Genomic DNA, 72089 nt, shown 5'->3' on the forward strand with positions numbered 1-72089 from the left:
CCTCCACATTAACGTGGTTCACCTGCCCCCTGTTGAAAGGGTTCGGCTTCTTCCCAGAGCTTCCATTGCCATTTCTATTCTGTGATTCAGGACATTCATTGGCATAATGTCTGGTCTTCTGGCAATTAAAGCAAGTGACTTGGCTCAGGTCTTTCTTGGCTGGGGTTGATGGGTTGGTGCGGTTCTGGCCGTTGCTTCCTCCATTCTCATTACCATTCTTGGGGCCATTGTGATTGTGCGAGCTACCTCCTCCATGGGTATGCTGAAAATGTCCTCCCGGTCTAGGGGTAAATCGTGGTTTCTGCTGAGCTCCTGAATTGTACTTTCCTTGTGCATACTTCCTCTTGCGATTTGCTGCTGCTTCCCTTCAATCATAAGAGCACGATCTACCAACTCCTGGTAGTTGTTGAAGGTTGCTACCATCAACTGCATGCTCAACTCATCATTCAGTCCTTCGAGAAACTTCTCCTGCTTTGCTGCATCCGTAGCAACGTCATCTGGGGCATAACATGCTAATTTACTAAAGTCCTCCACATACTGGCCCACTGTCCGTCCTCCTTGGCGCAAGTTGCAAAACTCTCGCTTCTTCATGGACATAGCTCCTGCTGAAACATGGGTAGTTCGAAAAGCCTGCTGAAACTGGTCCCATGTGATAGTATCGACAGGGAAAGTGGCTGTGAAATTCTCCCACCATGATGTTGCGGGTCCTTCAAGCTGATGTGCGGCAAACTTCACCTTCTCCACATCAGTGCATCCTGCTATGGTCAACTCTCTAGCTGTCTTGCGGAGCCAATCATCTGCTACTATCGGCTCGGTGCTACTGGCAAACACCAGCGGATTCAGCCTAAGAAAACGGGCTAAGTGATCAACATGTGGTGGTAGTGGTGGGTTGTTGTTGTTGTTCCCCTGATTCTGATTATGGACTAGCAATTGCATCATTGTGTTCTGCTGCTGGATCAACTGGGTGAGCTCCGGTGGAAAGGTAAATCCGAGGTCACGTCTCGGAGGCATCTGAGGGTTTAGAAAAGATGAGATTTAAGAATAGAGGGGGTCTAAAGAGAAAACACTACCCATATGCACATGAGGCAAAAGCAAACAATTCACTTCATTCAATCAAACAAGGGTATACAATTGATCTAACTATCACAAAAGTGCTCGGACTACTATATTTACATGGTGGACTACTACTACTGATGAGGTGGTCTATTAGAAATATTCTTCGGTTGCAGACTCCATGATATCTGCTCCAGTTTCATCAACATAGTCATCATCGCTATCATCTGGATCCGAGTCGGTGTCATCGATGATGATGTAGTCTTCCGGGCGAATCTCCTTGGGTTCTTCGTCTTCATCTATTGGCGTAGGGCCTCCCATAAATATTCCAATCTTCTTGATCAGATCGTCATTCTTCCCCACTAATACTTCGATTTCCTCTTCATAATCTTCACGTGTAGCCTTGAGTTCTTCCTCCAGTTCCTTGATTCTTGTCCTTGCCTTCTTCAGGTCTATCATGTCGGCGCATATCTGGTTCTCCTGATGTCGAATGTGCTGGTTTAACTCCTGGATAAAAGCTGCAATTGATCTATCCTTTCTGGTGCTGATCATCTCCCAGTGGTCATCTCGGCGCCCACAAATCTGGTAGATAGTATCCTTGAGATCATTGTGGTAGACTTCTCTGATGCGTCCCATGGCGATGTGAGCTGCCATGCTCTTTCCTAGACTCCAAGTTGGTGCATCAAAGGAAAACTCTATGGGCTCGGTGACTGGCATGAACATCCTTCCTGGAACTTGAACTTGAATCATCTAGCGCTCTTCTTCAGGTAAAGTGGCATTGTAGGTTCCGGTGAAGCTTGGTACTCCTATGTTCAGATATCTAGTGACTTCCTTCAAGTGACGTCCAAAGGGTGTATCTTCATCCAGTTGCGTGAACTTGTTCCTTGCATCCGCCATCCTAAAGAGTAGAAAAGATGAGAGGTCAGAAGAGAAGAGAGTGAGTAGTGATCTAGGTCTTTAGCTTAGTGGTCGTGTCCTACAGTCAGCGTGTGCTCTGATACCATCTTGTAGCGACCAGACCTCAGACGGTCCAATCTCTGTGCTCCGGTGTCATCCCTGGATCAGTAATGCTGACACCACACAGTACTTGAAGGGTTTATAATAGAGTAGCAATCACACACTTATTACATCGAGTGTCTCAATAGAGAACTTATTACAATAACTATGGCTTAAGGCCATCTAATAACGATAACAGCGGAAAGCATGGAAGATAAGTGAGTCCATCAACTCCAACGGCATCACTGAGTATAGAACCATGACCTAAAACTCCTTAATCGTCATCTGAAAAGTCTGCAACATTAACGTTGCAGCCCGAAAACGGGTCAGCACATGAAATATGCTAGCAAAGTAACACATAGAGAATAATGGAAAGACACAGCTATTCTACATGCATATTTGGCTAGTGGAAAAGCTCTATGGTTACAGTTTTGCGTAAAACCAATTTTTCCCTACTACAAAGGAATAAATTTATTTAACTATTATGGTGGTTGTTAAACATTGAGAATGGTTGACAGCATCCTCAATCCCAATTAAAATAATCATCATTAAATCCCAACATCATTAATTATAGTGACATGATGAGATTCACATGATAATCCAGGTACTAGATACTCAAGATGTCCATAACCGGGGACACGACTAACCATGATTAGTTTATACACTCTGTAGAGGTTTGCGCACTTTTCCCCACAAGACTCGATCGCCTCCGTTTGGTTTCTCGCACTACACGGTGTTTGAGAAACGGATGACCGAGACATAGTCTTTCAGAAGCACTAGCACCTTACGATGGGTAGACCGTACCACCTACATCCCCTATATCTGCTAGTCTACCACTGTAAGAGTTCGCACGACTTAGTCAACTATGCTAGAGCTCATAATAGCTTGTGGCTGCACACGGAAGTTTCTAGCATGAATAATCTCATGATCCCTTTGAACCTGGGTGGCGGTCCAAAAGAAAACAGGCAATCCTGTAATACCCAGGTGCCTCAATCCACCCAAATGTGTATTTAAGTTGCCACCTTAGATAAACCATTGATTTAAAAATCTCACATCTGTCATGGATATCACTCACCCAATCCACGTCTACTAGCATAGCTTAGCAATAATAAGCAAACGTAGAAGTAACTCCCAAAGGTTTGATCATAAACAGGTAATAGGTACTACCTCAACTACTTCCCAAACCCACAATTTAATTAGATCCTAATCATGCAACGTGTAAGGATTGATCTAATGCAATAAAACTGGGTAGTAGAAGGTATGATCAAAGTGTTACTTGCCTTGCTGATGATCCGGGAAACCTAACGATTCAAAGTAACAAGCGGCGCACTCCGGGTACTCTATCGCAAACAAACAAGCATACAATAAGTACACAACTAATGCACGGGTAAAACTCAAATAAGAGATCTAACCAGAAGGTTCAACTTAAGAACTCCGGTTGGCAAAAAAATCAAATTGAACGAAGCAACGAAAAACAAACGGCAAAAGAAACAGGCTTCGTTTACTATTCTGGATCTAAGGCAATTTTTTACAGAAGCAAAAACTTGTTTAAGTTCATTAAACGGAAAGAGGGTTTCGAGACGAAACTCGCTTGAATCGCCTGATTCCGATAAACGAGCGAAAAGATAAACTAAAACGAAAATCGTGATCCGAAAAATCGCGGATTAAATCCGAGAAAAAGAAAAACGACGAACAGTTTAACGAACAAACGTTCGTTAACTGGATCTAAACGACGAACACGTTCGTTAAAACGCACGAATCGAGCAAACGCTCGCTAAATAGAATAAACCAAAATAAAACCGATCTGATAAACAAAAATAAAATAAACCGCGGCTTTAAAAAAACCGGGCGGTTTTCTAAAGAAAACCGCCGGCGACGGCGGCTACCTCGGGCGGCGAGTCCCGCGAGGCAGCGCGGCAGCTCCGGTGAGCGGGCGGGGCGGCGGCGGCGCGGCGCGGGCGACGGCGGCACGGGCGGGCGCTAGGGTTTGGGGCGGCTTGGGCTGGGCTGGCTCGGGCCCCGGGCGGCGGCTTATAAGGGCTGCCCCGGGTGGAGTCCCACTCGGGTACGGCCCGGAGTCGGTTCGCGTTTTTCTAATAATAACGCGCAGAAAAACAAATAAAAGAGATACTAAACGGACTCCAAAAATCCCGAAATAAATTTTCCCGACTTCTAAAATCAAGCCGGACAAAGTGAACATTTATTTGGGGCCTAAATGCAATTTTGAAAAACGCGCATTTTTCCTAAATTCAAATAAAATAGCGAAAAATTCCGGGATAAAATCTTATTCGATTTTATTATTAAACCCTTAATATTTCTATATTTTGGGAAAGTCATTTTATTCCCTCTCTCATATTTTTGTAATAGAAATTATTGAAGATAAAATAAATAAAATCAAATGATCCTATTTTCAAAATTTGAGACAACTCAATTATGAAAATAACGAAATCCCCAACTCTCTCCGAGGGTCCTTGAGTTGCGAAAAATTTCTAGGATCAACCAAAACACAATAAATATGATATGCAATGATGATCTAGTGTATAACATTCCAAATTGAAATTTTGGGATGTTACAAACCTACCCCCCTTAAGATGAATCTCGCCCTCGAGATTCGGGTTGGCTAGAAAATAGGTGAGGGTGGTCCTTCAGCAATTCTTCCTCTCGTTCCGAGGTGGCTTCATCCTCCGTGTGGTGGCTCCACTGAACTTTGCAAAACTTGATAACCTTGCTGCGGGTTACTCGGCTGGCATACTCAAGAATCTTGACGGGTTTCTCCCCATAGGTCAAATCACTGTCCAACTGAATCGCTTCCAATGGCACTGTACCTTTATGAGAACCTGTATAGTAAACTCATGAAGGGAAAAAGAGTATAATATGATGCATTGAACATGAACAATTCAGGAAGATACTCCCCATGATTCTTGCAAATTTTGAAGCCGTCACACACCAATTCCAAGAACATATATCTGGAATGTAGAAGTTGGTAGAGACTTCGTGAACAATCAGTCATATGGTTTGACTTGCAAGATATGCAATATAATGATATTGCTTATTATGTAACCTGTTTGCATCCGGGCAACACAAGAAACATTATCGTTGAGATAATGGTTGGTGGATGTAACCATGAGGTCTTTTTCGAAGACTCTTCATGAGAGGGCTACCACACCTAGTAGGAACACTAAGCTTGTCTACGATCTGACATAGTGGGAATCTGATCGATGTATCCAATGATATCGGTATTCACATTTATGTGAAACTGAAAAACCAGGACAACATGTTTTGATGCCTTAGAGATATCGAAAGATATTCTTAAGTACCAACCAATTGTGTTTGGTGGATCCAATGGCTTATGGAACGTTGAGTCCCAATATCTCATTTCCATCATCTCTCGGTCTAAATAGATCATTCTCTACGTCTAGAGAATGAACTACCATGAGAGTTATGGATGGATAAGATTTGTCCACAATGAATTTCTCCAATATATTTTGGATATAGACAACATAGTATACCATAATGTATGAATGAAGGTGCTCAAGTTGTAGTAACGAGCGGTATTTGGGTTTACTCAAATCCTTCATTTTATACTCTGTCATTTAGATGATTACATGTGTCGTCATTGCAGACACACAAACATGGATAATCATCATTATAGGAGTAGTCCTTGTGTATAAGGAACTCACCACGTCGGTTGTACCAAATGTACCGACAATAATAATAAGTCAGATGGTGACTTATTGATTTTACACAATGTATGTTGCATTTTGTACTTCGATTCCGAATTGAGATTCCATCGGGAATCAATCATATATGTTTGAATCTAGTGATCCACATGGATATGTAATCACTACATCTATCAACTGCAAAGATAGATGATTTTGTACTGCCAACGATAAAAGTTATCGGAAAGAGATTCCACCTCTGGACAATAGTTGGGTATCTGCGTGAACCCTTGTGCTACAATACTTGCTCTTTGTTTCACCACCTCGTTGTTCTCAAGTCTGTTTCCAGAAGAAAACTGGTGTAGGTATTGCTTATGAATACCTTCCCGTTATTGAGCAAGATCATTTCTACCTAGATTATACCCTTTGCTTGAGTTCAATCCGAGTGTTGTTCACACTTTGCCATGGCCATGGTCTTTGGATCTGAATCATTTGAAAGGTTTTGGCAATCTAGTTGAGAAATGTATGTCGAAAATTGTAGACTTCCGGTTATATGATTCTCTAGAATCTACATATCAATATATAGTTGATGTAAATATCGTTACCCATGGTGACTGCTCACGATTTCCCAATGCGATTGAGTCGGGTATTCCGATGTCCCAGTCATTGTGTGCACTATGACCTGGGTTGGTGGAGGTTTCCCATCCACTGGGTGTATACTACCCATTAGGTGTCTGTCAACGTAAAGTTGACTTTGCATTTACTGATTCAGAGGCCTTGATATCCTTGCTTGCAAGAAGCTGAATCCTGATGTACTACTATTATACTTCTCCCCCTGTTGCTTTGAACGGGGAGTTCAGTGGTTTTAGTTGGTACCTCCACTCTTTCCGACATATTTTTCAGGATTGTAGGATTGTATGACACCTTTATAGTCAGTAAATGAATCTGGCAGGTTATTTGCAATGTGTTGCAAATCTTCTGAACGCATGGTTCAGATCTTTGAGTATGTGGATTTGAGGCAGAAATGTTTTGAACATTCCACTAATTTCCTGGCATTCTTTATGGTACTTGAAATCTCCCCCTAATGCATGGAAATGTTCCTCATTGAATTAGCATACTGGCCTTGAATAACTCCCCATGCGAGGGGCTTGAGGTATTGACGGTAATACAGTTATTCCTCACATAGATCCCAACTATATGTTGAGGGGCCAATGATGTATGCTGGGTGGTGATATCGGTATGCAACCGAATTACTGCAGATAGGAAATACTTGATAGATATCCACATATCAAAGATAAAGGGGAATAAAAGTATGCAGTTTGGTCATGAGCGTGTAAAACTGCATGACTCCAACGTAAAGTTGGTAAGTTGCAATTTTAAAGTAAAGATCATGCAATGAGCTCAATTCTTTGGATGGGATTCTACCAAACCATTTTGAGTCTAGACATTAGGACAAATTGCTAAACTTCAATCCTGGGCCATAGAGAAGGCACTCAAGGAGAATTCTGCAATGTTATCCATTCGATTTGCTTGAAATCGATGTCAGGATAATGAGCCGATGGTTTTGTGTGAATAAAGCACACACTTAAGACCATCGTGTAGATGTCTTTTAGAACCATGGAATACCTGGATAATCTAGTCAATGGATAGGAAGAGCCACTTACCTCAACTTGATGCATTCAAGGAGTCTGAGTGGTTCAGTGTAGACTTTAAGGTGTGTGAGCCTTAAAATTAGCTTCCCTGTGTCACTTGTAGTGCACATAAAATCCAATTGTTGTTAGAAGTTAGCATCACAATAATCATAAACTATTGGAACTGCTGATAGTTTTGGTTTCAACCCAATGTCTCGATGACCAAGGCGAGTATGCCAAGTTTGTCATGTACAAGACACTCTGGAAAACTATCTTGTACGCAACATGTGCTACGGGTTGTGTTGTATGTGTAGTACAATCCAGATGATACACAGAAAATGTGCTTGCCATATCCGTTGCATATGGTAAAGAGAAGTTATTTCGCTTTCTTGTCAGCAGAAGTTTCGCTATGGAAACCATTTTGGCGAATATCTCTATAGCTTAGTAGGGTACGAGTTAAACTTGGGAACCAATGAAGCATCCCTACGTTACTCGAGTACCCACAGGGATAGTAAATATGACTCGAGTTGAGCCAACAAATACCTCATCGCATCAAGCGATTTTAAAATATCTCCTTTCTCTCAATGAGAGTGGAAACATTGGACTTCCCTGAGTATACAGTTTGTGGTGCATATGTCCACAAGGCACGTATCATCTTTAATCAGATTGACTTCCGTAGAAATCTATATATAGACATGAAGATTCTCAATATGAAAATCAATGTCAAATATATAGAATACATACAAATGTATTTATATCAAAGAGCTGATACAGTATATTGTGATATACAATATATGATGACAACAATAATCATGTTCTGATTAGAACATCATAAAAATGGACATAAATAAATAGATCATTAAGGAGACTAAGGGACTAAATGTATAGTCTCCAAATATGTCAGTTGATGCATATTCAATCATCATGCTCTCCATGCTCATAGGGTCTCGTGACAGCTTGATGGTGTCACGTTGAGGGTTTGAAGTGAGTTTCAAACAATTACCCTTGAGGTCCTTTGCGTTCCGGTGGCGTGGCTTGGATTGCACGCGCTATCCCATGGGATGCAAGACTGATCTTGATGTCCATGACCTGCTTAAGTAAGTTGTGGCCATTGAGGACAAGAGCCTCAAATTGCTAGCCATCGATTACTTATAGGGGCAAGCCAGAGATAATTAATTTACAAGAAGTAAATTAAAAATAATCATGATTTTGTAATAAGAATGCAAAATTTTGACTCAAGTGTGTAACTTGAAAATGCTTAACCTCAATTGTGGGAACATAACACATTAAAGATCATACAGATCTCACAGTAATAGAGATAGTTTGTACATGGACAGTAGATCCAACTCATTACCTTGTGTTTTTCTAATATAATGAGGGAGATGTTATTGTCAAAATTTTACAAGTTTGTTGTGTGGAAGAAATCAATCTCGACCATTATGACATGTTCATGAAGAATGACAATGTGGTAAACATATAGAACATATCATCTTCGGTGAAAAACCGGTACTTTATTTATATTACAGATTGCGTAATATAAATACATCTTAATGTTGCAAAATTAATAGATTTCAAGAAGGTGGCTCGAAATCATTAGTGTGAATCTTAAATTGCTAAGAATAACACCTTGAATTTTGCATATGTATTTGTAAGAAATTAAAAAAAATCTCAATTGCAAACATATGTATTATTCTCGACATGTAGCAAACATGGAGATACATACATTCGGAATATATCGTACTCAACAAAAATACACTCCTATTGTAATGAATAATAATGGTGTTGCAGATTTGATGCTCAAGTACAAAAAAACTTGAATTGTATATACCTCAGATTAAATGAGATGATTTTGCATCAAGTTGCTAGATAATTCAGCAGGGTGAATTAGTATGTTGCGAGAGAAAATTAATCTCAATCGCAATAAGATTGTTTTGCGAGAGAAAAAAATTCTCAATCACAAATCAGTACTATAGAGATACCAAAGTTATCTTTGCAAGAGATTAAAAATCTTAATTGTAAATAAACGTACGAATCAATGGATTCGAGGTTTCTCATTCATGAGAGCTGGGTTGTGAGGCAAGCCGCCGCATCGCAAAGGATGCAGGCCATGGTCGCCTCCACTTCGGGAGCTTGCGACGGCCTTGGCTGCCTTCTGAGGAAAACCGGGTTGGGAGTCGACTAGGAGTCTAGGATCGACTTCGACGCTACGCGCTGAAAAGCGCGGTCGGATGTGCCCGCGTCCGGAGGCAGACACCGCTCGAAGGCTCATGCATAAACAACAATGAGCCTGAGGGCACACATTCAGGTTACGAACATTATAACGCGAGATCAAAACAATCATTAGATTGTCCTGCTCTTTTCATTAATCTGGAGGGCTAATCCGTTAAGAAAAGAACTTATCGCGAATAACAGAAAACGGAAAGACTCCAATGGAAATATCCATAAAGGATAAGGTTTCCATGTAGTACTATCCATCCCGTGAGATTCCCATGGGAGAAATTGTAACCGCCGCAGAGCCTTGCCGGCTTGCCGCGCTGGTCATCGCTGCATGAGCGTTGCGCTGCCGCCAGGCATCGCTGGCCGAACGCATTCGCCGTTGGAGGTTGCACCGTCCATGGCTGCCTTGCCTGAGGAAAAACGAGCCGTTGGACAGAGCCGTGCTCGACGCCATGGCGAGGCCATGCGCTCGTCGCCTGGGAAACCAGGCCGGTGGCTGGAGAAGTGCGCGCCACCATGAATCCCATCGCCTTGGGGTGAGGCAGTCACGCGGAGGTGATGCCCATGGTCGCGCCATGGACTGGTAGCCACTTCAGCCGCCACAGAAGCACGCCGGCGCCGCGGTGTGCGCCGCGTGCCAGGAAGTACATCGCCGATGCGGTTTCCATCGCGGGCCTGCACGCAAGGTGCATCCAGGGCGCGCGTCACCGTCGTGCCGCGTCGGGGCCAGGGCTTCTGCCGGCTTGGACTGGAACGACCCGGCCGAAAGATGCGGACGCTGGAGGAGCCGCTCCCCGAGGAGCCTGGCCGAGGGCCGCGTCATCGGTGCGGCAGAGATGCAGACCGAGTGCGTCGACTTCCGCTTCGCCGGGGCGCGACGCACGGCCGGGCACGGGGCGGCCACCGCGTAGACGGGCGCGGTGCCGTCTAGCGTCGGGGCTGATGTCTCCTCTGCACTCGTGGCGCGGGACGCTTTTTGGACCCCGCGCGGGCGACGAGGTCGCGAACGGAGAGGACAAGGGCCAGGCTGCGTCGTCTCTACTGAGGGGAGGTTCATCGGCGTCCATTCGCTCGATGGAGAGCAACGTGGCAGAAGTGTTGAAGTGTAATCGAGAGAGACACAAATGATTCAAGTGTTCTTTATTGATGAGAAACACATATTTATATAAGGCCAAAAGAGACTTAGAGACACGTCTGTTCAGAAGAGATGCGAGGAACCACCGCGTCGTTTGCCAGAATAGCAACCGCACATGGGGAACTAATAGCAGGGATTAATCTTTAATCAAGTAAATTGATTAAATCCTAACAGTCTGGAACCGCCGCCCCAGTCCGTGATGACTAGCGACATCCTTGTTCTCTCTTCTTGGTGGTGAAATCCATCCTCCACATGCATCTACGTACAGGAGAAATCAATATATTGCTTGATCATCAATTGATCACAAGAAGACAAAAAGGGAATTAAAAATCTGTTGATAATGTCCCGCAGTTGCCGATCTAATCTCCATGGCTTTGTGCCGAGAGCAAATCTCCATGGCTTTGTGCCGAGAGCACCATCGAGAGGCATCTCCTCTCTTCCTTTTAGACCGAATCGCTTGATTGATTTTGCGCCACGCGCCGGAGGATGTGGCCGGCGGCTGGTTTCCACGTTGTCGTGGGAAAAACTCAATCCTTGGGATTGCTCCGCGAGAGATTGTGCTGATAACGTGTTAAAGAGTAAAACGAAAGACAAGAGAAAGAGATGTAAAGGTGAATCCTTGTTCTGATTGGGTTACACATATATATAGCCCCTGAAGGGCTGTCTCCGAAGGGGCACGAGGCAGGAAAAGTAGGGATTAATAAAATTAATTAAATCCTAACACAAGGAATTGTTGATGGCTTCTAATTTTGCAAGAATCAGAGGAAGTATCTTTCTGAATTGTTTCTGTTCAATGCATCGTATTACTCTTTTTTCCTTCATGAGTTTACTAAACAGGTTCTCATAAAGGTTTTTAATGAGGTAATATAACCATGAGATCATATGTCATACTTTCTGTTTTCCCATCAGGATTTTTTAAAAAGTATATAACATATTTATTGTTCTTTAATTCTATGGATTTTTCTCATATTGAGTTAAACAGACAATAAAGACAATAATCATTATATGTTGCGGCATTTTCTCCTTATTTTTCCTACTGGGTTTGAAGGAGTTTTGGCAACATATCAAACACATCTATCCTCATTTTTTTTCCACAGGGTTTTTGAAGACTTCTGCTCACAAGATCAAGCATTGATTAGGGGGAGTGCTAGAATTAATTAATCATGTGTTAATTATGGGATTAACCCCTACTTATACTAACTACAGGCAGTTGTAAAACTGCCACGTCGGTTCCTGCCAAACAAGCACCTCCTCTCAACAGACACCTTTCCAATGGTGTCCTTTCTCTTATATAAATAGGAGATGCCATCTAATAAAGAAGGGAGTTGATTCATTTGTTGCCTCTCTCGTTTTCCTCTCAATAATTTTCTCCTTATTCTTTCCATCAAGTTTGAAGGAGTTTAGCAACATACAATACTCCTCACATTTTTCCCATAAGAGTTTTTGAAGGAGACTTTTTCAAGATGATGATATTACATGGACAGGTGTAGATTAGCAGGAATGTTAAAGCTTAATTAACATGTGTTAATTATAGGGAATCTCACCTTGTACCAACCGCAGGCAGTTGCCAAAGAGGCAACTATCGCATAGGTTCCTCCCTTCTGCCTGTATAAATACCTACAGTCATTTAATGAAAGGACACTGACTCACTTTACATCGGCAACTGTCGCATCGGTTCCTGCCATCTCTCCCGAAAGGATGCCTCTAAAATGTGTATCTTCTACCAGTATAAATACCTACAATCATCTAATGAAAGGACACTAATTCACTTTACATCTATCTCAATTGTTCTCTATCGATCTCTATCTTAACAGAACCTGCCAGGTTTCCATGCGTTAGGCTACCATGCGAGCCAACTCCTCCAGAGGTTGGAGATAAAACGGAACCTGTATACGATGGATGGGAAATGTCATACACGCTCTATGTATTGTCGTTTCATGTATCACGTGAGAAATCACGGTGTGGATACCGATGGTTCCAATATGAATATATGGAGTGACCCTCGCATTACAAGAAAATTATGGTAACCGCATCCCACAACTGGCGGCAGGAACACATCTCTAGCCTCTCCGTGGCCACGGTCTTGCATCTCAAGCTCTCCGTGGCCACGATCAGCTGGGAGCCAGCATGAGGGGGTGAACTTAACTGGGATCTCAATCAGCTGCTTTGCTATTTCTCTGCTGCTAGCTCTGCTCGTAACATAACATTTGGTGTTCTGGATAATTCTGGAAGTGCTGGGAGACATGATTGCCCCTTTGATCAAGTAATTAGTAAGTTTCTGTCACACTTTGTTTCAGTCAGCGTATGCTGTAAAGTCTGGCAGTTGTGTTTTTGTATACCAGTCTTTACAAGGGGAAAAATAACCAACAGTTTCATTTCTGCCTAGTAAAATCTTAATAACAGGTCAAGAGTTTTCAAGCGTGTGTGGGCATTCAGACATGAACTCAACAAATTATATGGTCAAATATACTCCCTCCGTTCACTTTTGTAAGTCATTTCAGACAGCTCAAAATGGGCTGTTTTGTACATTGTCTGAAATATCTTGAAGGTCTCATAAAAGTGAACAGAGGGAGTATATAAAGAAACAACAATAAGTACAATAAGTACTGATCTTACAGGGTATAATCAGTGACAACGAGCACATATAAGACAAAAGGGAGGCCTTCAGGACCACTCATATTGGGAAATGTGAATAAACAAACATATATAAGTAAATCAAGTAAGAATTTCCCAAAAATATTAACCAGAAAGGGGAGGGACATATCAGTAGAACTACTTCCATGAGACAGGGGATCTACTTCACACCAACAAACCAACCCTGAATCAATTCTGATCAATCAAACACATATGAAGGTTACCAAGATATTGCCAACTATGTTGTTCCTGATGCACGAGACATTAAACTTGCGTGACTAGACTTGGATACATGGCAACTTCTATGCAAATACATGGGAGAGTGGACTTGGTCATTCAAATATGCTTCACAATCCTTCAATTTAGAGTGCATGACCACTTTGACATTTAACATGATCGCCAGGCATGCAACTCTGAATTATAATAGGAGAGGCCCCTAATTCTACACTAGAGTTAATTAAGGTGGGGAGAGGTGATCAGTACAACATAGCAACCACATGTACTCCCTCCGTTCCTAAATATAAGTCCTTTTAGAGATTCCAATAAGGGACTAGGAGCAAAATGAGTGAATCTACACTCTAAAACATGTCTATATACAAACATATGTAGTTTGTATTGAAATCTCTAGAAGGACTTATATTTAGAAACGGAGGGAGCATAAAGGATATATACATATTATCCTAGGTATATGGACAGATGTGCAAGACGAAGAAAAGAGTTGATATTACTAGCACGGCTAAACAAACGAGCAAGTGCTTTAAGAAAGTTAGCGTTACACATGATAAAAGACTGATATTGTCTGGGTCACGCCGCGAGATAACAAAATACAGTAGACCATAAATACTAAAGCAGACACACATGCGACCTCGAGAATCTAATGGATACTGAACAGCGAGATTATTGCATCGTCCTTTTCACGCTTTCACAACATGGGCTGACGAACCCTACGAGCCACCGGCGGAGAATTCGGCGCAAAGCGTTACACCAAGCAGGTTCGATCGCTCGTATAAACGGTAGGTTCGCCAACCACCTGACCCGCACGACTTAACGCCTACCACGAGGCCCACCAGCTGACCTCGGACCAGGAAAGCGCGAGAATTGCAGCCTTAAATGGGCTGATTCACGATCGTGTTCGTCAAACTTATAACCTGCAAAATGAATCGTGACGGTTTATTTCGCTTCGTCGTCGGGAGAACATAACGAACCTCAAACGTTAACGCCAAGCCATCAAGAATTCAGGTGTGAGCATTAGATCAAACGCATAGGAAAAGAGATACAGTAACAACTATAAACTGGAATGGATTGGCAAGGATACATCGACGTGGATGTTCGAACTGTACGCAACGTATAGATGGTCAAATGACTAAAAACTAATCTCTAGAACCAAGATTGCAAATTCTACACATACAATAAAATGCCCTAGAAAAATCATGGTCTGAATAAATATCCTAGTATTATCGCAGCGCAGCGAAAGGTGAGTTTTTGGCTATTAATGCCAGCTAAGGTCAACTGGTCACTATCCCTAAAGCACAATCTACCTATGCAGTAGATATTGCACAAAGAAAGTACAACAGACAATTGATCATGCTTACCAATTTCAAAGCAAGCATGAGAAGAAATTAATGGGGAATGCATAAATATGTAAACCAAAAATGAAAACATACAATACTGAATATTATCAGAGATAAAATTATGATTATCTATACAACTACATAATCCAAATCTGCAAACGCAAGTATTTTCACCTTGCAGGGCTTCAAGTGCGATAGTAGCTTGGGCAGGGCTATCAAAATCAACGAAACACAGGACATGAGGATCTCCACCAGGCTGCAGCCAAGTTGACAGGTCAATATATGTCATCATTAGAATATAATATACAGGTTATTAACACAAAATAAACCAACAAAAGGGCAGAATATACATACGTGTCTTGACTCTTTGTTGACAAGCCTCACTTCACGGAAACCAACAAAAGGGCGGAATATATCTGTAGTGGAGAAGGTGAAGGAGCAAAAGCACTTATGGTGCGAGATGATACACTTCTAAATTCTCAATGGTGCATCATATTGAACAAGCAGTTTGTCAGGGCATATAAAATAAATGGAGAGGGACTGAACAACAAAGATAAAGGCTGCAAGAACAAGAGTGTCATTAACCAACAGGAATGGAACTATATGATGAATATCAGTGGTGTGACATCAAAGAATACTCGACCATCAATTAAGAAATGAAGTTAAGCACATCATGGTAGCAATATAGCTTATAAGGATACGTGAAACCTCCCTGCGCGTGCAGTTTGCAGGCAGACCTTCAATATACAAGGTGTTGGATGCATCCGGGGGGAGAGGAGGCTCAGGTCTTGCACCATACCCCATGGCTCTGCTGTCCATACCAACGACACCCATCATACGGCGGTCATCAACAGGATATCCACTCATTCCACCACCAACCATAGCAGCTCCACCCATGGCACCAACAACTGCCCTACTTGGTTCATTGGCTGCCACGGAAGGCATCTAGAAGCACAAGAACAAGGCTAAAGTATCAAGACAAGTGCTCAGAATAATTATGTGAGTTCTTTACAACGAAGTTAACAATACCCCATTGCGTAAGTAGCGGTCGTAAGATGCTCCAATTGCTTCATTGTCTCTAAGTGAGTGGTAACCTGCATTTTCCCGCGGATAATATCCAGCCATCTCTTGTCCTCCAGGACCATCTGCAAAAACAATTAAAAAACAAGGTTTCATGTAAATCTCACTAGCCAACAATATCTTTAATTAATATAACCAGCAAGCTAAGAATATTCAGTAGATAAATAAGTCGTAAAAAGGGCATAATTACAATGAGAAAATATGGAAGCACACTAACAGTTAGAGAAGTTAGAGTAGCTACATACAAACATTTAACTGTCATGAGAACTCCAGGATTTCTTATAAGGCAGGCAACACCAGTAATTACACACCATTGATCCACACATACATTTGGTACCAACTATTAAAAACCGGTATACTGAAATCCAAACAACCAACAAAAAGCTCTGACCAAAATTGAGCTACAAGAGCCAGATTTGAAGAGTACATCCATTATGTTTCCTCTAGTAAAGGAGCTGGGGAGGCAAAGTGATGTGGCAACAATTATTGCACCCAAATCATGTATCACTCGAGTTTTTCAAGTCTGCAAACATCTCTCGGTATCGTTCTTGAAAATACTCTGGACAGATTTGTGGTAGAAAATCAACCCTTTTTAGACTCTAAAATAAAAAGTAGTACTTCTGGTACGGGTATCGATCTAGTGCTATGATAATGCTGGAGTATCACCACCATATAGGCTAAACCCGCTACGATGTTTACAAAATTAGTGACCGTATTACTGGATCTAAGCAATATCTCATCTACAACTATATAAAAACCAAAACTACCACTAACCACGAGACAATACAGACACGCAAGCACAAACAACGACATAAAGAGCAAAACAACCATCATAGCGAGAACAAAAGGATCCAGATCTAGATTCTAGGGGGCAGATCCGAGGGCCGCGAACTCACCGCCGTAGTCTGGGCGCGCGCGCTTAAGAGACGGCGCGGCCGCCTGCTGCTGCTGCTGCTGTTGCGCCATCGCCGCCTGCTGGTGCTGGTGCTGGTGCTGCTGCATGCCCCCCGCGGCCGTCGCTGCCTGCGCAACGGTAGCTGCCGGGGCCATCCCCGCCGCGGCCGCCGCTGCCGCCACCATGGCCTGCTGCTGCCGCGCGTCGGCGTACCTCCAGTAGTTCTCCGCGGCCATCGTTCGCCCTCGTAGGCTCACGCGGGGGGCGATGTGGGGGGCGAGGCGAAGTCTTCGTGCGGCTAGGGTTTCCGAGCACGAGAAAGAAGGGCGAGAGAGAAAGTGTTTCGGTTTGGTCTCGTCGTGTAGGAGAGAGAAAGATAAAGAGAGATCGGATGGCATCACGTGGCGGTCGATTGTTAGGAAAGCGTACCATATGTTCGTCTGGGCCGCAGAAGCTTCGCGACCGAACGGCTCCGGCGTTCGGGCCGTGATCCAATATCATGTATGGGCCGCTGTGATAGTTTTTTAGCCTACTAGTAGTAGCACAATGGTTTGCCTAAAAAAAAGCATAATGGTGCCAGCTGAGTATGTTCGCGGGAGCTATATCTCGCTCAGGGCGAGATCGAATAAAGTCTCGCCTGAAAGATTTCCTGTGCGATACAGTACTAGCCCAGCCTGTATTCGTGCATACATCATCATCACTTGCTCGCTGCTGGCTCGCTGTTGATTCGGTTCCCTCTATGTGACTTTTATGTTTCATTTCTTTTTTATTCACCTTTTTTCATTATTTTTGTTCTTTCTTTGTTTTTCACTGGGATATTTCGTTTCTTTCTCGGTTTTTACCGATATATTTTTCATTTCTTTTTTCTTTGGTTTTTTCTTTCTTTCTCTGTTTTCATACACAGTTTTGAACAATTTTTTAACATTTTTATGCCTACTTTTTTCATACATATTTTATATTTTTTATATATCAGGAATATTTTTATATACACATTAAAAAAATCATATACATGGGTAACATTTTTAAAACATATTTTTATGTCTACCTTTTACATACACTTTGTACATTTTTTTGTATACATTGGAAACATTTATATGCGCGTTTAACATTTTTAAAGTACATGGTTAAATATTTAAAAACATATATCTTTTGATGTCTGCTTTTCCCATAAACATTTGTACATTTTTTGTCTTAAAAACAGAAATATTTTCTATATACATGTTCAACATTTGTTAAAAGAAAACGTTTACAATCGGACTGCCGGCCGAATTTCATAGTCGACGGGAACGTCTCCTCCCACTAAAAGGCAATGTCAAGTCTGAGACTTGAACTCTGGTAGGCACGAGATAGCACTGTGCTCCTAAATATCAACCGCGGGTTGGTTCGCAAGTGGGTTATATATTAACACTCAGCTGCAGCACGGATCCAAGAAGTATTCTGAGAGTATAAAGTGAATCATGTATTCCCTCAAAAAAAATGAACCATGTATTAATAAAGTACTAGCAAAAGAACACGTAGGTTGCAAATGGAAGAAAAAATGGAAGAAAAAGATACCACATGCCCATAACCTAAATAATCATAAGTCAATAAACCAATAGGTCCATGTTCTTTATTTCAACATGACACCTCGTCTTGTTGCCATTTGTCCGTCGTTGCATTATTGCATACGATGATTATAGTGCTTATAGAACCACAACGCACTTGAACGTGGTCAATCGTAAGTCGTCTCTCTCGTGGCATCCAATGAGTTTTTTCTCTTGCTACATTTATTTCGTCTCCAATTTGTTTCGCGCTATTGATTAAGGTTGCACTCTAAATAGCATTTTTTAAATAGTTAAGAGGTAAAAAAATAACATCATATTCGAATTCTACATATTTTTCTAATCAAATTTCATATATAACATGTTAAAATTGGAGTTATGGTTGGATATTTCAAAAAACACATTTAGTTATGGTTGGATATTTCAAAAAACACATTTGTTCTACATAGACTGCGGGTTAATTAGCATAAAAGACATGGTGTTTTTTCTGTAAAAATGCAAAAAATGATTCAATTTGTCACTTAAAAGTAAGTTGCGGGTTGATTACCTGAAAAGTGTCGGGGGTTTGCATAAAAATCGAAAAACATTTCATTTTGCCACTTAAAATAGGACTGCGGATTGAATATAAGAAAACACAGGGACTTCTCTGCAAAAATACCGACGGCGTACAACCAGAAGCAGCAGGCGCTTTATTATTAGGTAAAGATTACTTATTTATAACTAATTGATATACATAGGTAGGGTGTGCGTGCGTGCGTGTGAGCGACTTCTATATATGGTATTGTGTTTAGAAAACTACTCCATCCGTCCGTAAATACTTGTCATCAAAATGGATAAAAAGGGATGTATCTAGATGTATTTTAGTTCTAGATGCATATCTTTTTATCCATTTTGATGACAAGTATTTTCGGACGGAGGAAATACTATGCATGTTGGCTTTTAATTTGATTGCATGTTGCTTTATAACTTTTTTGACATCAAAGTACTCTTTATTGCAAGGTAATCATCATATTACCTTTTACAAGAGTATCAACAACCTCTATGGGTGTATCTTTCATCCAGCACGTACACACCTTATATCTATCTAGTTTTTGCTAAATCGTGAGCAGCACAATTAGTCCCTCTAAGAGAATGCTCAAAAAAATGTGCGGAAAATCACACCAAGGTGATATATATCATCAAAAACTACCGCCCATAGACCGAAGGAGTGACCTCCATTTTTTATCGTCTCTATCACTTCGATATTGTCGAATTTCACCTCTATGCGGTTACACCCGAATGTAGTTGCCAAACTGAGACCAAACCGTAAGGCCGGTACCTTGGCCATAAGCGCATCTTTGCACTAATTGATTTCCCTGTTTCCCGCCGCGACGAATCTGCCATTCGAGTCTCTGATGACAGCGCCATACGAGCCCTTGAGTAAGTCTGGGTCAAAAGCCCCATCCACATTTAGCTTCATGTAGTTGCTCCTTGATCTTTCCCAGCCATGTCGCTAGATCGTTGCCTTTGCATCACTCGCCATAGTATAGTTAGCATCCAAAGCTTTGATTGTCATTGCCATGAACTTAGGTTTTTGGACCGTTTCATTATGCACTAACTTTCTCCTCTCCCACCATAAATATCAGGAACCAATGGCAATTGCTTCTGTTGAATTTCCCAGACCAAGGACCACACATTCTTCAGTTGGTTGTAGCAATAAATATTCTAGCACATCTTCTCTTGCATGATTCGCAACACATGCTTTATCAATAGAAATGTCCAAACCCAGTAACCGCCATACCTCTTTAGCTTTTCCACAAGTGACTAACCGGTGCTTGTGTCACAGCCCTAGAATTTGCTTGCCATTAGTTGCCTTAAAGCATCCATGCATCATCTTAATTTTTCAATTAAAGTTGAAATGGGGATGACAAACCCTAGCACCAAAATTAAATCAAATAGGTTCAACTTAAAAACATTTTCAAGAACCCAGAATGCTCTTTAGAAAAGTTCATCATTTTTGAATTGATCTAGAACCTCTGACAAAAATGGTGCACACCTTTCTAGGTCATTTTTGGATTTTTGAATTAAATCATAACTACTTGCATTTGGACATTTAAATCCTATACATAATTTTAAATGTCCAAATAATCTTGAAAGTATTTTAAGGTTGTTGGAAATAATCCAAACATATGCCACAATCATTTTCAAGATTTTTGAAAATGAATTAGTATTTTTACTAATTCAAAACAGAATAAAAGTAATAGAAAAACTGAAACAGAAATGGAAAAGAGAGAGAGAGAGGAAATACCTCGCGCCTACCTTCAGCCCAGAGGCCCAACACTGTGCAGCCCAGCAGTAGCCCGACCCACCACAGCCACCACCGTCTTCAACCTACTGCCAGTAGGCAGGAGGGCGTGTGCCCAACACGCCCGCGCACGCGCCGGCCACCTCCTCCCTGCCTGGTTGCTCCCTCGCTGCCCTGGACGCCTCCTGCGTCGCCACGCAATGCCTCTGGTCTTCTCTCACCCTCCCCATGCTCCTCCTCCCCTCTGTCTCTCTCCCTTTCGCACGGTCCGAGCGCCACCGTCGCCGCCGACAAGCACCACCGCGGCCACTGCCTCCCCCTCGCCCCTGGACATGCCCAGGAGCATCACCCCATCGCCCACACCCTCTCCGCTGAGTCAAGCAACGCCAGACGCCCTCGAACGTCGCTGACGCCGTCGTCTTCAACCTTCTGCTCCCCAGATCGCCGGAGATGCCCGGTCGTCGTCCGGCCTTCCCCGACCCCACTTTGACGGTCGTCGCAACCGCCGTGAGCCACTGAATCTTCTTCCTCCCTCCGTTTTCCCTCTCGCACGTTGTAGCCGCCGTGCCACACGCACCCGCACGCGCCGCCGCCTGCGCTCGCCACCGACACGACTTCGGCGACCTTTTGGTCCGCTCGTCGTGTCCATCGCACTCGCCGCTTCGCGCACGCCCTCCCTAGCGCGTTAGCTTCCCCGCCTGCACCCCGAAGCGCCTCCCACGCTTACGCCCGAGCTCCAGCTGCCGCGGCCGAGCTCCTTGCCGTCGCCACGGACCACCCCACGGCCAGGCATGGCCATGATCTGAAGCGCCTCGTCGCGCTGGTTCCGTAGAGCCCAAGAGCGCGAGCTCACGTGGCCGGAATCGCCCGGCCAGCGAGCCGCCGCCGCCCTGTGAGGTCACCGGCGAACCCCGGCGACAGCTGACGTGGCATCGTCATTAGCTCTAATGACGGGGCTAACTAACCTCCCTAGCTCACTGGCATACGGGCCCCACGCGCTAATTAACCCCAATTTATTCCTGCTTAGATTTAACCTAATCACGGTGGCCCCACGCGTCAGTTTTGACTGTGCTGACGTGGCCATTGACCGGGCCCATAGGTCAGTGACCCTGACTAGCACTGTGTCACTGATCAGTGGGACCCACTGGTCAGGTTTGACCTGGTTAGCCTCAGTTGACTCACTGAGGTCATGCTTGCACAATGCTGACGCAGTAATTGATTTTCTAGATTTAAAATAATTTAGGAAATTTTAGAAAATAGCTAAAACTTCTAAAATTCATAGTAATTAATCTATAACTCCAATGGAAATAAGTTATATATGAAAAATGATCAAAAAACTTTAAGGAACCCATCTGTACCATTTCCATGCATGTTTGAACAATGTTTGTCCTCTGTTTTGGACAAAACAAATAAAGGGCATTTAAATAATCATATATGGAGTTGGAATTTGAATCATGTATCCAAACCAACTTCATTTAAATCATAGCTAGATGCATTAGCTCAAATCACAGCATATTGCCATGTCATGATCATGCATCATATTGTGGCATTGCATTGATTGTGTTCTTTCTCGGTTGCCGGTGTTTGTCCCCTCTCGATAGACGTGTACCGACGACGAGAATGATGACACCGACGAAGTGTGTTCCTCTTCAGCAGTGTAAGGCAAGCAAAAACCCCTTGTTCATTCCGATACAATCCCACTCTCTCGCTCCTGCTCTCTTTTACTGCATTAGGACAACAACGATTCAACTGTTACATGCTGCGGTAGTTGAACCCCTTTCCTCTGCATGACCTGTCGTTGCCACAGTAAATAGATGAAACCCACTAGCATGAGTAGGAATTGTTTGAGCCCTGATGTGCCTACTCATTCATGCTTGCTGTCATGCCTGCTACTACTTAGAGTTGAGTCAGGTCTGATTCATCGGGAATGAATTGGAATGTGGTGAATATGTCCTACTGTTGAGAGCTAAGTGTGTGAACATGATTTGGTAAAGGTAGCAGTGAGAGGCCATGTAGGAGTACATGGTGGGTTGTCTCATTGCAGCCGTTCTCAGGAACCGAGTTCTGTGTTTGTGATCCATGAACAGTTACTACCACACATTGGGTTCCGGTAACTCGGCCCCTCTCGGCTTATTAATCAACTCGATCTCTGTCCAGGAGTTGCAACTAGTTTCTGGTGTTTGTAGGTAGTGTTAGTAGTCTACCAAGTGGCACCCGGTACAGGTGGGCTTGGGACAGACTAGGCACAGTGGCATGGTGTACCAAGTGGCACCCGGATGGTGGGCTTGGGAACCCTGCACACATCGTTTGGGGCCGTGAGTGACACCCCGGCCGGATCTCCTTGCGGATGGAACCCGAATAGGCGATAAACCTGGACAAGAGACTTGTGTGGTTAGTCAGGTCGTGGTCGACTCCCTCGCCAGGCTTCCGCTTGAAGGTTGCCGAGGTACATGACGTGTACATGGTGGTAAGTGGCGAGAGCGTGTGTGAAGAAGTACACCCCTGCAGGGTTATCATTATCTATTCGAATAGCCAGATTCCTCGGATATGGAAAGTTGGACCCCTTGCATCATTCATAGACAAGTGAAAGTGGATACTCTAAAATGCGCAAGATAAGCATGAGTGCTATGGATGGCGTTCTCGTAGGGAGACGGGAGCGGATCCATAGTGGTGTATTGATATGGTGAATATGTGGACTCGTGTGCGCCACCTCAAAGAGTTATTTGCGATAGCAATCAGGTTAGCCACTGAGTCAAAGCTGGCTTGATGCAGTTAAACTCCACCACCCCCTTTGTTGCTACCAATGCATATGTAGTTAGTTCTGATGTAAGTCTTGCTGGGTATATTTGTACTCACATTTGCTTAATTTATGTTTTGTAGAGAGACTTCAGTCTCGCTAGTAGTTCCACGTGGACTTCGACGTTTAGCTTGATACCTCAGCTACGATCTTGTGCCCTCGGGATGATCTGGTAGATAGTCAGGCTTCTCAGCCTTTTTCATTTGTAGAAGTCTGTACTCAGACGTGTTAAGCTTCCGCATGTGCTTTGACTTGTATGCTCTGAATGTTGGGTCATGAGACCCATGTTTATATTATCTGGCTCTTCGGAGCCTAATGAATAAATACTTGATTCGTAGAGTTATGTTGTGATGCCATGTTGTATTTACACATATCGAGCATATTGTGTGTATGATTGAAATGCTTGGTATGTGTGGGATCCGACAACCTAGTTGTTCATCCTTGGTAGCCTCTCTTATGGGGAAATGTAGTCTTGTGCTTCCATGAGCCATAGTAGTCCGCTACAGCTCGGTTCACCGGAGTCCTGCTAGCCCAGCACTACTGCTCCAGAACACTTAGACTGGCCGGCATGTGATTCACTTCGCTCCTGTGTCTGTCCCTTCGGGGAAATGTCACGCGGTGACATCCGGAGTCCTGGTAGCCTGCTACAGCCCGGGTTCCCGGAGTCCTGTTGGCCCAGATGCTACAGCCCGGATTCACACGCTGCTGACCGACATGCTCGATGTTGATTCATGTATGCATGTCCCCGTAAGTTAGTGCCGCTTTGGGTTCACGACTAGTCATGTCGGCCCGGGTTCTCTATCATATGGATGCTAGCGACACTATCATATACGTGAGCCAAAAGGCGCAAACGGTCCCGGGCCATGGTAAGGCGACACCCGTGGGGATACCGTGCGTGAGGCCGCAAAGTGATATGAGGTGTTACATGCTAGATCGGTATGACTTAGAATCGGGGTCCTGATTGCTTTGGTATCAGAGCCTGACTGCCTGTAGGATTACCAAGCCAAGCTGGTCGAAGTTGAGTCTAGAAATGCTTTAGTTATATAAGGGAATTGATTGTGGAAGGGTACGTAAGGCTCTTTTTACTCCTTTACCTTATGCCCTTCTGCTTTGAGTCAACCTCTTCTTTTCTACGGGGATTAGGAACTAGGCTTTCTCATCTTCTATCAGGATCACGTGTTACTAATCCGTAGACTCATAGGATTGATGGATTCAAGCCTCAGTTCGGTTCTACTACTTTCGTATGTTCATAGATGGCCTCAGAACCTTGATATTGTGATGTTGAGTGGTTATGCCACCATTTTGCAGGATGTCTCAAATCATTTTGAGCATTTACAACCGTTATGTTGTCCGAGTCATCCCAGGTTTCTAAACAGTCTGATGCATCTACAAATCTCTTCCTCCCATTCCTGATGTCCTTTTGGGCCAGATTAAGCACACTAATCGGTTAGTTGAGGTACTCTATTGCCTCGACATATATGTTGGAGTTGTTATTATGACACTAGGGTATCTTAGAGTTAGTAATCTAGCCATGTTTGGTGTTCCCAGTGTGATGATTCTGGCCACCATTCTCGAAAGCATCTCGTGATGTTATTTAGTTAGTAGGTATTTTATTTCCGGGTCCTTGGACCCAAAATTCACTCTACTTACCTCATGTTGATAGTGTTTGCTCGTTCCTTTAGGATATTAGTAACCTTTGCGATAGTCCTCGAGATTCGTGGTATATCATTCTTCCAATACCATGAACCATTATGGCAGAAGCTCGTTGAGCCAATGATCACAACAAGAGTGCTCTTGATGAGTTCTCCATTATATTATGAATCTGCCAGTTCTACCTTTCTGCATGGGTTATCCGGAAGAAATATGTTGAACTCGTTCGACATGCTAATCTATGCACCCACAACTCAGAAAATCATATGTTCCTTTGAGTTGTCCCTCTTTAGTTATTTTCTGACCCTCGTCTATCAATTGATAGTCAAGAGTATGTGTGCATTCGTGTTCATCGATGCCTTATTACTCTTGTGGTATGTCAATCCGTTCTATTTAAGAATGACTAGGAGAAACAAACTCCAGTACCTCATCCATATCCAGGATTGGGTCAAAGTAGTTGTGCTCCGCAGATCAAAATGCCAATCCAGCTTTTGTTCTGTTCTACCCTGGAGTATTACCCCCTTTATGTGAGGATTGTCATGAGAATTGCACCATATCTTATGAATTCTTGATGCAGTGATACTTCTTGCCATCATTGTTCATTCCTTGATTTCCGTGTTATTGTAACCAGAATGCCGACGAGTGAATCGTGATGTGTGAAATCAATACTCCTAGCAACTCCGTTGCTTGGTAGTTAATGCACAATAATTTCATTCTTAGCATGTTGGTTATTGAATCATCATCCTAAGATTGATCGTGCTACCTAGTCCATATTTTGGTGCACTCTTCGATCAAAGAGTTAGAATTGTGTCAATTCCTTTCTTATTTGATCACATCATCTTGCCTCAAAAGCAAGATTGCTCCCGAGCTCAATAACAAATCGGTGGTTCGTGATTTTCCGAATATCTTCTCGAAAGTATCACCAGGTTGTTCCCTGACTGTTATGTTGAGCTCGTGATCAAGTTGGTTTCTTGTAAACCACCATTTCTCCAAGAATCTATGTTGGATACTCCTGAGCTAGTTGGTTAAGCTAAACAACAAGTTGGAGAGTTGGAAGATAAAAGCTTTGCCTAACTTAGTTCATTCTGAAGGGATATCTTTGTGTTTGTGTGTGTGTGTTGAGGATAGATGATATCTTCATTGATCGATCCTCATGATCAATTGTTGGATCTATTGTCTTGTCCAAACTTTGATTTGAGTGTGGGCTATCCTCAAATCAAATCAGAACAAACGATGTTCGTAATGTTGTCTTACTTGTGGTAGATTCCTCGAGCATACACCATTATATCTTTTGGGTCTGACCAATACTATCGCTTTGTTCACATAGTTGTGGAATTCCATCTTCATGGAAATCTGGATGACCTGTTGTTGAGCCCATCGGCAATATTTTCATCTTGTCCATGATTCATGTTCAACATTAAGCTAGTGTTGGAAACTTTGAAAGCATTTCTTCATGCTAGCTCATGAAGCATATGTTTGGATGAAAGAAGTGACTTCCTCTAATTCATGTGCAATTGATGCAAGTTGCCGCCGTGAATTCGAGAAAGTTCGTTTTGCCTCCTCTGGAATCATCCCAAATCAGTCATGCATACGTGCGAAGTATTCTGTGGTTTGGAGACTTGCAACCTTCATTCTATATGTGTACCTAGCACACCAAGCCACTGATTGATTTGTTCAAGGAGAAGAAGTTCCTTCTTAAGAGCATGCCTTATGCAAGGACTTTGATATCCTCGACGATGGTTCCCCACCTGAACTCGGTAGTGTTTTATTATAAGACTACTACGTGGTCATGCTTGTCTGGGACAGCGTGTTCACATGTGTGTAGCAGAACCAACTCATGTTTTGGAGCTTTGAAAGTGCAACTATCCCTAGGTGGTTTTGGTAATTCATAACAACATATAGCTCATTGAGCTAATGCTATTCCAAGATGATTATTTCAGGAAAGCTCAATGATTGGCATGGCATGGATGTGAAAGTGGAACCCTCAAAATGCTAAGGAAAAAGGATTGGCTCAAGCTCAAAAGCTCAAGGCTCTTCATTTTATATTTTAGTGATCCAAGATCACATTGAGTCTTTAGGAAAAGCCAATACTATCAAGGAGGGATGAGGTGTTGCATAATGAGCCTCTTGCTTCATGTGCTTGGTGATATGCTCCAAAAACCCTCAACTACTTTCCCATATCCACATATGACCTAAACCCTAAGCCAAACTCGGTCCTACCGATTCTTCCTATCCGGCGCCACCGAGTTTCACTTGTCATTAGCCACTGCCAAACCCTAGCAATTCGGTTCTACCGATAGGGATCTCGGTCTCACCGAGATGGGATTGCAAACTCTCTGTTTCCCTTTCGTAACTTTCCGGTCTCACCGAAAGAGCGAATCGGTCCCACCGAGATTGCAATGTAAATTCAGTGTTTCCCCTTTGTAACTTTTCGGTCTCACCGAAAGAGCAAATCGGTCCCACCGAGTTTGCCTGACCAACTCTCTGGTTAGCTAATTACCAAATTCGGTCTCACCGAGTTTGTGTAATCGGTCTCACTGAGATTATGTTATGCCCAAACCCTAACCATATCGGTCCTACCGAGTTGCATGTCAGTCCCACCGAAAATCTCTAATGGTCACTAGGTTTACATTTTCGGTCCGACCGAGTTTGATTCGGTCCCACCGAGATTGGGAAACTATGTAACGGTTGGATTTTGTGTGGAGGCTATATATACCCCTCCACCTCCTCTTCATTCGAAGAGAGAGCCATCAGAACACATACACCATTCCAACTCGTATGTTCTGAGAGAGAACCACCTACTCATGTGTTGAGACCAAGATATTCCATTCCTACCATATGAATCTTGATCTCTAGCCTTCCCAAGTTGCTTTCCACTCAAATCTTCTTTCCACCAAATCCAAATCCTATGAGAGAGAGTTGAGTGTTGGGGAGACTATCATTTGAAGCACAAGAGCAAGGAGTTCATTACCTACACACCATTTGTTACTTCTTGGAGAGTGGTGTCTCCTAGATTGGCTAGGTGTCACTTGGGAGCCTCCGACAAGATTGTGGAGTTGAACCAAGAAGTTTGTAAGGGCAAGGAGATCGCCTACTTCATGAAGATCTACCGCTAGTGAGGCAAGTCCTGTGTGGGCGATGGCCATGGTGGGATAGACAAGGTTGCTTCTTCGTGGACCCTTTGTGGGTGGTTGCTTCTTCGTGGACCCTTCGTGGGTGGAGCCCTGTGTGGACTCGCGCAACCATTACCCTTTGTGGGTGGAGCCCTGTGTGGACTCTCGCAACCGTTACCCTTTGTGGGTTGAAGTCTCCATCAACGTGGATGTAGGATAGCACCACCTATCCGAACCACGGGAAAAACATCCGTGTCTCCAATTGCGTTTGAATTCTCCAAACCCTTCCCTTTACATTCTTGCAAGTTGCATGCTTTACTTTCCGCTGCCAATATACTCTTTGCATGCTTGCTTGAACTGTGTGATGATTGCTTGACTTGTCCTAAAATAGCTAAAATCTGCCAAGAACTAAAATTGGGAAAAGGTTAAGTTTTTTTATTTGGTCAAGTAGTCTAATCACCCCCCCTCTAGACATACTTTCGATCCTACAAGTGGTATCAGAGCTTTGGTCTCCATTTGCTTTGATCTCCATAGCTTTGGTGGTCATAGCCTTGGTTTCACAACCTAGGAGAGTATGGCATCTAGCGAGGGAAATTACCACCGTAGAGGTCCCTACTTTGATGGTACTAATTTTGCTAGTTGGAAGCATAAAATGAAAATGCATATTCTTGGACATAACCCCGCCGTTTGGGCTATTGTGTGTGTTGGTTTGCAAGGTGACTTCTTTGATGGGAGAGAACCAAACCGTGAAGCTACCGCGGATGAGTTGAAGATGTTGCAATACAATGCTCAAGCTTGTGATATTCTCTTCAACGGATTGTGCCCCGAAGAATTCAACAAAATCAGCCGTCTTGAGAATGCGAAGGAAATTTGGGACACTTTGATTGATATGCACGAAGGTACCGACTCCGTCAAGGAATCCAAGTTGGATGTGCTTCAAAGCCAACTTGACAAGTTCAAGATGAAGGATGGTGAAGGTGTCGCTGAAATGTACTCTAGGCTTGCTCTCATCACAAATGAGATTGCCGGCTTAGGAAGTGAAGAGATGACCGACAGATTCATCATCAAGAAGATTCTAAGAGCCTTGGATGGAAAATATGATACCGTGTGCACATTGATCCAAATGATGCCCAATTACAAAGATCTCAAGCCAACGGAGGTGATTGGAAGAATTGTTGCTCATGAGATGTCACTTAAGGATAAAGAGGAACTTCACAACAAATCAAGTGGTGCCTATAAAGCCTCATGTGAAGCCCCTACATCATCAAGTGAGAAACAAGACTTCAATGAAGAATTGAGCTTAATGGTGAAGAACTTCAACAAGTTCTACAAGAGTAGAAGCAAAGATAGAAGCTTCAAGTCAAGGTCCTACAATGACAAAAGATCTTCTAGTCGAGAGCGAAACTGCTACAGTTGTGGAAGACCCGGACACTATTCCAATGAGTGTATGGCTCCCTACAAGAGAAGAGAAGATTCTCCAAAAAGAAGAAGCAAAGAATCACCACCAAGAGAGAGGAGGAGTAGAGATGATCGTTATGAACGAAGATACTCACGGAGAAGCAAGGATTCAGAAAGGAAGGAAAAATCATCAAGGAGCTACACAAGACGAAGACATCAAGCTCATGTCGGTGAATGGGTATCCGGCTCCGACTCCGACAGCCACTCCGAGAGAAGTTATCACTCCGACTCCGAAGATACTCAAGATGAAGGTGTTGCCGGTCTAGCACTTGTCTCAACCAACTCCTACGACATATTTGACTCACCAAATGAAGGAATTGGAAGATGCTTCATGGCCAAAGGTCCTAAGGTAACACACCCCGAGTATGTTGATTTCAATAGTGATGAAGATGACTTGTTAGGTGATGATTTGCTTGTTGACAACTCTAGTGATGAATACTATGATGAAACGTCAATTAAACATGCTAATCAAGATAAAACGAATGACAATGATAAGGAGAAGATTGAGGCTCTAACTAAAGAACTAAACACTCTTAAGTTAGCTCATGAAACTATCTTCGAAGATCATCGAGAACTTTTAAGAGCTCATGAGAAATTACGCTTTGAAAAGATCAATCTTGAGCAAGAGCATGAGTTCTTAAAAGCAATCAATGATGATCTCCGCAAGAAAAGCTCTCCTTACATTGCCAAGCGTTTACTCTTATCCACTTACATGCCTCAAGTCAAGTCTAGTAACAAGAACAAGAAAGATTCTTCCTCTAGCAGTTACAATGATCATGCTAAATCCAATATTGTTGCTTCTAGTAGTTCTCTTGATTCCACTAATGATTCTCTTAGCCAAGTTACACTTGAGCAAGAAAATAGTTTATTGAAGGGAATTATAGAGAAAGGAGTGTACAAAAGCCTTGCCGGGAGTAAGCAATTCGAGGAAATTGTGCGCAAGCAAGGAATGCACCGGAAGAATCAAGGTGTTGGTTTTGAACGAAAGTTCAATGCCAATGGAGTTGAGTGGGAAGAAGTTCAATACCCCAAGACAAAGTTTGTCCCTCAACAAGAGAAGTATACTTCTTTCAAGGGGACACAAGCTCAAGATTCCACCACAAGACTACAAGCAAAAAGGCAAGGACAAGCTTCAAGAGGAAATTGACGCATTTGAAGAAGCTCCTAAGACCTTAGTCAAGTGGATTCCCAAGACTACTTCAAGTTCCACTTCATCAAGTACGACTACAACTCCAAGGATTCCCATCAAGATGATGTGGATCCAAAAGAAGAAGAACTAGAGAGTTCTTGAGGGTGACTCCGCCAACATACTTCATTCTTATCATTTTGGAAAGAACAAGTGCAATCAACTTCCACATCTTGCACTAGTTCAAGGAGTCACAAACCCTCTTGTTGGTAAGACAAGGGACAAGGTAACCTAAAAGTTTTCATGGACATCATCTTTTGTGTGCATCACTCTATGTCTATGGATATCCTTGTTTGTTCCTTGTGGGACTAACCCATGTAGGTATTGAAAGTGCAATTCACTCAAATGGATAGCTTCAAGTGATCTACATCAACATTGAGCATCCACATCTTGAACATCTACATGAAGTCATCATCGACAAAACCCAAGGTTAGTTCATCCCTCTTAGGGGGGATATCACATCTAGGGGGAGCTTTACTCTAAGACTTGAGCTAAAGCAACTCTAAAGATGTGAACACAACAATGCTTTATGTAAAAGTGGTAACCCACTTGAGCTTAAACGATGAGTATGACCTATGATCAAGTGCTCTCACTTGACTCCTAAGTCAATATACTCATATATAGATGACCTTGTCATCGCAAATTGCTTGATAGATGCTAGAATTGGTTGTGCATGCCTTGCCACATATTTCATTTGCCATCTTATTGTGTGAGCATGCTTGTTGCATATTTTACTCATTCGAGGACCCCCACTTGTTGTTTCGATTGTTGGTTTTATTTTCTTTTGCCAAGTGGATGGACAAGAATGCCTAAGTACCTCCTCTAGCTATCTATGCTTTCTCGTCTCAAACTCTATTCATGCTGCATTAGAAAATTTGATCAAGTCAGATTCGAACCACTCTGTGTGAGGAGCGCTCGGAGTCCCCGATTCGTCATAGACTTAAACTTCCAAAACCTCTTTATGATTCTCGGTCTGACCGATACCCCACTTTCGGTCCTACCGAGATCATTAAGTTGATCTAGGTTTTCGATCTCGGTGCAACCGATTTGAACATTTCGGTCACACTGAGTTTCAGTAACTTCCTGCAGTTATGAATCTCGGTGCCACCGAGTTGTTCCACTCGGTCACACCGACAGGGTCGGGCTATATATAGTCACGGGCAAAATTTGGAAATTTCCCCGAACCCCTTCGCCCGCGTGATAGCCTGCTCTGCCAACGTGGTCTCCGGATCGTCTTCTCGCCGCCAGCCGCCTCCAGTCACTGGTCTCTGTCGCCGTCAACGGGAATTCTGCCCCGCCGTTGCCGCCGTAGCGAGTCTCCGCCGAACTAGGGTATGGACTCGATCACAGTGCTATTCCCCGTCCGATTCCTAGCACATTGTGTTCTTCATGATTCTTGCCACGATTGAAACACTCCTATCCAGTCAATACGCCCGTAGATTAGCTTTGATTCGAAAATTTTAGGGTTAGGTTTCCGCTGAAACCATCTCGGACCCACCGAGTTGAAAAACTCGGTCCCACCGATTTGGCTTATGCCATTGCACAAGTGAGACTCGGTCTTACCGAGAATTACTTATCGGTGTGACCGATTTTGGAACTCTGTGAAACCCTAGCAGTCTCGGTGCCACCGAACTGTGACTCGATCCTACCGAGTTCACTAATTTAGGTTCCAAAACTGCTTCGGTATCACCGAGTTTGAAAATCGGTAGATCCGAGATGATTTCAGTGGGAAACTAAAACTAAGTTTTTGGATCATTCTTTTGCAAAAATCTCTGCATTTTGTGATGCTCATCTTTTCTACCTCATCTATAAACTGTTCACAGGGTCAGCAGTCAGAGCTTGCAGCATGTCTGATCAAAGTGACAGCCAGAACATGTCAGAGCAGCAGGTGCACATGAGTGAGGGCACTAGTCCCTCCAGCTCTTCAGATGAGGGCAGCAGGAGCACCCCTAGCAACTTGCCAAAAGCTGCCACCAGACAGAGGAAGAAGAGAACTTCTGACTCCGAAGATGAAGATTATGTGGCAGAGGAAGAGGCCACATTAAAGAGAGTTGAGCCGGCTCAAGGCACAAAGCCAGGGCTGAAAATCAAAAGGCCAGCAGGCAGGCAGCCCATGTCAAAGGCAAGAGCTTCAATTGAGAAGCCTGCACCTAAAGAGCCAGTTGCTGCTGAGGGAAAGAAAAGAAAGGAAAGGGTCAAGAAGACCGTAGCCAGAGTGCTAGGAAAGGCTTCCATCATGGAAGAGGAAGAGGAAGAAGAGGTAGCTGCACCAGCACCCAAGGCACCCAAGCTGATGGGTGATGCCATAAGATCAGGGGCTACTGCATCTAAGCCCAAAGCTGCCTCCAAGCCAAAACCAAAGAGGAATACAAGGAGCATTCCTGCAGCTGAGAAGAACAAGGCCCCAGTGCCTGAGACTATTGCTGAAGAAGAGGATGAAGAGCAAGTTCTGAGAAAGCTCAAGCCCAAGATCCCAGACCACAATGATGCGCATCCTGTGGCTGAGGACATGAAGCTCAGGAGAGATTCAGGGCTGAGGAAGTGGAGAGAAGTAGACCCATATGCTTCAAGGAGGAGGACTGCTGTTGACTACAGGTTCCACACTAAGGAACAACAGGACTTCTATGAGACAGTGCTGCTTGATAAGAAGCCAATAGTCTATGATATGAGATGGGTTGACTGGCAGTACATCAAGGACAATGAGGAGCACTATCCTGGAGTGCAAGACAGCTTCATAGCTTGTGGAGTAGCTGACTTTGTTGGGCAGAAGCTCACAAAGTGGAATGAGGAGCTTATAATGCAGTTCTACTCCACAGCACATTTTTATTCAGATGGGAAGATCACATGGATGTCTGAGGGTACAAGGTACCAATCCACAGTTGCTGAGTGGGCACAGATCATTAATGCCCCAGAGGAGCATGATGATGACTTGGACATATATGCCAAGAAGAAGATGGACCATAACTCTATGTCCAATATGTACAAGGAAATTCCCAATGAAGTTCTTGACACCTTCAAGTTTGGGTCTGTGCATTACCTTCTGTCAGGGCTGCCAACTATCAATTGGATCTTGAGGCACACCTTATTGCCCAAGTCTGGAGATCACAAGATGATCAGAGGCCATGCTATCAACTTGCTACATGTATTTGATGTGCCTCAGAAGTTCAAGGTGATGAGCCTCATAGTGGAAACTATCAAAAGGACTGCAGCAGATCAGAAGAGGAGTTGCGGATATGCCCCTCAGATCCAGGAGCTCATTAACTCCAAGATGGGCATGGGCATATATTTATTGGACAAGGAACACCTGCCCATCCATCCAGATTTTGAGGACAATCAAGTTGTCATGACTGAGAACGAGCCATCATCTTCCCAAGCATACGCAAAGAAGGAGAAGGCAAGGAAGGAGAAAGCTGCCAAGATGCCAACTCAAGAGGAGGCATCTGAGTATTTCTTGAAGACCAAACAAGAGCAGCTTGGTTACCTGATTGCATCCACCCTGCGGATTGAGCAAGGACTAGCCACCCTAACTCAAAACCAGGCAAGCCTAGAGAGAATCATGGAACAAAAGTTCTATGACTTGGATGTCAAGGTAACGGAGATTTAGACTGCAGTGGAGCAGCTCCAAGATGATATGCAGGAGAGGAGAGGCAGGACTACCACTCATGCCTTTGCCAAAGTGCCACGAGGTCCGAGGTCGTCTGCCGTGCCAGTTGCTGACACAAGAGCCACCACCTCAGCACCAGCTACAGCCTCAGTTCCATCAGCTCCAGCATCTACTTCAGCTCCAACTCCAGCGTCTACTTCAGCGTCTACAGAAGCCTTCGTCCTTGGAGTGATCCGGACTCCACCACCACCAGAAGATCAAGCCTGAGCATCGATCTAGTACTATGCATTTTCTAGGAACTTTTTGGTAACTTGTTGCCAAAGGGGGAGAAAAATGTATAGATCATAGGCTTCGAGAGAGAGAGAGAGAGTGTGTTGCTTTTCTCTCTTGCTTTATTTGGTGGTTTTTCAAACTTGTTTGCTTTTGAGTGCTTGAGATACTATGTCATTATTTGTGAGACATTGATGATCATGTGTTTGATCATAAGCTACACTTAATGCTTGCTTAATGCTATTATCTTATCTATCTTATGTGATCTTTCACTATTCTTGGTGATGAGTGCATGTATTTCATTCTTATCATTTTAAGCGCTCCACCAAGATGTATGTGACATGGAAGAGTAACCCATGACTCTAAATCCTTGTGCATTTGCAGTCCAAAGCAAATTTTAAATATGCACAAATTTAGGGGGAGCTCTTACTTATCACATACTTCTCAAAGCGACGATATATTTCATGCTTATTATCTTTTGTCGAAGCTTTGATCTATATGTTGTCATCAATTACCAAAAAGGGGGAGATTGAAAGTGCAACTATCCCTAGGTGGTTTTGGTAATTCATAACAACATATAGCTCATTGAGCTAATGCTATTCCAAGATGATTATTTCAGGAAAGCTCAATGATTGGCATGGCATGGATGTGAAAGTGGAACCCTCAAAATGCTAAGGAAAAAGGATTGGCTCAAGCTCAAAAGCTCAAGACTCTTCATTTTATATTTTAGTGATCCAAGATCACATTGAGTCTTTAGGAAAAGCCAATACTATCAAGGAGGGATGAGGTGTTGCATAATGAGCCTCTTGCTTCATGTGCTTGGTGATATGCTCCAAAAACCCTCAACTACTTTCCCATATCCACATATGACCTAAACCCTAAGCCAAACTCGGTCCTACCGATTCTTCCTATCCGGCGCCATCGAGTTTCACTTGTCATTAGCCACTGCCAAACCCTAGCAATTCGGTTCTACCGATAGGGATCTCGGTCTCACCGATATGGGATTGCAAACTCTCTGTTTCCCTTTCGTAACTTTTCGATCTCACCGAAAGAGCGAATCGGTCCCACCGGGATTGCAATGTAAATTCAGTGTTTCCCCTTTGTAACTTTTCAGTCTCACCGAAAGAGCAAATCGGTCTCACCGAGTTTGCCTGACCAACTCTCTGGTTAGCTAATTACCAAATTCGGTCTCACCGAGTTTGTGTAATCGGTCTCACCGAGATTACGTTATGCCCAAACCCTAACCATATCGGTCCTACCGAGTTGCATGTCAGTCCCACCGAAAATCTCTAACAGTCACTAGGTTTACATTTTCGGTCCGACCGAGTTTGATTCGGTCCCACCGAGATTGGGAAACTATGTAACGGTTGGATTTTGTGTGGATGCTATATATACCCCTCCACCTCCTCTTCATTCGAAGAGAGAGCCATCAGAACACATACACCATTCCAACTCGTATGTTCTGAGAGAGAACCACCTACTCATGTGTTGAGACCAAGATATTCCATTCCTACCATATGAATCTTGATCTCTAGCCTTCCCAAGTTGCTTTCCACTCAAATCTTCTTTCCACCAAATCCAAATCCTATGAGAGAGAGTTGAGTGTTGGGGAGACTATCATTTGAAGCACAAGAGCAAGGAGTTCATTACCTACACACCATTTGTTACTTCTTGGAGAGTGGTGTCTCCTAGATTGGCTAGGTGTCACTTGGGAGCCTCCGACAAGATTGTGGAGTTGAACCAAGAAGTTTGTAAGGGCAAGGAGATCGCCTACTTCGTGAAGATCTACCGCTAGTGAGGCAAGTCCTGTGTGGGCGATGGCCATGGTGGGATAGACAAGGTTGCTTCTTCGTGGACCCTTTGTGGGTGGTTGCTTCTTCGTGGACCCTTCGTGGGTGGAGCCCTGCGTGGACTCGCGCAACCATTACCCTTTGTGGGTGGAGCCCTGTGTGGACTCTCGCAACCGTTACCCTTTGTGGGTTGAAGTCTCCATCAACGTGGATGTAGGATAGCACCACCTATCCGAACCACGGGAAAAACATCCGTGTCTCCAATTGCGTTTGAATTCTCCAAACCCTTCCCTTTACATTCTTGCAAGTTGCATGCTTTACTTTCCGCTGCCAATATACTCTTTGCATGCTTGCTTGAACTGTGTGATGATTGCTTGACTTGTCCTAAAATAGCTAAAATCTGCCAAGAACTAAAATTGGGAAAAGGTTAAGTTTTTTTATTTGGTCAAGTAGTCTAATCACCCCCCTCTAGACATACTTTCGATCCTACAAGCTTACTACCATAGTCCGTTTCCCGAGAATCTCACAACGTCATCTCGTAGAATTATGTTGCGAACTTTCCTTCCAGACATGATGAGTCTGGAATATTCTGACACCAACCCGATCTGAATCTCAGGAAGATATGATGGTTGGAACATTCCCGACATTTGCATTTTGTTACCAGCTTGCACTGCCACGGTGCCATTCTACCATGATCTGGCTCTCAATAATGGTTTGGGATCATCTTCAAAGTGGGCTTACCTTGGGTCCTAGTCATTCTCGATGATAAGTAGAAATCATCCATTGCGTTGTCTTCAAAAAGGTAGTCCAGATTGTTCATTCTAGTCCGGGTATGCCATCCTTCGTACTCCGCCAAACCATTGTTGTGATTTGCCTTAGGCTGGTATAAAAAGTTTCAATGATCTAGATATCAAAAGTAATTCTTTTTGCCAGTTAAGGGAATATTTCTGCGAGTCACCTTCTTTAAGATGTCTCGTTATGGGATCATGGCAACTCAACTCCTCGCTACGTCGACAACCGCTCACCACCCTCTTAAGCGTGGAATTGTTTCCTACCAAATCGAGCCATCGCCATCTATTTCCTTTCACCCTGATGAGTGTCTTGTGTTTTAGCTCAAGAGGCATTCTTTCATCCAATTCCATGAGTTGTTCGTGACTCGCTCGATCTTTATGAAGATCAAATCTTGTAGAGTTTTTCTCTGTCGTCATCATGCTAGATGAAGGTCTCTAAGGCAAAGACGCCAACATTAACTCGAGCAATGAATCAACATCTCCAAGAAGGGCAATTGGATCATGTAGATCGTGTTAGCTTGTGTCCCCTTCTGTCTTCTTACCCCACATCTTGAATCTCGGGACGAGATTCTTGTTTAGTAGGGGTGAGTTGTCACAGCCCCAGAATTTGCTTGCCATTAGTTGCCTTAAAGAATCCATGCATCATGTTAATTTTTCAATTAAAGTTGAAATGGGGATGACAAACCCTAGCACCAAAATTAAATCAAATAGGTTCAACTTAAAAACATTTTCAAGAACCCAGAATGCTCTTTAGAAAAGTTCATAATTTTTGAATTGGTCTAGAACCTCTAACAAAAATGGTGCACACCTTTCTAGGTCATTTTTGGATTTTTGAATTAAATCATAACTACTTGCATTTGGACATTTAAATCCTATAAATAATTTTAAATGTCCAAATAATCTTGAAAGTATTTTAAGGTTGTTGGAAATAATCCAAACATATGCCACAATCATTTTCAAGATTTTTCAAAATGAATTAGTATTTTTACTAATTCAAAACAGAATAAAAGTAATAGAAAAACTGAAACAGAAATGGAAAAGAGAGAGAGAGGAAATACCTGGAGCCTACCTTCATCCCACAGGCCCAACACTGTGCAGCCCAGCCCACCATAGCCGCCACCGTCTTCAACCTCCTGCCAGTAGGCAGGAGGGCGTGTGCCCAACGTGCGCGTGCGCGCGCATGCGCCGGCCACCTCCTCCCTGCCTGGCTACTCCCTCGCCGCCCTGGACGCCTCCTGTGTCGCCACGCAATGCCTCTGGTCTTCTCTCACCCTCCCCGTGCTCCTCCTCCCCTCTGTCTCTCTCCCTTTCGCACAGTCCGAGCGCCACTGTCACCGCCGACAAGCACCACCGCGGACACTGCCTCCCCCTTGCCCCCGGACATGCCCAGGAGCATCGCCCCATCGCCCACACCCTCTCCGCTGAGTCAAGCAACGCCGGACGCCCCCGAACGCCGTCGACGCCGTCGTCTTCAACCTTGTGCCCCCAGATCGCCGGAGATGCCCCGTCGTCGTCCGGCCTTCCCCGAGCCCACTTTGACGGTTGTCGCAACCGCCGTGAGCCACTGAATCTTCTCCCTCCCTCCATTTTCCCTCTCGCACGTCGTAGCCGCCGTGCCACACGCACCCGCACGCGTCGCCGCCCGCGCTCGCCGCCAACACGACTCCAACGACCTTTTGGTCCGCTCGTCGTGTCCATCGCACTCGCCGCTTCGCGCATGCCCTCCCTAGAGCGTTAGCTTCCCCGCCTACACCCCGAAGCGCCTCCCGCGCTCATGCCCGAGCTCCGGCTGTCGCGGCCGAGCTCCTTGCCGTCGCCACTGACCACCCCACGGCCAGGCACGGCTATGATCTGAAGCGCCTCGTCGCGCTGGTTCCGTAGAGCCCAAGAGCGTGAGCTCTCGCGGCTGGAATCGCCCGACCGGCGAGCTGCCGCCGCACTGTGAGGTCATCGGCGACTAATCCCGGCGACCGCTGACGTGGCACCGTCATTAGCTCTAATGACGGGGCTAACTAACCTCCCTAGCTCATTGGCATACGGGCCCCACGCGCTAATTAACCCCAGTTTATTCCTGCTTAGATTTAACCTAATCACGGTGGCCCCATGCGTCCGTTTTGACCATGCTGACGTGGCCGTTGACCGGGCCCACAGGTCAGTGACCCTGACCAGCACTGTGTCACTGACCAGTGGGACCCACTGGTCAGGTTTCACCTGGTCAGCCTCAGTTGACTCGCTGAGGTCATGTTTGCACAATGCTGACACAGTAATTGATTTTTTGGATTTAAAATAATTCAGGAAATTTTAGAAAATAGCTAAAAATTCTAAAATTCATAGTAATTAATCTATAACTCCAATGGAAATAAGTTATATATGAAAAATGATCAGAAACATTTAAGGAACCCATCTGTACCATTTCCATGCATGTTTGAACAATGTTTGTCCTCTGTTTTGGCAAAACAAATAAAGGGCATTTAAATAATCATATATGGAGTTGGAATTTGAATCATGTATCCAAACCAACTTCATTTAAATCATAGCTAGATGCATTAGCTCAAATCACAGCATATTGCCATGTCATGATCATGCATCATATTGTGGCATTGCATTGGTTGTGTTCTTTCTCAGTTGCTGGTGTTTGTCCCCTCTTGGTCGACATGTACCGACGATGAGAACGATGACACCGATGAAGTGTGTTCCTCTTCAGCAGTGTCAGGCAAGCAAAACCCCCTTGTTCATTCCGATACAATCCCACTCTCTCGCTCCTGCTCTCTTTTACTACATTAGGACAACAACGATTCAACTGTTACATGCTGCGATAGTTGAACCCCTTTCCTCTGCATGACCTGTCATTGCCACAGTAAATAGATGAAACCCACTAGCATGAGTAGGAATTGTTTGAGCCCTGATGTGCCTACTCATTCATGCTTGTTGTCATGCCTACTACTGCTTAGAGTTGAGTCAGGTCTGATTCATCGGGAATGAATTGGAACATGGTGAACATGTCCTACTGTTGAGAGCTAAGTGTGTGAACACGATTTCGTAAAGGTAGCGGTGAGAGGCCATGTAGGAGTACATGGTGGGTTGTCTCATTGCAGCCGTTCTCAGGAACTGAGTTCTGTGTTTGTGATTCATGAACAGTTACTACCACACATTGGGTTCCGGTAACTCGGCCCCTCTCGGCTTATTAATCAACTCGATCTCTGTCCAGGAGTTGCAACTAGTTTCTGGTGTTTGTAGGTAGTGTTAGTAGTCTACCAAGTGGCACCCGGTACAGGTGGGCTTGGGACAGACTAGGCACAGTGGCACGGTGTACCAAGTGGCACCCGAATGGTGGGCTTGGGAACCCTGCACACATCGTTTGGGGCCGTGAGCGACACCCCGGCCGGATCTCCTTGCGGATGGAACCGGAATAGGCGATAAACCTGGAAAAGAGACTTGTGTGGTTAGTCAGGTCGTGGCTGACTCCCTCGCCAGGCTTCCGCTTGAAGGTTGCCGAGGCACACGACGTGTACATGGTGGTAAGTGGCGAGAGCGTGTGTGAAGAAGTACACCCCTGCAGGGTTATCATTATCTATTCGAATAGCCGGATTCCTCGGATATGGAAACTTGGACCCCTTGCATCATTCATAGACAAGTGAAAGTGGATACTCTAAAATGCGCAAGATAAGTGTGAGTGCTATGGATGGCGTTCCCATAGGGAGACGGGAGCGGATCCATAGTGGTGTATTGATATGGTGAATATGTGGACTCGTGTGCGCCACCTCAAAGAGTTATTTGCAGTAGTAGTTCAGGTTAGCCACTGAGTCAAAGCTGGCTTGCTACAGTTAAACTCCACCACCCCCTTTGTTGCTACCAATGCATATGTAGTTAGTTCTGATGTAAGTCTTGCTGGGTACATTTGTACTCACGTTTGCTTAATTTATGTTTTGCAGAGAGACTTCAGTCTCGCTAGTAGTTCCACGTGGACTTCGACGTTTACCTTGATACCTCAGCTACGATCTTGTGCCCTCGGCAGGATCTGGTAGATAGTCAGGCTTCCTAGCCTTTTTCATTTGTAGATGTCTGTACTCAGACATGTTAAGCTTCCGCATGTGCTTTGACTTATATGCTCTGAATGTTGGGTCATGAGACCCATGTTTGTATTATCTGGCTCTTCGGAGCCTAATGAATAAATACTTGAGTCGTAGAGTTATGTTGTGATGACATGTTGTATTTACACATATCGAGCATATTGTGTGTATGATTGAAATGCTTGGTATGTGTGGGATCCGACAACCTAGTTGTTCATGCTTGGTAGCCTCTCTTATGGGGAAATGTAGTCCTGTGCTTCCATGAGCCATAGTCGTCCGCTACAGCCCGGTTCATTGAAGTCCTGCTAGCTCAGCAATACTGCTCCGGAACACTTAGACTGGCCGACATGTGATTCACTTTGTTCCTGCGTCTGTCCCTTCGGGGGAATGTCACACGGTGACATCCGAAGTCCTGCTAGCCTGCTATAGCCCGGGTTCCCGGAGTCCTGTTGGCCCAGTTGCTACAGCCCGGATTCACACGCTGCTGACCGACATGCTCGATGTTGATTCATGTATGCCTGTCCCCGTAAGTTACTGCCACTTTGGGTTCACGACTAGTCATGTCGGCCCGGGTTCTCTGTCATACGGATGCTAGCGACACTATCATATACGTGAGCCAAAAGGCGTAAACGGTCCCGGGCCATGGTAAGGCGACACCCGCGGGGATACCGTGCGTGAGGCCGCAAAGTGATATGAGGTGTTACAGGCTAGATCGGTGTGACTTAGATTCGGGGTCCTGACAGCTTGGTATTCGCCGCTCCATACCGCATGTAGGACATTGCCACTGAATTTTATATGTCTGTTAGCCAAAGTCAGATGACAAGGTAGCAATCCTAACAAAGTTCGCCAAAGGAAAATTTTAACCTTAGTAGGACAGCTTAAGCTCCAGATCGTCCCCCATATTGGTGAATTCCGTGAGGGTCCGACTGTATTTTCTCCTGATATTTTACGTCCATATTGGTTGTGCCACTCCGCAAAGTATGCCGATCTCACTGAGAATCTCCCGTTTTTGCACAAGTTCCATGCTTCAAAGTCTGAGACAATGAAATCGCAAGGATCCGCGCGACATCAACTTGTCAAAGTGTTTGAGAAACCAACTCTTCATCCCAGTGTCCCGGAACAGGGTCAATGAAATCACTTACTTTTGATAGTAAATTGCCTCCATGAGCCGTGATCACTTTCCTGGTAGGTGAGTTAGGGATCCATTCATCATCTCAAACATTGATCGAACTACCATCACCGATCCTCGATATATGACCGATTTTTAGTGTCTGCACCCCCAACATAATACTTTTTCATGTGAATGAGGCTCTCTTTTTCAGAGTTGCATTCAATATATCACAATCTGGATAATACCTGGCTTTGAGAACACGGGCACAAAGGGAATCCGGATTATCAATTAATCTCCAAGCCTGTTTCGCAAGCACGGCTAGGTTAAAACAATGAATATCTTGAAATCCCATTCCACCTTCTTTCTTTGGCACACACAACTTGCACCATGCAAACCAGTGCATTCTCCTCTGTTTGTCACTATCACCCGACCAATAATGTGACATCGCATCTGTAATTCCTTTACAAATCCGTTTTGGAATTTTGAAAACCAACATTGCATAAGATGGTATAGCATGTACAATTGATTTGAGTAGCACTTCCTTTCCTCCTGTTGAAAGTTGCCTTTTCTTCCATCCCATAATTCTTTTCATAACTCGATCCACCAAAAACTGGAGACAATCTGTCCTATCTAAACCCACCGTGGATGTTAAGCCTAGATAAGTATCCGATATGCCTCGGACATTATATTCAAATTGCTGCAAATTTGTCCTTCATCTCAACTCTAGTATTAGGGCTAAAAAATACACTTGACTTGTCCACACTAACTCTAGTATTAGGGCACAATATGGTGCAAGGATTTCTTTCACACACTCAACATTCTCAGTATTGGCCTTCTTCAGGATTAATGAATCATCTGCAAACAATAGATTAGTGATGGTCGGTGCTTCCCTACTATAGGATCGAAAGTATGTCTAGAGGGGGGGTGATTAGACTACTTGACCAAATAAAAATATAGCCTCTTCCCAATTTTAAGTCTTGGCAGATTTTAGCAACTTATCACAAGTCAAGTAATCAACCTACACATGCAATTCTAAGAGTATAGTAGCGGAATATAAATCATTTCATATGAAGGTAAAAGGGGAGGAGTTTGAGGGGAGCAAACACAATGTAGACACGGAGATTTTTGGCGTGGTTCTGATAGGTGGTGCTATCATACATCCACGTTGATGGAGACTTCAACCCACGAAGGGTAACGGTTGCGTGAGTCCACGGAGGGCTCCACCCACGAAGGGTCCACGAAGAAGCAACCTTGTCTATCCCACTATGGCCATCGCCCACGAAGGACTTGCCTCACTTGGGTAGATCTGCACAAAGTAGGCGATCTCCTTACCCTTACAAACTCCTTGGTTCAACTCCACAATCTTGACGGAGGCTCCCAAGTGACACCTAACCAATCTAGGAGACACCACTCTCCAAAAGGTAATAGATGGTGTGTTGATGATGAACTCCTTGCTCTTGTGCTTAAAATGATAGTCTCCCCAACACTCAACACTCTCTCACATATTTTGATATGGTGGAAAGATGATTTCAGTGGAAAGGAACTTGGGGAAGGCTAGATATCAAGATTCTTGTGGTTGGATTGAAATGTCTTGGTCTCAACACATGAGTAGGTGGTTCTCTCTCAGAAAATGAGTAGTGGAAGTGTAGGCACGTTCTGATTGCTCTCTCCACGAATGAAGAAAGGTGAAGGAGTATATATAGCCTCCACACAAAATCTAACCGTTACACAAAATTTATCAAACTCGGTGGGACCGAAGAGTGAAACTCGGTCAGACCGATTCAGTTCAAAATGTGAATGTTAGGCTTTTCGGTGGGACCGACAAGATCAACTCGGTGGGAGCGATTTTGTTAGGGTTAGGGCATAACTTAATCTCGGTGAGACCGATCACATGAACTCGGTGAGACCGATTTCAGTAATAGGCAAACAGAGAGTTGGTCAGCCAAACTCGGTGGGACCGATCGCTCATTTCGGTGAGACCGAAACAGTACGAAACGGAAACAGGGAGTTTGCATTGCGAACTCGATGGGACCGATCGCTCATCTTGGTTAGATCGAAACGTTGTCAGCGTCCTGGGAACGGGGGTACCTGTTGGGGAACGTAGTTGTCAGATTTCGGGTTCCGACAAACCCTTGAGGTTTGAACACTGGGGTGCGTGCGGAGATCTCTCCCCTACCGATCTACGTCCAATCTCCTCGCGTGATCTAAGCTAGAAACAACGAACAACACAAGGGACACGAGATTTATACTGGTTCAGGCCACCGTTGTGGTGTAATACCCTACTCCAGTGTGTGGTGTGGTGGATTGCCTCGGGGGCTAATGATGAACAGTACAAAGGAAGAACAGCCTCGCGAGAGGTGTTCTTGAGCTGGTGTGATGAACTTCTTGGGTGAGTTCAGTCGCCTCTCTCTCTCTCTGCTAGGGTTCTATTAGATCTCTCTCTGTCTCCCTCTCTCGATGTCCCCCCTCGGTCTCCTTCCTTCTGTGGTGGCTAGCTCTATTTATAGGGGCCCCGGGCCTCTCCCCAAATAATGAGCGGGAAGGGCGCCAACAATTGGCCATTTTGAAGGGGAACATCTAGTACAAGTTATCCTGACCAAAGGTGGTCTTCGGCTGCCAAAAGCTCCGGTGATGACGCCGTCTTGGGCTCCACGGTGACCTCCGTCCTGCCGCTCTGTTGGTCTTGGTCTCATTGCACCGGAATGGTAACCTTTGCCCGATGCCTTGGCCTGTGCTTGCCCCCTTTGCACCAAAGGGGAAACAAGGACACTGCGCAGGCTGGCGCCCGCCTGGCACCCGCCTGGTCTCGATCGTCATGGGTTGCGTCATGGGCTCCTCGCGAGGTACCCCTGCCTTGATCTCTCCGCCTCCTCGCGAGCCTGCCTGATGAGGCTGCCCCTGAGGAAGCTTTTTGTCGTCTGCCTCGCGAGGCTTGGCCCCTCGCGAGGGTCTTGAGCTTGAGCTGATGAAGATGGGCCGAGCTGGGGCCCCCACTTGAGCCACGCCGCAGGCTGCAGGCAGGCAAGTCTGGGGACCCCCGTTCCCAGAACGCCGACAGTAGCCCCCGGGCCCAAGGCGCGCCCGGGCTTGGCCTAGCAGGGAAGCGAAGGGGCAAGCGCGAAGTGCCACGGGCCCTAACAGCCTGCGGCCTTGGGCGCCACGTGGCGACTGATTGGACGTGGGCGTATGCGCTTCCCCATGACGCCTTGGCAACCGCACAACTTGACAAGTCCCTGCATGCAGAGAAACCGGTCATGATTACCTGCGATCGTGGTGCTCGACGGTTGGCCTCCTCCGGCTATAAGTACGAGGCTGTGCGAGCCCCTTCAGTCCATCCCTTCCTACTGGTCCTTTCCTTCTCCTTCCTTGTTCTTGCTCCTCCTTATGCCAATGGCACCAATCCGCCGGTTCTCTGTAGAAGAGAAGGGAAAGGCCCCCCGAGATGGTCCTGACCCACTTCCGCTGAAGAAGCGGCTGGTCCTCTGCCACCGAGATGAGGATGCTCAGCAGGAGGCACCGAGGCCCTAGTACGAGCGGCCGCCGCCTGGGTTTCCCCTACCCTTGCATGCCCGCGTCGTGGGTCCTGGGGGAGAAGGCGTCGAGCAACATCGACGATGCCGCCGTCGACGCTGGCGAGTCATGGTGGTGCGCGTCGTTCCTCCTGGAGTCCACGCCGAGCGCTCCTCTTGCGAGCTCATGCTCCACGCTGCCATGCCTCTAAGTTCTTGGATTCGCCTTCCTCCTTCCTTCACCTTCGAGATGCCGCCGAGCGGGGCTTTGGAGCTCTGGCCGCAGCATGCTGACTGCAGTACCCTTGCGACCGGAGCGGAGGTCGTGGTCGTCGCTCCGGGCAAGGTCTTCATGACCCGGGGCTGGGGCGAAATCGCTCGGGTCTGCCGGACGATAGGTGCCCTCGTGATTTATCTTGAATACGACGGCGCCTCCCTGATGTTCTTCAAGGTCTTCGATGCTGAAGGGCGCCGGCTGGAATGCTGCCCCAGGGAGAGCGGCAGGGGCGATGAACTGGCGAGGACCTGGCTTGCCCATTGGCCCTCCAGCAGCTCCTCAGGCAGCAGCGGAGGAGCTGGGGAATTCAGTGGCTCCCCCGAGCTCCTCGCGACTCCGAAGACGAGCGACGACAGCTATGAGCCCCCGAGCTCGTGCCGTGCTCGGAGCGGGGCAGCTGCGTCCAGCCGCCGACGCCACTGATCTGGATGGGGTTGGCGTCGATGTTGGGCAGCCCACTGTTGATGATGGCATCCCTTGCGGCGGTGCGGGCGATTAGCGTTCCTTAGGATTAGTACTCTTGTTCCCTGCGAGGAATCGAAGCAACACCCCGCGGGGGTATGTAAGGCGTCTGCCATGTCTTTTATGAATATTATATCCTTAATATGAATCAATGCGAGGTGCTTGTCCTGTCTCGGCTCGGCTCCCCCTTTCTATCTTCACGAGGACTTGGCGCTCTACGCTGACAGGTCCCAGTCCCCAGGCAGGCTTCAGCCGTCGCTGGTACGCCAGGTCGCGATGCCGTGGTCAAGGCTAGGAGGTGAGCGGCCCGAGGTCCAGTAAGAGCCCCCGAGTTACGATGCTCGGGAGGTCCCCTTTAGCGCTCAAGCAGCCCTCGCTGGGCGAGAAAGGAAGGCAACGTCGTCGTGACAGAGCCGCACTGGGCGAGGGTTTTTGCGTTGCGTTGGTTCAACTCCTGTAAGGGCGTGACTTATCTCTTGAGTCTGGTGTAGTTCCTCGACGAAGCGCCTGGCCCGAGCGGTGGCAGCTGAGGCACTGCTGGGTTAGGTCCTCGCAAGCTTCTTCCCACTCCCCGCACTTTCCTTAATGCTCTACATCCTCAAGTCCCAGCCCTCGAGCGAGCTCAGCCGCCGCTGGTATGATAGGTCACGATGCCGTGGGTCAAGGCCAGGGGGTGAGGGCTGGAGAGCCAGTAGGAGCCCATGAGTCGCGATGCTCAGGCGCCCCCCTTTTAACGTGCAAGCGGTCCATGCCGGAGAGAGGGAGAGATAGCTCGCGATGTCCCTGGCGTTGCTCCTGGAGTAGGTCCTACACACCAATCATGAAGAGAAACAAGACCTATCGTTACGGTTGCCAGCCAACCTTTGTCGCTCCGGGAAAGTGATTGGGGCACTGAGGGCCTGGTGATGTGGCGCCTTGCGGGGCTGCCGCGGCCAGAGCTCGACCACTCAGATTTATCGGTGTTGCAGGGACGGGCCCGTGCGCAGATGCCGTGCCAGAGCAAGCGGCTCCATAGGTAGGCGTCAATCGAGCAGGCGATTAGGTCGGGTATGTTAAGCACGCAGGAGGAAATTCATTTTAAGTAGACGCAGGAAAAGAAAATGCCGCTGGGCCAGGCCCGAGCAGCTCGGGGATGATGCAGCCCGAGGGGCGCCCCCAACAAGGTAAGTAAAGAGCGTAAGCAAAACGGATACATGCCGCAGGGACGGACCCACGCGACCTAGGAATGATGTGGCCCTGTGGGCGCTCCCAGCTAAAAATGGAACTTAGAAAGATGTCACCTAGTGTCGTTGAAGTTGAAGTGATGGTGAAGAAGCGGTCGATGCGCGATGAAGACGTCGATCCTTACGAGCCCCCAGGCCCAGGAGCCTCGGGACGCTCCGGGGGCACTGGTGGGTTTCCTAGGGCCTTCTCCGTCTCCGCCGGGACCGCACCATGCATGACCTCCTGAGCCTGCAGAATGCTCCTCAGCAGGTGCTGATGAGCGGCGACCGCGTTCGGCAGGCCGAAAGGCTGCAAACGTAGCTGTGAGGTGGACCCTCGCAACGCCCCGCGCGTGAAGGCCAGAGGCACTCCAGAGACGCGGCTCGGTTGAGCCCTAGCACGTCAATGCAGACGCGCTGCCCACCATCCTTGCTCGGATGTGGGTTTACGGTGGGCAGGCGGTGGCTACCGCGCATGACTCTCGATTCCTGTAGCTTCTGGGAGCTTCTTGCGATGAACTCCTGAGGGTTTGGTTTTCCTTGCCTTGTACCTTCCTGAGGGAAACGTGCCTGGAAGCACCAATCCAAGTGGTGCCCGAGCGCCTCCCTCGCGACCTCGGCAAGGTCGGTGGCTCTCCAAGAAAGAGCCCCCGAGCCCTGCCTGAGGAGGGCGCCGGGCGCGCCTTCCTATGCAAGAGAGGGTGGCGCTCCCTGATTGGGCGCAGATCCTGACGCAACACCTCCGGAGGCGCCTGCCTCCTTATGGCTTGGGCCAGGCGAAACCTTCTTTTTCTTTAGGGTCGCCTCGGGAAGTCTTCCGTTTCTGTGGTCCGGGTCTTCGATTGCCGCGGCTTGGAACGCGCGCTCAAGTGAACACACTGCGTCCCTTTATTCACAGGGTACGGTGATGACTCCACCGCTTCCTGGCATCTTGAGGACATTGTACCCATGGTGAGTCACTACCATGAACTTAGCCAGGGCTGGGTACCCGAGAATGGCGTTGTATGGCAGACGGATGTGGGCGACGTCAAAGTCGATGAGCTCGGTGCGGTAGTTGTTGCGCTGCCCGAAGGTGACTGGAAGGCGAACATGCCCTATCGGAACAGTGGGACCATCAGTGACTCCTGAGAAGGGCTTGGTTGGCTGAAGCTGATCGTACGTCACTTGGAGGTTGTCGAACGTCTCGACGGACAAGACGTTGAGTCCTGCTCCGCCGTCAATGAGGGTCCTGGTGACCTGCACATTGCTGATGACCGGGGAGCAAGGCATAGGGAGGACTCCGGCCGTTGCCGCGCACTTGAGCTGATCCGCTGAGCTGAACATGATAGCGCACGCAGACCACCTGAGAGGGCGCGTGGCCTCAAGATTGGGGAGGACTGCATTCACCTCACGAGCAAACTGCTTGAAGATGCGCTGTGAGGCTGGGGCCTGCGCGCCACCCAAGATGCAAGCGATTGCGCGCGGCTCCTAGAAGTCCCCAGCCCCCTCGTCTTGATGTTGGTCTTCATTCCTCCTTGGCGGTGGCGGCAGAGGAGGAAGGCCTGCATTGCCGTGCGGGCGATCCTCACGAGGCTGATCTCTCCAGCCTCCCTCGCGAGGCTGGTCCTGCCAGCGATCCTCGTGAGGTCGGTCTTGTTGGGGATCGTAGCAAAAATTCAAAATTTTCTACGCATCACCAAGATCAATCTATGGAGTAATCTAGCAACGAGGGGAAGGAGAGTGCATCTACATACCCTCGTAGATCGCTAAGCGGAAGCGTTCAAGTGAACGGGGTTGATGGAGTCGTACTCGTCGTGATTCAAATCACCGGAAATCCTAGTGCCGAACGGACGGCACCTCCGCGTTCAACACACGTGCAGCCCGGTGACGTCTCCCATGCCTTGATCCAGCAAGGGGAGAGGGAGAGGTTGGGGAAGACTCCGTCCAGCAGCAGCACGAAGGCGTGGTGGTGGTGGAGGAGCGTGGCAATCCTGGAGGGCTTCGCCAAGCACCGCGGGAGAGGAGGAGGGAGAGAGGCAGGGCTGCGCCATGGAGAGATCAAAACTCATGTGTTGGCAGCCCCAAAGTCCTCAAGTATATGTAGGGTAGAGGGAGGGGGTGCGGCAGCCCCAAACCCATCTAGGGTGGCGGCTAAGGGGGGGGGGGGAGAGGGGGAAACTTGCCCCCCAAGCTAGGTGGAGGCGCCCCCTCCCCAAACCCTAGGCGCCTTGGGCCCTTGTGGGGGGGCGCACCAGCCCACCTGGGGCTGGTCCCCTCCCACACTTGGCCCATGCAGCCCTCCGGGGCTGGTGGCCCCACTTGGTGGACCACCGGGACCCTCCCGGTGGTCCCGGTACATTACCGATAAAACCCGAAACTTTTTCGGCGACCAAAACAGGACTTCCCATATATAATTCTTTACCTCCGGACCATTCTGGAACTCCTCGTAACATCCGGGATCTCATCCGGGACTCCGAACAACATTCGGTAACCACATACAAACTTCCTTTATAACCCTAGCGTCATCGAACCTTAAGTGTGTAGACCCTACGGGTTCGGGAACCATGCAGACATGACCGAGACAACTCTCCGGCCAATAACCAACAACGGGATCTGGATACCCATGTTGGCTCCCACATGTTCCACGATGATCTCATCGGATGAACCACGATGTCAAGGACTTAATCAATCCCGTATGCAATTCCCTTTGTCTAGCGGTACGATACTTGCCCGAGATTCGATCGTCGGTATCCCGATACCTTGTTCAATCTCGTTACCAGCAAGTCTCTTTACTCGTTCCGTAACACATCATCCCATGATCAACTCCTTGGTCACATTGTGCACATTATGATGATGTCCTACCAAGTGGGCCCACAGATACCTCTCCGTTACACGGAGTGACAAATCGCAATCTCGATTCGTGCCAACCTAACAGACACTTTCGGAGATACCTGTAGTGAACCTTTATAGCCACCCAGTTACGTTGTGACGTTTGGTACACCCAAAGTATTCCTACGGTATCCGGGAGTTGCACAATCTCATGGTCTAAGGAAATGATACTTGACATTAGAAAAGCTTTAGCATACGAACTACATGATCTTTGTGCTAGGCTTAGGATTGGGTCTTGTCCATCACATCATTCTCCTAATGATGTGAGCCCGTTATCAACGACATCCAATGTCCATGGTCAGGAAACCGTAACCATCTATTGATCAACGAGCTAGTCAACTAGAGGCTTACTAGGGACATGGTGTTGTCTATGTATCCACACATGTATCTGAGTTTCCTATCAATACAATTCTAGCATGGATAATAAACGATTATCATGAACAAGGAAATATAATAATAACCAATTTATTATTGCCTCTAGGGCATATTTCCAACAGGTCTCGCCACCCTTGGCGAGGGCCACGGTCTTCCCATCGTCCGCCACCTCTTCCTCCTCCTCCTCGGCCATAGTCCCTGTCGTTGCGCTCGGGGCGACGGCCGACACGTCCATCCCTCACGGCCCTGAGCTCTTGACATTCGTTGGTGTTGTGGGTGTGGAGGTCGTGGTACACACAGTACCGGCTGCCCTTGGATGACTCAGGCTGATCCCTGCCTCGCTTGGTGTCTGGTTCCGCTGCAAGCACGACAACCCCCTTGCGCTTCACGTCCTTGGCCTTGGGCTTCTTCTCTTCTGGGTCGGCAGCCGAGAGTTCGAGGAGGGAAAGGCGCCCTTCTTCAGCCCTGGCGCACTTGGTCGCCAAATTGAACAGCTCCAGGGATGTGCACAGGTCTTCATGGATTGCTAGCTCCTCCTTCATCTTGATGTCGCGTACGCCATCGGAGAAGGCCGAGATGATGGCTTCTTCAGTCACCTTGGGGATCTTGAGGCGAGCATTGTTGAAGCGCTAGATGTATTTCTGCATGGTTTCCCCTTGCTGCTGCCTGATGCGGCGCAGATCGCTCATGGCCGGGGGCCGGGCGCGAGTGCCCTGGAAGTTGGCGATGAAGCGAGTGAGCATCTCGTCCCAGGAGGAGATTGTGCTAGGAGCTAGGTTCAGGAGCCAGGTGTGGGCCCCGTCCTTGAGCGCCATGGGAAACCAGTTCGCCATGACCCTTTCGTCTCTGTTGGCGGCTTCGATGCATAGCTCATAGAGCTGCATGAACTCCGCAGGGTCCGCCGTGCCATCGTAGCGAGGGGGCAGGTCAGGCTTGAACTTCCCTGGCCATGCGATGCCGCGTAGCTCGGGGGTGAGGGAACGGCAGCCTGCTATGGCCACCGGTGCCTTTTGCTGGTACTGGGCTTGCTCCTGGGGATTACCGCGCGTCGCCGCTTGGAGCAGCGCGGGGTCTTGGCGTGGAGGTGCAGGGACGCGATCTTGGTGCGCCGGTGCCAGGAGCGCGCGAGCACCTTCTTGGGGACGAGGGATCTCTTGGCAGCTCCTTTCTTGCTGCGCAGGCGCCGGGTGCGGAGGGTCTCGCCCTGGGGCTGCGCGCCTTGGGGCCAGGGCGCCTCCTTGGGGAGGAGGTGGTGGAGGCACCTCCTGATCCTCGCCTCCTGCGTGGAATGGAGGGCGAGGCAGCGAGAAGGACGGCAATGGGGAGCCCCCTGCGGCACTGACGAGCTCGCTGATGCGGGCGAGCCAGTCTTCGTAGAGGTCGTCGACGGGGCGGTAGTGCAAGAGCTCTCTTGCCAGGAGCAGCGCGACGTGCGCGTCCGTGGGGGCATGACGGGCGTGGGACGACGAAGTGGCTAGAGTCAGTGACGGTGTGGCGGTGCGGCCCTCCCGCCGCACCGAAGGATGCTGGGACGAGGCCTGCTGCTCGTTCCCCGCCGGGCCGGTGGCGGCGTTGGCGGCAGGCGACAGGGAACGACGAGGGCGTCCGCCGACGGGCGCCATATGGGCGACGTGGGTGGCGAGAGCAGCCCGGTGCTCGGCGCGAGCCCGACGAGCGTCAGCCATGGACACGACGGAAGATCACACGCGAACGGTGGAAGAAAGATTCCGGCGCACCCCTACCTAGCGCGCCAAATGTCGGATTTCCGGTTCCGGCAGACCCTTGAGGTTTGAACACTGGGGTGCGCGTGGAGATCTCTCCCCTACCGATCTACGTCCAATCTCCTCGCGTGATCTAAGCTGGAAACAACGAACAACACAAGGGGCACGAGATTTATACTGGTTCGGGCCACCGTTGTGGTGTAATACCCTACTCCAGTGTGTGGTGTGGTGGATTGCCTCGGGGGCTGATGATGAACAGTACAAGGGAAGAACAGCCTCATGAGAGGTGTTCTTGAGCTGGTGCGATGAACTGCTTGGGTGAGTTCAGTCGCCTCTCTCTCTCTCTCTCTGCCAGGGTTCTATCAGGTCTCTCTCTGTCTCCCTCTCTCGATGTCCCCCCTCAGTCTCCTTCCTTTTGTGGTGGCTAGCTCTGTTTATAGGGGCCCTGCGCCTCTCCCCAAATAATGAGCGGGAAGGGCACCAACAATTGGCCATTTTGAAGGGGAACATCTAGTACAAGTTATCCTGACCAAAGGTGGTCTTCGGCTACCAAAAGCTCCGGTGATGACGCCGTCTTGAGCTCCACGGTGACCTCCGTCCTGCTGCTCTACTGGTCTTGGTCTCGTTGCACCGGAATGGTAACCTTTGCCCGATGCCCTGGCCTGTGCTTGCCCCCTTTGCACCAAAGGGGAAACAAGGACACTGCGCAGGTCGGCGCCCGCCTGGTCTCGATCGTCATGGCTTGCGTCACGGGCTCCTCACGAGGTACCCCTGCCTTGATCTCTCCGCCTCCTCGCGGGCCTGCCTGATGAGGCTGCCCCTGAGGAAGTTTTTTGTCGTTCGCCCCGCGAGGCTTGGCCCCTCGTGAGGGTCTTGAGCTTGAGCTGATGAAGATGGGCCGCGCTGGGCCCCCCACTTGAGCCACGCCGCAGGCCGCAGGCAGGCAAGTCTGGGGACCCCCGTTCCCAGAATGTCGATAGTAGTAATTTCAAAAAAATTCCTACGCACACGCAGAATCATGGTGATGCATAGCAACAAGAGGGGAGAGTGTTGTCTACATACCCTCGTATACCGTTCGCGAAAGCGTTATATCAACGCGGTTGATGTAGTCGTACGTCTTCACGATCCGACCGATCCAAGTACCGATAGCACGGCACCTCCGAGTTCTGCACACGTTCGGCTCGGTGACGTCCTCTCCTTCTCGATCCAGCAAGAGGGGCGAAGTAGTAGATGAGTTCCGGCAGCATGACGGCACGGTGACGGTGTTGGTGAAGAACAATCTCCGCAGGGCTTCGCCTAAGCACTACGAAAACTATGACGGAGGATAAACTAGAGGGGACGGGGTTGCCGGCACACGGCTTGGTGTTTCTTGATGTGTCTTGGGTGCTAGCCCTACCCCTCTATTTATATGTTGAGCCTTGGGGTCGAAACTTGGAGTAAAAGCCTCCACAAAGTCGGTTTCACCCGAAAGGCAAGAGTCCTTCTCGGACTCCAGGGCCAGACGCCAGGGTTCCCGGCGTCTGGACCCAGACGGTAGGGACCCTGGTGTCTGGCCCCTGGACTCCGCAAAACTTCCTTTTGCGATTTCCAAAAACCTTGTGGGCTTTCCCCTTTGGCCCAAATAAAGTGTTCTCGTACCCAAACATTTCGGGAAACATCCGGAACCCCTTCTAGTGAATTCCGGAACCCTTCCAGAGTCCAAACACTATTATCCCATATATCAATCTTTATCTCCGGACCATTCCGGAGTTCCTCATCATGTCCGTGATCTTATCCGGAACCCCGAACAACATTCGGTCACCAACATACATAACTCATAGTACTATATTGTCAACGAACGTTAAGCATGGGTTCGAGAACTATGTAGACATGACCGAGACACCTCTCTGGTCAATAACCAATAGCGGGACCTGGATGCCCATATTGGCTCCTACATATTCTATGAAGATCTTTATCGGTCAGACCGCATAACAACATACGTTGTTCCCTTTGTCATCGGTATGTTACTTGCCCGAGATTCGATCGTCGGTATCTCAATACCTAGTTCAATCTCGTTACCGGCAAGTCTCTTTACTCGTTCTGTAATACATCATCCCGCAACTAACTCATTAGTTGCAATGCTTACAAGGCTTATAGTGATGTGCATTACCTAGTGGGCCCAGAGATACCTCTCCGGCAATCGGAGTGACAAATCCTAATCTCGAAATACGCCAACCCAACAAGTACCTTCGGAGACACCTGTAGAGCACCTTTATAATCACCCAGTTACGTTGTGACATTTGGTGGCACACAAAGTGTTCCTCCGGTAAACGGGAGTTGCATAATCTCATAGTCATAGGAACATGTATAAGTCATGAAGAAAGCAATAGCAACAAACTAAACGATCAAGTGCTAAGCTAACGGAATGGGTCAAGTCAATCACATCATTCTCCTAATGATGTGATCCCGTTAATCAAATGACAACTCATACCTATGGTTAGGAAACTTAACCATCTTTGATCAACGAGCTAGTTAAGTAGAGGGATACTAGTGACACTCTGTTTGTCTATGTATCCACACAAGTATTATGTTTCCGGTTAATACAATTCTGGCATGAATAATAAACATTTATCATGATATAAGGAAATAAATAATAACTTTATTATTGCCTCTAGGGCATATTTCCTTCAGTCTCCCACTTGCACTAGAGTCAATAATCTAGATTACACAGTAATGATTCTAACACCCATGGAGCCTTGGTGCCGATCATGTTTTGCTCATGGAAGAGGCTTAGTCAACGGGTCTGCAACATTCAGATCCGTATGTATCTTGCAAATTTCTATGTCTCCCCCTGGACTATCTCCCGGATGGAATTGAAGTGTCTCTTGATGTTCTTGGTTCTCTTGTGAAATCTGGATTCCTTCGCCAAGGCAATTGCATCAGTATTCTCACAAAAGATTTTCATTGGACCCGATGCACTAGGTATGACACCTAGATCGGATATGAACTCCTTCATCCAGACTCCTTCATTTGCTGCTTCCGAAGCAGCTATGTACTCCGCTTCACACGTGGATCCCGCCACGACGCTTTGTTTAGAACTGCACCAACTGACAGCTCCACCGTTCAATATAAACACGTATCCGGTTTGCGATTTAGAATCGTCCGGATCAGTGTCAAAGTTTGCATCAACGTAACCATTTACAATGAGCTCTTTATCACCTCCATAAACGAGAAACATATCCTTAGTCCTTTTTAGGTATTTTAGGATGTTCTTGACCGCTGTCCAGTGATCCACTCCTGGATTACTTTGGTACCTCCCTGCTAAATTTATAGCAAGTCACACATCAGGTCTGGTACACAGCATTGCATACATGATAGAGCCTATGGCTGAAGCATAGGGAACATCTTTCGTCTTCTCTCTATCTTCTGCAGTGGTTGGGCATTGAGTCTTACTCAACTTCACACCTTGTAACACAGGCAAGAACCCTTTCTTTGCTTGATCCATTTTGAACTTCTTCAAAACTTTGTCAAGGTATGTGATTTGTGAAAGTCCAATTAAGCGTCTTGATCTATCTCTATAGATCTTGATGCCCAATATATAAGCAGCTTCACCGAGGTCTGTCATTGAAAAACTCTTATTCAAGTATCCCTTTGATGACCCACAAGTATAGGGGATCTATCGTAGTCCTTTCGATAAGTAAGAGTGTCGAACCCAACGAGGAGCAGAAGGAAATGATAAGTGGTTTCCAGCAAGGTATTCTCTGCAAGTACTGAAACAAGTGGTAACAGATAGTTTTGTGGTAGGATAATTTGTAACGAGCAACAAGTAACAAAAGTAAATAAAGTGCAGCAAGGTGGCCCAATCCTTTTTGTAGCAAAGGACAAGCCTGGGAAAACTCTTATATAGAGAAAAGCGCTCCCGAGGACACATGGGAATATCATCAAGCTAGTTTTCATCACGCTCATATGATTCACGTTCGGTACTTTGATAATTTGGTATGTGGGTGGACCGGTGCTTGGTACTGTCCTTACTTGGACAAGCATCCCACTTATGATTAACCTCTATTGGAAGCATCCGCAACTACAACAAAAGTATTAAGGTAAACCTAACTGAGGGAGTCCTGGATTAGGGGGTATCCGGACAGCCGGATTATATCCTTTGGCCGGACTGTTGGACTATGAAGATACAAGTTGAAGACTTCGTCCCGTGTCTGGATGGGACTCTCCTTGGCATGGAAGGCAAGCTTGGCAGTACGGATATGTAGATCTCCTTCCTTGTAACCGACTCTGTGTAACCCTAGCCCCCTTCGGTGTCTATATAAACCGGAGGGTTTAGTCCGTAGGAACAACAATCATGCCATAGGCTAGCTTCTAGGGTTTAGCCTCTTCGATCTCGTGGTAGATCAACTCTTGTACTACTCATATTATCAAGAACAATCAAGCAGGAAGTAGGGTATTACCTCCATCAAGAGGGCCCGAACCTGGGTAAACATCGTATCCCCTGCCTCCTGTTACCATCCGCCTAGACGCACAGTTCGGGACCCCCTACCCGAGATCCGTCGGTTTTGACACCAACATTGGTGCTTTCATTGAGAGTTCCTCTGTGTCGTCACATTAGGCTTGATGGCTCCTTCAATCATCGATAGCGATGCAGTCCAGGGTGAGACTTTTCTCCCCGGACAGATCTTTGTATTCGGCAGCTTCGCACTGCGGGCCAACTCGCTTGGCCATCTGGAGCAGATTGAGAGTTACGCCCCTGACCACCAAGTCAGATTTGGAAGCTTAAACTACACGGTCGACATTCACGGAGACTTGATCTTCGATGGATTTGAGTCCTTGCCGAGTGCGCCGCACGGTCACGATGAGCATGATTTAGCTCTACCATCGGACAGTGTTCGGGAGATCGCACCGGCGACCGCTCCGACCCTCAATTCAGAGCCAGTTGCGCCATCCAAGGACGGGTGGATAGACCCCACCACGAAGGCCGCACCTTCAGCGGCGATCGAGTCGAGTATCGACCTTACCCTTCACGAGAGCCGTGACGCCAAACTGCCGGATTCTTCCCCGGCCACGGACTCCGAACCTCCTGCGCCCGTGCCTATCGAATCTGAATGGGCGCCGATCATGGAGTTCACCTCCACGGATATCTTTCAGCACTCGCCCTTTGGCGACATACTGAACTCATTAAGGTCTCTCTCCTTGTCAGGAGAGTCCTGGCCGAACTATGTCTGGCAGGATTGGGATGCGGATGACGAAGACATTCGCCGCCCACCCACCACCCACTTAGTAGCCATCATTGACGATTTGACCGACATGCTCGACTTCGACTCCGAAGACATCGACGGTATGGAAGACGGTGCAGGAGACGAATAGGAGCCACTGCCCACAGGGCACTGGACGCCCACTTCATCATATGACGTATACATGGTGGACACACCCAAAGAAAACGACGACGAGGAACGGAAGGACGCAGCGAAGGATCGTTCCCTCGAGAAGCAGTCAAAGCGGCGGCGTAAGTGCCGCTCCAAATCCTGCCTCGGCAGAAACAGCGATCATACTGACCCAGCGATAGAGCAGGGTGTGCCAGTGGACGACAAACATGGCATTGAAACACCGTCCGACCACGGCAACACGGAGAATCAAACCGAACAACCCATCTCCGGTGAAGATAATAGTCCGGATAACATCACACCGGACAGGCACCCGGAGCAACAAAATACCCATCAAAGGCTTGTCTCCACTGCGAGGAGTCTGAAAAAGTAGAAGCAAAGGCTCAGGGCTGCACAAGACACACTCAGAATTAGATGGAGTAAAGTACTCAATACTGCAGCAAAGTACGGCGGTAGTCGCCACACAAAGAGCTACCCGAAGCGAAAGCTGCTACCTGAATTCGATGAGGAGGCAATCAAAAAACATAACAGCCATCCGGTCGGATAGACGACCTCATGGCCAACATAGAGCGGCAAACGACGCCGCACACAAGCCAGTACGCAATCCATGTGAGGGCTCGCATCAAAAGGACAACGCAACCAGATCCATCTATGGGCCAAGCAAGCGCGCTCCAGCACGCAATGCAACACAACAAAGATCCAAACACCACGGTACACCCAAATACAGGGGTGCCACACCCCCCTATGTTTCACCAATGAGGTGCTGGACCATGAATTTCCAGAGGGATTCAAACCCGTAAACATAGAGGCGTACGACGGAATGACAGACCCTAGGGTATGGATTGAGGACTACATCCTCCATATCCACATGGCTCGAGGAGACGATCTCCACACCATCAAGTACTTACCCCTCAAGCTCAAAGGGCCAGCTCGGCACTGGCTTAAAAGCCTCCCCGAAAACTCCATTGGAAGCTGGGAAGAGCTCGAAGACGCCTTTCGGGCAAATTTTCAAGGGACCTATGTCTGACCACCGGATGCAGACGATTTAAGTCATATAACTCAATAGCCCGGAGAGTCATCCCGAAAGCTTTGGAACATGTTTCTCACTAAAAAGAACCAAATAGTCGATTGTCCGGACGCCGAAGCCTTAGCAGCTTTCAAGCACAACGTTCGAGACGAATGGCTTGCCAGACACCTCGGCCAAGAAAAGCCAAGAACAATGGCAGCATTAACAAGCCTCATGACCCGCTTTTGCGCGGGCGAGGACAGCTGGTTAGCCAGATGTAGCACCAGCGATCCAAGTACATCAGAAGTCAGGGACGGAAACGGGAAGGCATGACACAACAAAACAAGCGCTAGAATAAAGAAGACAGCCCGAAGAGCACGGCGGTAAACGCTGGATTCAGAAGCTCTCGGCCAGGTCAGCAAAAGTTGCCCTCCAAAGGCAACAGAGACGAACTGTCCAGCCTAAACAAGATTCTGGACAAAATATGTCAGATCCATAGCACCCCCGATAAACCTGCAAATCATACCCATAGAGAATGTTGGGTCTTCAAGCAGTCCGGCAAGCTCAACGCCGAACACAAGGGGCAGGATACACCAAGCGAAGACGAGGACGAGCCTTGCAAGCAAAGCACTGGGGAATAGAAGAAATTCCCACCAGAAGTCAAAACAGTAAACGTGTTGCACGTGATAAAGGGGAGAAACAAAGCGGCACTCCTAGAGACACATGCCCCAGGGCCTATCACCACGGAGTCCTGCCACTGGTCGTCCCAACCGATCACCTTTGACCATCGGGATTACTCAGCAAGTATCCGGCATGCAGGATGGGCTGCCTTGGTGTTAGACCCGATAATTGACGGATACCACTTCACACGAGTTCTGATGGACGGCGACAGTAGTTTAAACCTGATATATCAGGACACAGTCCGCAAAATGGGGATAGACCCAACAAAAATTAGCCATAGAAATACTACCTTTAAAGGAGTAACACCAGGCCTAGAAGCCCATTGCACGGGCTCCCTGCTACTAGAGGTTATATTCGGCTTTCCCGATAACTTCCGCAGCAAAAATTTAACCTTCCACATCGCTCTGTTCCAAAGTGGCTATCAAGCACTACTCGGGCGCGAAGCTTTCGCTCACTTTAACGTAATACCGCATTACGCTTCTCTCATGCTTAAGATGCCCGGTCCACGTGGCATCATTACAGTAAATGGAAATATTGAGCGCTCCTTGCGCGCGGAAGACCGTGCGACCGCCTGGGCAGCCGCACACTAGATGACCTCACCAACTAGAGCATCTGACAGGTCGGTAAGACCACGGACACAGTTAGACGAGTCCGGTGCAGCTATATATAATTGATACAGGTTTGATGGCTATACCCCTATAACAATACAAGGGCTCAACGCATGTAAAAAAGTGACAATTAGGCTCAACTTTACTCATCTTGAACTTTACATGGTTTATTTAGTATAACCTACCTTTTTGCACGACAACTTTTCAACTAAGTTCCTCTCTTTTACAGATGACCATCATGCTACACCCGTCCAGGATACGGCACAACAGAGACATAGGCGCAGACGTGCAGCAGGGACCCGTTCCAAGGATTCTTTTTAGATTAAGACCCTGCGTAAACCTTTTTTACCGTCTCTTGTTGATACACATCCCCCGGATTCTCAGTACAATTGAGAAGGATGCTGACGTATTGGCATGTGCCACGTCAGAATATTGCACGTACCTGGACATCAGGGGCTTATTACAAAGGGCATTGTTTAAGCCCGGTTTACATCATAAAGACCGAATACCTTAGGGAGTGTTCGGCGTCGCGAGTTTGGCCTTATATGCATCAGCTCCGAATCATGTCTTTGATCAAATGTTGGGTTTGCCCGGCTCCTGTGTTTTATTGCCTTATGTTCCACTCTATCGGCTAAGGCGACACCAGGAGAACTACTACGATTGTGCCCTGGTTCATCCGGACGAGCACCTCAGTAGAGAAAGCCGAAAATTGACTGTCATGATATAGCGTGAGACTGGTCAACCACTCGATGACCTAGCGGAATCTTCGGGATTCCTCCGCCTTAACGAAGGGCCGTTTCCCGGCCAGGCATGTACGCGCCCCGAATTCGGATGAGCGCAGAGCCACCAGGGGCTATATAGTAGCCCCACTGTCAAACTCCTCTGGCTAAGTGAAAGTGTTAAAGCATTATAGTCCGATTGCCTAGTTCACTGCGCTATCACCTCCTTAATGGACCAAGACGTTGGATCAAGTGTGAACATGCGTCTTCTGCGAACACCCCCACATTATATGCGTGGGGGCTGAAGCCGACGACTGCCATCTTTCAGTTTATATACATATATACATAAACGGCCGCACAGGAGGCATCATAGTACTTTCGGGCAAAAGTATAAATACAACCTTCATAAACTCAATAAAACATTGTTTTTACAATGGGAATACATGTCACTTAAACATAATATTCTTCGAGCACTGAGCCTCTATCAAATGAGCGCCTTCAAGAACTTCTTCAAAGTAGTGCTCGACAGCCACTCGGCCTATGGCCGAACCCTATGCCGCAACAGTGGTGGCATCCATCTCCGCCCATTATGTTTTGACACGGGCAAGGGCCATCCGCGAGCCTTCTATGCATGCCGACCTCTTTACAGCATCGATGCATGGCACAGTACCAAGGAATTGTTGCACTAAGCTAAAGTAGCTACTCGGCCTTGGCCCTCCTGGCCACAGACGATCCACAACGGACCTCATGGCAAGTCCGGATAATCTATGGAGCTCGGCCCAACCGGTCAATCGCTCATTCAGCAACAGCGGACAGACTGGCGCGTGAAACTGTGACCAGAACAGCTTCTCCACTTTCGGACCTTTCTGATCCTTGAAGTACTCGGCCGCATCAGCAGCACTTGTAGCCAAATCCATGTAGTCATCCGTAGAACTCCATAGCCGGTCCAGAGGCGCATACTTTGGATCCCCGAACTTAGTCCGCAACAAGAAGGGATTCCGAGATACAATATCCGCAGCTTGATGCAGCTCCTCCTTCACCGCTCTAATTTTGGAGCGGGCTTCCTTGGCAGCCACCCGGGCCTTTTCCAGGTCCGTCACTTTCGCCCGGTTTTCTTCTTCAAGAAGCTGGTAACGGTCAGCAGCATCTTTTAATTCTACAGCCATCTTGGCTATTTTTTTTCTTTGCTCTCGCAATGCGCGGCCTGTTCGGCCCCTAACTCTTCGGCCGCCTTTAAAGCGGCCGCATTGCTACTCCTTGCTTGCTCCTTGGCTCGGGCAAGCTCTGCCCGAAGGGTCTCCACGGTGGCAGCCCCATCTGCAGTCACAACATATTAAAGATACTGGCATCATGCTGCTCTTATTATGTGACAATCACCAGAAAAATCACCTACCCTGTGCCTCGTCAAGCCGCTTGTTGACAAGCAGGATGTCGGCATCTGCCGCATCCAGCTGCCGCTTTAGTTCGGCAAACCCATCAGTCCGGCTAGCCACCGGAGCTTCAACCACCTGTGCATAAAGGCGGTCTGTTTATCACCTGGGACTATGATCCTCTGTTTGCCGCCGTTTTCGACGACAACCAGAGTCTCAGGGGCTACTATCTATACAGGGCACATCTAAAAATGTGCGGTACTGTAGAAAATGCACATCATTTTGTGTACCTCAAAACCCGTCAGTAGACTCATAAAGGCTTCATGCAACCCGCTTTCGGTGGACGAAATCCTTTCAATCACCGTACCCATCAACGTGCGGTGCTCTTCTGAGATAGCCGCTTGCTCTAGCAGATCCCTCAGTACGTTCGACCGCACACCAGATGGTGCCGGACTCTTTTGATTGCTCTCTTCAAGAGCCGGATGCTGAGGACTTCGGGTGGCCATAGGATTACCTTCTGGCCTTGCCGGATCAAGAGAAACCCTCCGCGACGACACCTCGGGGTCGCCCGCCTCATGAGGCGGTATGGCAGGGGGAGGTGTTTCGCTCTCCATCATCTCTAGAAGAAGATCCCCCGAAGACGAGCTCTCCTGAGAAGGGCTAAGATCCGAACTGCAAGATAAATGCCTCGGTTATTTTCCTCAGAGGTAAAGAGAGATATTTTCATTTACCCTTTTACTTACAGCTCGGTGGAGGGCTGATCCCCTTGAGGGCATAGTGCGGCCAGGGTATCCCCCAGGGCAGGACCCTCCAGCGGAGATTTCTTCCCCCGTTTGGAGACCATTGTCTCCGGGTCCTCAGAGGCGGTTCTCTTCCGTCCCTGGGGAGAGGAAGTTTCAGTTCCTCCCCCCGGCTAACCTCCTTCGCGGAGGCGCTAGCCTCCTTGTTCCCCCCTTTATCTTCTCCCGAGGGCGCTTGATAAGGCGCGATCTCCAGCATCCTGGTTAGCACGGGATTTGGTGAGGTCTCAGGGAGGGGGGCCGGACACCTGATCAACTTTGCCTTCGCTATCCAATCCTGGACAAAGAGCGGCTTTTTAGGGCAACGTTGCTATAAATAAATGGACAATGTGTTCGGATGTGGGGCTACTTACTTGGGTATCCGGCCGATTGCTGCTCAGACCTGCATCCTCGGTGATGTCCGGACACGTTATTTGTGGTCCGAAGAACAATTTGTACATCTCTTCGTGCGTCATGCCGAGGAAATGTTGAATAGCTTGCGGTCCTTCCGGGTTGAATTCCCACATGCGAAGGGGCCGGCGTTTGCAAGGCTGGACTTGACGAACTAGCATAACTTGCACTACCATAACCAGACTGAAATCTCTCTAGAGTAGATCTCGGATACGGCTTTGCAGTATTGGCACGTCCTTGGCTGGATCCCAGCTAAGTCCCCTGCTGATCCATGACATCAGTTGTGGTGGGGGGCCTGAGCGAAAGGTGGGGGCAGCGACCCACTTGGCACTTCGGGGAGCTGTGATGTAGAACCACTCCCACTGCCACAATCCGGACACCTCTGGGAAGCAACCCTCAGGCCATGGAGCATCAGCAATTTTGCTTATTAAAGCACCTCCGCACACTGCGTGCTGCCCCTCGATCATCTTCGGCTTCACATCGAAGGTCTTGAGCCACAGACCGAAGTGAGGGGTAATGTGGAGGAAGGCTTCACATACGACGATAAATGTCGAGATGTGAAGAAGGGAATCCGGGGCCAGATCGTGAAAATCTAGCCCATAATAGAACATAAGACCCCCTAACAAAGGGATCTAGAGCGAGGCCTAGTCCTCGGAGGAAGTGGGAGACGAACACGACGCTCTCGTTGGGTTCGGGAGTAGGGACAACTTGCCCTCGGGCAGGCAGCCGATGCGAAATTTCTGCGGTCAGATATCTGGCCTCCCTCAACTTCTTGATGTCCTCCTTCGTGATGGAGGAAGGCATCCACCAACCTTGAAGGTTGGGATCCGGACATAGCTGAAGGTCCGACGCACCTGACCTGAGTTTCGGGTGTTAGAACTCGAGGCAGGGGAAGGATTTGATTGAGCACGAGAGGGAAAAAAGAAAAAGCCTTGTCCCCTTTATAAAGAGGGTGAATATCAAGTGTCCTCCTCGTGACCGTTTGGGACTTGCCTAAGATCTAGGAGTCCTACCAATAGGCACGGTTGGGTTACCCACGTCCGTATTGATGAGAATCCCATAATAAAGGGGACACGATCTCTGCTTCGACGAGACGTGCCGAGGAAACTGCCTCACGCAACACGCTGAGATTGGTTATGAAAAACGATTCGAATAAAGACCTGGCTGTGGTGTGATGTCATACTATGGGGTACGCCAGCAGATTAGATTTATGGAAATATTATTCTCTCTACGGAGGTATGTGGAACTTGTTTTGCAGAGCGGGACACGATCCTCGGGTTCAAAATCTTCTATGAAGTATTCGGAGGAGGAACCCTCCTTGCAATGCCGAAGACAATCTGCGTGCCGAACTCATCGTCATGGAAGCCTGGTTCAGGGGCTACTGAGGGAGTCCTAGATTAGGGGGTATCCGGACAACCGAATTATATCCTTTGGCTGAACTGTTGGACTATGAAGATACAAGATTGAAGACTTCGTCCCGTGTCCGGATGGGACTCTCCTTGGCATGGAAGGCAAGCTTGACAGTACGGATATGTAGATCTCCTTCCTTGTAACCGACTCTGCATAACCCTAGCCCCCTCCGGTGTCTATATAAACCAGAGGGTTTAGTCCGTAGGAACAACAATCATGCCATAGGCTAGCTTCTAGGGTTTAGCCTCTTCGATCTCGTGGTAGATCAACTCTTGTACTACTCATATTATCAAGAACAATCAAGCAGGACGTAGGGTATTACCTCCATCAAGAGGGCCCAAACCTGGGTAAACATCGTGTCCCCTGCCTCCTGTTACCATCTGCCTAGACGCACAGTTCGGGACCCCCTACCCGAGATCCGCCGGTTTTGACACCGACACTAACCATAGCATGAAACATATGGATCCAAATCAGCCCCTTACGAAGCAACGCATAAAATAGGGTTTAAGCTTTTGTCACTCTAGCAACCCATCATCTTATTATTACTTCCCAATGCCTTCCTCTAGGCACAAATAATGGTGAAGTGTCATGTAGTCGACGTTCACATAACACCACTAGAGGAGAGACAACATACATCTCATCAAAATATCGAACTATCGGCGTTCTGGGAACGGGGGTCCCCAGACTTGCCTGCCTACGGCCTGCGGTGTGGCTCAAGTGGGGGCCCAGTGCGGCCCATCTTCATCAACGCAAGCTCAAGACCCTCGCGAGGGGCCAATCCTCGCGGGGCGGACGACAGGAAGCTTCCTTAGAGGCAGCCTCATCAGGCAGGGTCGCGAGGAGGCGGAGAGATCAAGGCAGGGTTACCTCGCGAGGATCCCATGACGCAACCCATGACGATCAAGGCCAGGCGGGCGCCAGGCGGGCGCCGGCCTGCGCAGTGTCCTTGTTTCCCCTTTGGTGCAAAGGGGGCAAGCATAGGCCAAGGCATCAGGCAAAGGTTGCCATTCTGGTGCAACAAGACAAAGACCAGCAGAGCGGCAGGACGGAGGTCACCGTGGAGCCCAAGACGGCATCATCACTGATGCTTTTGGTAGCCGAAGACCACCTTTGGTCAGGATAACTTGTACTAGATGTTCCCCTTCAAAATGGCCAAGTGTTGGCGCCCTTCCCGCTCAATTATTTGGGGAGAGATCCAGGGCCTCTATAAATAGAGCTAGCCTCCACAAAGGAAGGGGGGACACCCAAGAGGAAGAAAGAGAGACGGACAGACACAAAGGAGACATCTAGAAATCTGGTAGAACCCCAGCAGAGAGAGAGAGGCGACTGAACTCACCCTAGCAGTTCATGGCACTAGCTCAAGAACACCTCTCGCGAGGCTGTTCTTCCCTTGTACTATTCATCATCAGCCCCTGAGGCAATCCACCACACCACACACTGGAGTAGGGTATTACACCACAAGGGTGGCCCGAACCAGTATAAACCTCGTGTCTCTTGTGTTGTTCATCATTTTCATCTTAGTTCGCACGAGAGGATCGGGCGTAGATCGGTAGGGGAGAGATCTCCGCGCGCACCCCAGTGTTCGAAACCTCAAGGGTCTGCCGGAACCCGAAATCCGACATTTGGCGCGCCAGGTAGGGGTGCGTCAGAATCTTTCTTCCGCTGTTCGCGTGTGATCTTCCGTCGTGTCCAGGGCTGATGCTCGTCGGGCTCGCGCCGAGCGTCAGGCCGCTCACGCCACTCGCGTCACCCAGACGGCGCCCGTCGGCGGCCCCCCTCGTCGTTCCACGTCACCCGCCGCCAACTCCGCCACCAGCCCGGCGGGGAACGAGCAACAGACCTCGTCCCAGCATCCTTCGGTGCGGCGGGATGGCCGCACCGCCACCCCGTCGCTGACTCCAGCTGGCTCGTCGTCCCACGCCCGTCGCGCACCCATGGATGCGCACGCCTCACTGCTCTTGGTGCGGGAGCTACTCCACTATCGCCCCGTCAGTGCCGCAGGGGGCTCCCCCTTGCGGTCCCTCTCGCTGCTTCACCCTCCGTCCCGTGCAGGGGGCAAGGATCAGGAGGCGCCTCCACCGCCTCCTCCCCAAGAAGGTGCCTTGGCTCCAAGGCACGCAGCCCTAAGGCGGGACCCTCCACGTCCGGTGCCTGCGCAGCAAGAAGGGAGCTGCCAAGAGATCCCATGTCCCCGGGAAGGTGCTCGCGCGCTCCCAGCGCCGGCACGCCGAGATCGCGCCCCAGCGCCTCCACGACCAGACCCCGCGCTACTCCCAGTGGCGGCGCATGGTGACCCGCAAGAACAAGTCCAGCACCAGCAAAGGGCGCCGGTGGCCACGGTGGGCTGCCTCGCCTTCACCCCCGAGCTGCGCGGCGTCACATGGCCAGGCAAGTTCAAGCCTGACCTCCCTCCCCGCTACGATGGCACAGTGGACCCCGTGGAGTTCCTGCAGCTCTACGAGCTGGGCATCGTAGCCGCCAACGGAGACGAAAAGGTCATGGCGAATTGGTTCCCCATGGCACTCAAGGACGGCGCCCGCACCTGGCTCCTGAACCTGGCTCCCGGCACGATCTCCTCCTGGAGCGAGATGCGCACCCGCTTCATCGCCAACTTCCAGGGCACACGCGACCGGCCCCCGGCCGTGAGCGACCTGCGTCGGATCAAGCAATAGCCGGGAGAAACCCTGCAGAAGTACATCCAGCGCTTCAACTACGCTTGCCTCAAGATCCCCAAGGTAACTGAAGAAGCTATCATCTCAGCCTTCTCCGACGGCGTGCGCGACGTGAAGATGAAGGAAGAGCTAGCAATCCATGAAGACCTGTGCACATCCCTGGAGCTGTTCAACTTGGCGACCAAGTGCACCAGGGCTGAGGAAGGGCGTCTCTCCCTCCTCGAGCTCCCGACAGCCGACCCGGAAGAAAAGAAGCCCAAGGCCAAAGACGTGAAGCGCAAGGGGGCTGCCGTGCTAGTAGCGGAACCAGACACCAAGCGAGGCAGGGACCAGCCTGAGTCATCCAAGGGCGGACGGTACTGCGTGTACCACGCCCTCCACACCCACAACACCAACGAGTGTCAAGAGCTCAGAGCCGTGCGAGATGGGCGAATCGGCCGACGCCCAGAGCACAACGACAGGGGCTATGGCCGAGGAGGAGGAAGAGGTGGCGGACGATGGGAAGACCGCGGCCTTCGCCAGGGATGGCGTGACCGCCCTCACGAGGACCGCTAGCAGGACCAGCCTCGCGAGGGAGGCTAGAGGGACCAGCCTCGTGAGGGCCACCCGCATGGCAACACGGGCCTCCCTCCTCTACCGCCTCCACCAAGGAGGAACGAAGACCAACACCAAGACGATGGGGCTGGGGGCTTCCAAGAGCCACGTGCAATCGCTTGCATCTTGGGTGGCGCCCAGGCCCCAGCCTCACAGCGCATCTTCAAGCAGTTTGCTCGCGAGGTGAATGCAGTCCTTCCCAAGCTTGAGGCCTCGCGCCCTTTCAGGTGGTCTTCGTGCGCGATCACATTCAGTTCCATAGACCAGCTCAAGTGTGCGTCAACGGCTGGAGTCCTCCTGATGCTTTGCTCCCCAGTCATCAGCAACGTGCAGGTCACCAGGACCCTCATCGATGGCGGGGCAGGACTCAACATCCTGTCCATCGAGACGTTCGACAATCTCCAAGTGCCGTGCGACCAGCTTCACCCGACCAAGCCTTTCTTAGGAGTCACCGATGGTTCCACTGTTCCAATTGGGCAGGTTTGCCTTCCGGTCACCTTCGGGCAACACAACAACTACCGCACCGAGCTCATTGACTTCGACGTCGCTCACATCCGCCTGCCGTACAACGCCATCCTTGGGTACCCAGCCCTAGCGAAGTTTATGGCAGTGACTAACCATGGTTACAATGTCCTCAAGATGCCAGGAAGCGGTGGAGTCATCACCGTACCTTGTGAAGAAAGGGACACAGTGTGCTCGCTTGAGCGTGTGTTCCAAGCCGCAGTAGTCGAAGACCCGGATCACGGGAGCGGGAGGCCTCCTGAGGCGACCCTAAAGAAGAAGAAGACCTCACCTAGCCCGAGCCACAAGGAGGCAGGCACCTCCGGAGGTATCGCGTCAGGATTCGTGCCCGATCAGGGAGCGCCGCCCTCTCACGCATAGGAAGGCGCGCCCGGCGCCCTCCTCAGGCAGGGCTCGGGGGCTCTCTCTTGGAGAGCCATCGACCTTGCCAAGGTCGCGGGGGAGGCACTCGGGCACCACTTGGAGGGGTGCTTTCAAGCACGCTTCCCTCAGGAAGGTACAAGTCAAAGGAGACCAAACCCTCAGGAGTTCATCGCAAGGAACACCCATGAGCTACAAGAGTCCAGAGTCATGCGCGGCAGCCGCCGCTTACCTGCCGTGGCCCCACACCCAGACGAGGATGGAGGACTACGCGCCTGCGTCGACGTACCAGGGCTCAACCGAGCTGCGTCCTAGGAGCGCCTATGGCCTTCGGCCGTAGGGCGCTACGAGGGACCACCTCACAGCTACGTTCGCATGCCCTTCGGCCTGCCGAGCGCGGTCGGCGCACATCAGCGCCTGTTGAGGAGCATTTTGAAGGCTCAGGAGGTCAGGCATCGCGCGGTCCTGGCAGAGGTGGCGATGGTCCCCGAAGACCTGCACGCGCCACTGGAGCCTCCCGAGGCCCCTGGGCCTGGGGGCTCATGAGGGCCGACGTCTTCACCACGCATCGCTCACTTCCTCAGCATCACTTCATCTTCAACAGCACCAGGTGACATCTTTCAGAGTTCTACTTTTAGCTGGGAGCGCCCACAGGGCTGCACTATTCCCAGGCCGCGTGGGCCCGTCCCCGCGGCATGTATCCATTTTGGTTATGCTCTTTAGTTACCTTGTTGGGGGCGCCCCTCGGGCTGCATCATCCCCACGCCGCTCGGGCCCGACCCAGCGGCGGTTGCTTTTACCTGCGCTTGCTTGAAATTAGATTTCCTATGTGCTTAACATACCTGACCTAATCACCTGCTCGATCGACGCCTATCTGAAGAGTCGCTCGCTCTGGCATGGCGCGTGCGCATGGGTCCGTCCCTGCAGCGTTGATAAACCTGAGTGGTCGAGCTCTGGCCGCGGCAGCCCCGCACGTCGCCACCTCACCAGGCCCTCAGTCCCTGACCGCTCCCTCGGAGTGACCATGGGTTGGCCGGCGACCGTAACGACATGCCTTGTTTCTCCTCATGATTGGTGTGCAGGACCTACTCCAGGAGCAACGTTGGGGGCATCGTGAGCTCTCTCTCCCACTCTTCAGCACGAACCGCTTGCACGTTAAAAGGGGGGCGCCTGAGCATCGCAACTCATGGGCTCTTACTAGCTCTCCAGCCCTCACCCCCTGGCCTTGACCCACGGCATCGCGACCTGTCATACCCGTGGTGGCCGAGCTCACTCGATGGCCGGGACCTGAGGACGTAGAGTGTTAAGGAAAGTGCGGGGGAGTGGGAAGAAGCTCGCGAGGGCCTCACCCAGTAGTACCTTGGCCACCGCCTCTCGGGCCGGGCACCTCTCCGAGGAACTACATCAGACGCACAAGATAAGTCGCGCCCTCGCAAGAGCTAGACCAACGCAGCGCTAAATCCCCGCCCAGTGCAACTCTGTCACGGCGACGCTACCTTCCTTTCTTGCCCAGCAAGGACTGCTTGAGCGCTAAAGGGGACCTCCCGAGCATCGCGACTCGGGGGCTCTTACCGGACCTCGGGCCGCTCACCTCCTGGCCTTGACCACGGCATCGCGACCTGGCATACCAGCGATGGTTGAAGCTTGCTTGGGGACTGGGACCTGTCAGCGTAGAGCGCCAAGTCCTCGTGAGGATAGAAAGGGGGAGCTTAGCCAGGACAGAACGGACACCTCACGCCAATTCATATTAAGGATATAGTATTTACAGAAGGCACGACAGACACCTTACATACCCCCGCGGGGTGTTGATTTGATTCCTCGCAAGGAACAAAATGTGCTAACCCTAAGGAACGCTACTTGCTAGCACCTCCCCAAGCGACGCCATCATCAATAGTGGGCTGCCCGGTGCCGGCGCCAGTCCCATCCAGATCAGTGGCGTCGGCGGCCCGATGCAGCTGCCCCACTCAGAGTGCGGCGCGAGCTCGGAGGCTCGTAGCTGTCGTCGCTCGTCTCCGGGGTCCCGAGGAGTTCGGGGGAGCCGCGGAAGCCCTCAATCCCTCCGCTGCTGCCTGAGGAGCTACATGAGGACCAACGGGCGGGGCTGGTCCTCGCCAGTTCGTCACCACTGCCGCTTCCCTTAGGGCAGCATTCCAGCCGGCGTCCTTCTGCATCAAAGACCTTGAAGAACATCAAGGAGGCGCTGTCGTATTCAAGATGGATCACCAAGGCGCCATCCGCGCGACAGACCCGGGCAATCTCACCCCAGCCCCGGGTCATGAAGACCTTGCCCGGAGCGACGACCGCGACCTCCGCTCCGGCTGCAGGGGTGCCACAGTCGGTGTGCTGCAGCCAGAGCTCCAGGGCCCCGCTCGGCGGCATCTCGAAGGCGAAGGAGGGAGGAAGGCGGATCCACGAAGTTGGAGGCATGGCGGCGTGGAGCACAAGCTCGCGAGAGGAGCACTCGGCGTGGACTCCGGGGGAATGACGCGCACCATTGTGACTCGCCGGCATCAATGGCGACGCTGTCGGTGTTGCTCGGCGCCCTCCCCCTAGGGCCTACGACGCGAGCGTACAAGGGAAGCAGAAACCCAGGCGGCGGCCACTCACACCACGGCCTCGACACCACCTGCCAGGCGCC

At 48.5% G+C, this 72089-nt stretch overlaps 1 protein-coding gene across 2 annotated transcripts; it reads right to left on the reverse strand.

Annotated features, from left to right (window-relative positions):
* Positions 1-10671: 10671 nt before the first annotated feature.
* On the reverse strand, positions 10672-17245 carry LOC125524681 (RNA-binding protein 2). 2 transcript variants are annotated; one of them, XM_087537595.1, is made up of 7 exons: positions 16873-17245; positions 15926-16041; positions 15598-15841; positions 15251-15312; positions 15071-15152; positions 10874-10949; positions 10672-10814 (listed from the first exon to the last, which is right to left on the reverse strand). In XM_087537595.1, the coding sequence occupies exons 1-7, from the start codon at positions 17105-17107 to the stop codon at positions 10739-10741; spliced, it is 891 nt and encodes a 296-aa protein (XP_087393721.1). In that variant the 5' UTR covers positions 17108-17245; the 3' UTR covers positions 10672-10738. The 2 variants fall into 2 exon arrangements, with proteins under 2 accessions (XP_087393721.1, XP_048545672.1); XM_048689715.2 differs by lacking the exons at positions 10672-10814; positions 10874-10949 and adding an exon at positions 14025-14473 and having other exon boundaries at positions 16873-17241.
* Between the last annotated feature and the right edge of the window lie 54844 nt (positions 17246-72089).

The sequence above is a fragment of the Triticum urartu genome, chromosome 7A, assembly GCF_056163025.1.
Source record: "Triticum urartu cultivar PI428250 chromosome 7A, HENAU_Tu73, whole genome shotgun sequence".
NCBI lineage: Eukaryota > Viridiplantae > Streptophyta > Magnoliopsida > Poales > Poaceae > Triticum > Triticum urartu.

Bases quoted from the DNA above. Each gene is read 5' to 3' on its own strand.
- LOC125524681 (XM_087537595.1), bottom strand. From the start codon at position 17,107: ATGGCCGCGGAGAACTACTGGAGGTACGCCGACGCGCGGCAGCAGCAG. The intron at 15,842-15,925 runs GTATTGTTAACT...TTGTGCTTCTAG, and splicing joins ACCGCTACTTACGCAATGGG to ATGCCTTCCGTGGCAGCCAA. The intron at 15,153-15,250 runs GTATGTATATTC...ACTTGGCTGCAG, and splicing joins TCAACAAAGAGTCAAGACAC to CCTGGTGGAGATCCTCATGT.